This window comes from Apium graveolens, chromosome 6 (genome assembly GCF_009905375.1).
Source record: "Apium graveolens cultivar Ventura chromosome 6, ASM990537v1, whole genome shotgun sequence".
Lineage (NCBI taxonomy): Eukaryota > Viridiplantae > Streptophyta > Magnoliopsida > Apiales > Apiaceae > Apium > Apium graveolens.
Window position 1 is genome coordinate 186,633,155 of NC_133652.1, and position 72,089 is coordinate 186,705,243.

Genomic DNA, 72,089 nt, shown 5'->3' on the forward strand with positions numbered 1-72,089 from the left:
TCAGTACTTACTCATCTGATTTATCTTGGTCATTTTCACTTGATTTATTTTCGGAATATTAATGTTGCAATAAAAAATAGTTAAATAAGTGGGAACGGTTTCAATTTTGAATTAAAACTGTTTCACCTTGATTAATGGAATATCTGGGTAAGTGGAACGGTTTTTCCTTGAAAAATGGCAAGTGGGTAAGTAATGATTACTGTTTTCTCGAGCCCAGTAACTATCCGTTATTACTGCATGTCTGACAGGTGTCCAACGGTAACAATTTTTTTTTCCAGAGTATAAGTAAGAAAGAGAGAGGATTTTTTTTAATCTTTTATTTCCCTTCATATTTTTTCTCTCTACTTGTTTTTACTCTCCTTCTTCTTCTAACGTTGGTTTTTCATACAGACATTTTATCAAACACCTAACAGGCACTTTTAAATCTAAATTTTTCACATGGCACCTAAGGATTTAATCATTGATGGAGCTAAATTTGTTCCAAACAATTATGCTGCAATTCTTGATCATGCTGAAGCTCCATCTGAATTGCATTTTGTGCAAGATCTTCTTGCACATAGTGAGATTGGGTATGCATTGACCCAGCCTTCAGTCTTTTCGAGCCAACAAGTTCTGACATTTTGGCGGACTGGGCACTTTGATAATGGTGGTACACATGGCACTCCTAGTATTGTTTTCAAAGTGGGTGATTCTTCATATGCAGTTACTCCTGGTATAATACGCAGGGCTCTACATCTCCCAGAAGGATGTACCTTTTCAATTCCAGAGGAATCAGCTCTTCAGGAGTTAATGGCCAATTTGGGGTATGAACAGAGTTTGGCAAAATTTGGGCAGTTGAAACGGGCTCATATCAGAAGAGAATGGAGCTTCTTCTTCGACTGCATCACTAAAGCTTTTGGAAACAAGTGTTCGAATTTTGATGTTATCCCAATTATGAGTCAGCACATCGGGTATGCTGTTATAAACCAAACTCATTTTGATTTTTAACTGCTATAATTGGTTTTATTGGGGATAGGATGACAGAGGATAGGAATATTGTTTATTTTGCTAGATTCTGTCAACTTATATATACTTTTTGTACTGATGAACCTCAATTAGTCAGTTCCTCAACTCCACCTTTTAAGGTTGCAAAACGCTACTTTAATGACCTGACAAATGCTGACACTAAGAAATCAGTGGTTCGACCTTTACAGATTCCTCAATCTGTAAAACAGATCTTAGTAAATGTTGATCCTGATACTTATAGATCTGTTTATTCTGATGTCTAACCAACAACAACCTCTCAAATATCACAACAACCATCAGCACCTACCACTCATTCTACTCAACCTACCCTTAGGAAATATTTCAAATTCTATCTCTCCACTTCACAGACAGTTCAACCCTCATCCTCAGCACCTACTGTGAAGCCTTCATCTTTCAAACCTAAGAGGACAAAGACTGTTCCTCAAACACTTCAGAAGAAAAGGAAGATTGTTTTGAGAGATGAATCTGATACTGAGGAACAGGTTCCTTCTTCAGAACCTGTTGTTTGTGAAGCTGAGAAAGAGACTTCTCAGAAGGATTCTGGAATTGGGGGATCTAGGCTTCTCAAGAGGCTTAGAAGAATGACAGTTCCTGAAACTCCCAAGGAATCCAAATCTACAAAGAGATACAAGAAACAGAGGGCAAATAGGCCAGTTTCAGATGATGAAGAGGAAGCGGCTAAGGAAGGGGATCAGGAATCTCTGATCTCACAAGAAAAAGAATTTGCTACAGTTACTTCTTCTCCATTAACTCCATCTAAGGAAGTTATTTCTGAAAAGGTCCACATACCATCTGTATCTCCTGTTGATCCAGGCACAAGTGCTGATATTGATGTTCAAAACTTGGTTGTGCCTGAAGTAATTCTCTTAGAAGCTCCAACAGCAACTAATCCTTCATCAACACCTGTTACTGATGCTGTTCAAACTCCAGAGTTATCTACAACACCTTCTCTGCATCTAGATGCTGATGATCAGACTTTAGGTGAGCATCAGGATATGGTTGTTGATCAGAACTTAGAACCAGATCAGCAATTAGAGGATGCTGAAGCCTCCATTACTACTCACACTGTTGTTTTATCAGATGATACTGATTCTGTAAGTTCTGATGCTGCAAATGCTGGAGATACTGGTGATGCTGCTCCAACTGCAGATGCTGATGAAGCAGGTCCTTCAGGACATGCTCCTCAACAAACTATTCTTAAGTCTGAACTTGTTAAGAAGTTTGTTACCGGAGAAGCACCAGTGCCTTGGAGTGAAACGCCTGCAGGACAGGAGTGGACTAAGGAATGGAATTCGGTTTCCTGTGTTCCAACTGAAAAGCATCTTGCTGAGCACTTGACTAAAGCTGATGAAATGTTAAATTCTGATGATTTCAAAATCCAGCTTAGAGTCACTGCATTGAGTACTAAACATCTACAAGGTCTTCATTCAACTACTTACGCAGAGCTACAGAAGATTCGGGAAGAATTTATCAAACAAGATCAAGTTCACAAGATTGATAAGAAATAATTCTTCAAGCCTACCTTTGACAGGATTGCTTTTATTGAGAAGACTCAAGAGAAACAACAAGCTCAGATTGATGATATTCTGAAAAATCAAGCTTCTCAGCAATCTCAACTTACTGAAATCCAAGCCTCAGTGGAATTGCTTGTCTCTCTTCTACTACCTGCTGATGCCAAAAAGGGGGAGAAAGTAATTAAGTCCAAATGCAAGACTGACAAGACACTGAAAGGGAAGAATGATGAAAAGGATGATCAAGGAAACTCTGGAATGGGTAGAGGTCATAGTCAAGGTAGAGGTTTCACATCAAGAAAAGCTGAAATCACAAGTCACAGGACAAGTTCTGATACTGGGAAAAGAATAAGTTTTGCTACTGGTAAAAGGATAAGTTCTGATGAACTTTTAGATCTTGATGAGGAAATGTCAAGACAGTTATTTCTTCAGGAAAATCCAAGAATGGACTTGGAGAGTTTAATGGAAGAAGAAGCCAGACTTAAATCAGAGAAAGTCACATCTAAATCTGAAGCTTCTGGTAAAAAGCCACTTCCAAAACTCAAGGCATTGTGATCAAAGAAAGAACACATTCTGAAGCAACATTGGCTAAATCACAACCGCAGATAGATCCAAGATCCAAGGGTAAAGAAAAGGTTGGTGAACCTATCAAGGTTTATGTGCCTCCTGAGGATGAAGAAATTACTGATGAAAAGGATGATCTTGCTCTGACTTCAAGAAAAGTTCTTAAAACAACCTCTGACATGGCTCAAGTTGTTCAGAGTCAAGAAACTATAAGTTCTGATATTCAGAAGAAGCAAGTAACCTCTGACATAGCTCAAGTTAACTTGATATCAGAAGATAGACCAAGAACACTCCTACCAGGATTCACTAAAGCAAAACATACTCAACCTTTGAAGACTACTGCAAGTGGTTTTGAAGCTAGAGTAGTTACTGGAAAGGAAGCAAGAGATAAAACTAGATTGGGAAGTGCTGATGAAAGAAGAATACAGAACACTACCAATGATCCAACTTCCTTGAGTGAACCAGGTATTGTAGCAAATCCTGAGAGATTGAATCAACTGGAATCTGTATAAATGGTTTATCATACCTACTTGAAAGAATACATCTTGTTGTATTTCATGACAGATGGTAGGGTTTATCATATAAGGCAAAATGCCATTCCATTGAAGTATTTTGAAGAATAGGAGCATGTACTATTCTTACTTCAAGTGGATGACAGATTGACAGGAACTGCTGCAAACTATTTGAAGGATCAGATTCAGAGACAGAAAAGGCTTTATTCTGTTAAGTGTTACAGCACATATGTTCCAAAGTACAGAGATCACAAGGGTGATATAGTTGAAATGAAGCCCAATTCTGCTCAAATTATAATTACCTTTCTAGGATACAGGGCTGTGGAATTCAATCTTGAGTCTTATAAAGCTTATTTGATCAGACTAGATCAGGATATAAGAAAAGCAAAGATTAATGATCTCAGGGCTGCAATCTTTCAAATTGGTGAAGATACTGCAGAGCTTAAAGATGCCAAAAGGAGAATGATTGATGAACTTCGATATGATGAGAGATGTTTGTTGAAGAACTATCTCAGAACAACTCCTGACATCAGAGAGATCAGAAGATGAAGCCAAGTCAAAGATCTACAACTGCTTAAATTCTGATATTTGTACAGACTGAAGTTGTTATCAGAAGTTAAATATTGGTAAAGCTTTAAGGACTGTAAGTTGTAGTTATCTAGTCTAATTCTCATGCATTTGTACTTAATATTTTTGACATCATCAAATATCTGTTAAACTTGTATATTATGCTAATTTACAAGTTGGGGGAGATTGTTAGATATATTTGATAATGTCATGGCTAATATGATTTATGTTTAGTTTTCAGATCTTACTTAACAGGACAAATCAGTACTTAACTGGGAATCAGTACTTAAACTGGAAGTCATGACTTAAGGATATCAGTACTTATATTATCAGGAGATAATCATCAGAAGTTGGATATCAGAACTTAAGTGCTGAAGGACGATTAGATAAAGAAAGTAGCTGATTGAAGGAAAAAAGATCGAGACAAACATAAGAAGAGATATGCATGAAGAAGGAGTTCCGTGAAGAATGGAATACTTGGAAGAAAAGATATCTGATTGATATATCTTAGGTAGCAGAATTATATTCCATATCAATTAGCGATTATCTTGTAACTGTGTAGTATATAAACACAGACATAGGGTTTACACTATAAGTGTTATCATATTCGAGAAGATTATTCATTGTAACTCTAACAGCTCTCGTGATATTTGTTCATCACTGAGAGGTAACAGTTCCTTACTGTAACAGAGTTTATTGTTTCAATAAAGTTTGTTTTCTGTTACTTAAGATATTAAAGTTCGATTTGATTGTATTATACACTGTATTCACCCCCTCTACAGTGTGTCTGACCTAACAATGTTTTTTAGTTGAAAAAGGTAATTTGCATTTTAGTTTAAAAGGGTAATTTGGTTACTTATTATTCATAATAAATTTTTGAGGTTGTTTGAATAGTTCGTTTTTTTTTTTGCAAAAATCCATCTTTTTAAAGTTTTTATTTGCAAAAATGCAATTTTTAAATTTTTTATAAAAATATGATTTTGCAACCCGATACAACCTCAAATGCAATCCTGTGAATCCACAAATGCAACAAAAAAATCAGTCATTTTGCAGAAAACGTAGTATATTTCAAAAAAAAAAGTAAAAAAAAATTGTGACGTAGTATTTTTCAAACCGTATTTTTGCAAAATTTTCAAATTATAGTAAAATCGTAAATAAAATTAGAAAAAATAGTATGTTTGGTCAATTCTTTAATATTTTTAAATAAGTGACCAAAAATCTTTAAACAATTATTTTTTATGTTTCGACTATTTATAGGTAATAGATATGGATAACATAGATGTGTGATATGATCGTTAAATTTTGAAAATAAATAAATAAAAATTATTAAATTCAATATAAATGATATAATGATACTCCCTCCGTCCCTCCCAAATGTTTACATTTGGGTTTCGCACAGAATTTAAGAAAAAATGATAAAGTAGCGGAGGAAAGTTAAAAAAGTGAGTAAAGTAGTGGGACCGATTAATATTATATATATAAAGTGGGTATAGTGGAGAGAAGTAGTGTATATAGTTATTTTAAAAATTATAAAAACTTACTATTTTGGAAAATTTTGAAATGTAAACAATTGGAAGGGATATCCAAAAATGAAAGTATAAACAAATGGGAGGGAAATGGAGTATTTTGAAATTTCTTACCTATCTAAAATTTATATATGTCAATAACGTAATATATGTCATATTTATATTAATAAATTCAATCAGAGATATTCAATACAATATATTATATTTTATAATAATATATTTTATAAAAAAGTTATAATATTTCATGCAGATTATTTAATTATGAAATCTATCTATACTATTATATTAAACACGAAATATTAAAAATTTGGTTGTTGGTTGTTGGTCGTTTCGATTATATTTAAAATAGGACACTTAATATTATATTTAAAATAAAACACCTAAAATTACTCATATATCAATTCTATTATATTTAAAATAGGACACTTATATTATGACACTTAATATTATATTTAAAACAAAACACCTAAAATGAATCGCCTATCAATTTTATTATATTTAAAATAGGACACTTATATTATATTCCTATATTATATTTAAATCTATACTATTACATTAAAAACGAAACATTAAAAATTTGGTTGTTTGTACTTAGTCATTCAATCCAGAATCTGACGAGAACCGTTAAATATAATTTTAAAAATTATTATGTAAAAAGTATAAGGTTCGAATCTTACCAGTAATATATTAAAAATATAATTTACAATATATAATGATAAAAATAATGGTGGTGCATTATAAAATTATTATACTTAGGGTATAAAGTTTGAATCATAACAACAATGTATTAAAATTATATTTGATAATATATAATAATAAAAACAAACGTGCACGCACGGGTTATATACAAAGTAAATAATTATATTATAAATATTATAATGAGCGCCCACGGGTCATAATTGTAAATAAATAAAATAACGGTACACGTTGGCCGCCATGGCCTACGCATGCAGTGATACACACAACAATAACTCAGTAGTTGTCACCTGCTTACTCTGTGATCTGATCATCCCCCAGCCCCCTCTATACTTGTCCCTCCCCGGTCAACAATATTCATACCATTCTTTGTTTCCTACTTTTCCATCCCCTCATTACAAATAAAGGAAGCTTAACAAACTCAAATTAGGCCTACATATTTTTATGATTATCTTAAACCCCCCCAAATCAAATCTTTTGTAAACCCCTTAAACCTACCCCCACTCCTCCATTTTTCTTGATCCACCATGCACAGATTCAAGAACCTCTTTACTGTCCCCACCATCAAACGCACACCCTCCCTCGCCCGCCACTTCACTACCTCTCCACCGCCTATATTGGGTCCCACAAAACCCGACCAGAAACCTCGAATGGTTGTCTTGGGATCCGGATGGGGAGCATGTAGGTTAATGAAAGAGATTGACACTAAACTATACGACATCGTTTGTGTGTCTCCTAGGAATCACATGGTTTTCACACCTCTTTTGGCTTCTACTTGTGTGGGCACTCTTGAATTTCGATCTGTTGCCGAGCCTATTGGTCGGATCCAACCCGCCATTTCTAAAGAACCCGGCTCTTTCTTTTTTCTTGCTAATTGCTCTGCTGTTGATACTCTCAAAAAACAGGTTTCTTCTTCGTTATTTGGCTCTCTTTTTTAGGGGAATATATGTAGAATTGCGGATTAACTATTATTATAATGTCAGGAATTTTTAATTCAGTTACTAATTGATGGATGGTTATGTATCTACTCATTTAATCTATGGTTGCTTATATGAATCTATACATTAATTATTAACGCATATTTGTTTGGTGGGGGTAAATTATGTAAGAAAGGAAATCGTGGCATTGTTATATTACTTGTGTTCGTTGTGTCTTGAACTTGCGCAACTGTTTTTTTTAGGGAATATATGTCAGAATCTTCGGTCCACTATTTCATTGCTGGTTTTATTTCATGCAGTTACAAACTGATAACTGCTTGTGTATATATTTAATTAGGTGGAATATAAGTAGTGTGTTGATAGCAATACGAGATGCATGACAAGATGTGTGTTGCTCCAGCTGTTAGGGCTGTTTTTATCATTATTTTTATGGTTGGTTTGGAAAGTTTATATGTAATTTGTAAGCCTATGTTATTATAGGTGCATTGCCGAACTGTGACAGATGGAATACAGACCCTTAATCCATGGGACTTCAAAATTTCATATGATAAGCTAGTCATAGCATCTGGGGCCGAGGCTTCTACTTTTGGAATTAAAGGTGTAAAAGAGCATGCAATTTTCCTTCGTGAAGTTCATCATGCTCAGGAAATCAGGAGAAAGTTACTACTTAACTTGATGTTGTCTGATGTACCTGGTAAGCTAAGCTCTTGATTAAATGTGATGCCCTTGTGCTAGTGGCTTCAAGTGCAATATGCCAATCTGTATATTGGACTTGGTAGCTTAGAGCCTTAAACGAAAATCGGCTTTGAGGTACAGCTAGTGTCTCTTGTGCCTAAATCTAATTCCATAGCATGAATTCTTGCTAATTTTTTCCGGAAATATTAGATTTGAATGTGACCCTCAACTTTCTTTTTGGATGTGTTAAAATACAGGTGTTAGTGAAGAAGAAAAGCGTAGGCTTTTACATATTGTTGTCGTCGGAGGTGGTCCTACTGGAGTTGAGTTCAGCGGCGAACTTAGTGATTTTATCACAAGAGATGTTCGTCAAGGATATGCTCACGTGAAAGACTATATTCATGTTACTCTGATTGAGGTTAGCTTATGCTTTTATTGTGTTGGCATTTTGTTCATCGACTTCTTTATAGCAGTTACTGAAGACAGATTGCAATTTGTGATTAATTCTAGTTAAAATATTTCTGCAAATATTGTAGTTGATCTATAAAGTTTATTCACTTTACAGGCAAACGAGATACTGTCGTCTTTTGATGACCGTCTTCGGACGTATGCGACTAGTCATTTGACCAAGGTGAGTTAAGCATCAGCAGAAAGAAACCTCATGTATTAGCTTGCCTACTCTAGTGTTGAAAAGCTAATACTGTTAAGTTGAGATACTTTTGCAGATGCCATATAGCATGTAATCTTTTATTTTTTCGAATTTAAATGAGACATATATAACCAATGAACTATAATTGTTTTAATATTGCCTTGCATGCTGAATTTTCCAGTGAATCTAAGAAGCTGAAGCGTTGATTCTAACTTATTGCGCGCACAATGATCTTTTAGATCTTCTTCAAGTGGTGAAAACCGCAACTATAAAGTTGTGCAGAATATGGCTATAGCTCATTCACTAAACTCTTTTAAATTATTTTCTTCAATTTAAGCTCCTTAAGTGGGTCCTTTATCTGAGCACATTACTCATCTTAATTCTTCAATCTATATTTTTTGCATCTCAGTATATGATATGATAATGTTGAGGTCTCATCATTTTCTTAGAATATATTTATATTTTTCTTTTTAATATATTCATTTATTCAAGGCCGGAGTTCGTCTTGTCCGTGGAATTGTGAAGGATGTTCATCCTCAGAAAATAGTACTTACGGACGGTACAAGTGTTCCTTATGGTCTACTAGTCTGGTCTACCGGTGTTGGTCCCTCACCTTTCGTGCAAGCACTTGATGTTCCAAAGTCTCCAGGCGGGAGGTAAGTTATTTAATTCTGTATCACCAATCATTTTCTTCTGCGTGGTGGAAATTAAAATATCGAAACAATTGTAAATTTGCACTTTCCTATTTACGGTTTGCTAATTTGAATTCCTGGATAGCTGTTGCCTCAAGATGTAGTTCTGGCATTGATTTGGTTTTATTGAACATCATGGATTGTTTTCTGCCTTGTTAGGCTTGCATTATCATTTGTTTGCCCTAAATTTTCAAATTATTGTTGTGTTAATGTGTTAACCGTGTGCACCCATCTTTCCTCATATGACACAAAGTGTTCATAGACTTCTGAAGATTGTATTCGTTCAGCATGGTCCCTGGTGACCTATACTGTTTGCATTTGTGTTTTCCAGAAAGAAAGTCATCATACTGGGAAGTGGGTGGCAAAGGCCCCCCTATATTTTAAAACTATGGCAACTTTTAGAAAAAAAAAAACTTATCATAGTAAAATTTGTTACAGAATCGGAGTTGATGAATGGCTGCGCGTACCCTCGGTGCCTGATGTTTTCGCAGTTGGTGACTGCTGCGGGTATCTTGAAAGTACAGGAAAGCATGTTCTTCCAGCTTTGGCTCAGGCAAGTTTGTGAGAGACTTCATTTATATTAGAAATTTCGAATGCAGAACTGTTTGATCAAGGTATTGGAGATCAATATTTGTGTCATCAAAAAGGTCATCTGATTCATGGTTTTACTATAAAAAACATATTTTCCTATTTGTCCAATACAATAAGACCTCGAGAACCATATGGCACTGCTCCGAATATTTTGTATATTGGCATTTCCAGTATATATACGTAGATATAAACAAATGTTTTTTTCACAAATTAAATTGATATATGTCTGTATTGTATGAAACATAATTCATGTACAAGAGACAATGATTAATTTATTGATCACCTTGATATCATTGAGAAGTTCAAGAGTTGTGGGGGGGGGGTCAATTTGTCTGTACTGCATAGTGGTTAATGTTCTTTTGGTATTGAATTCTATTGGCTGAATTAGTTAGCATTTGTTCGCTTTTATGATACGTGTGAGCTGATTTGAGAAGGTCGCTGAACGTCAAGGGAAATACATGGCCAATTTGCTGAACATTATTGCCAGAGCTGGTGGAGGACGTGCCAATGCTGCACAACAGATTGAATTAGGGGAGTCTTTTGTTTATAAACATTTGGGAAGCATGGCAACTGTAGGCAGCTATAAAGCTCTTGTTGATCTTAGGCAGAGCAAGGTAAATGGATGCAGTAAGTGTGTGTGTGTGTGTGTGTATAATATTTTCTTATCTGCTATTAATATTTTGTAGCTCCCATGTTAATGTCTATAGGAAACAAAAGGATTATCCATGGCAGGGTTTGTTAGCTGGGTTATTTGGCGTTCAGCGTATCTTACACGACTTGTAAGCTGGAGGAATAGATTGTATGTTGCAGTCAACTGGGCTACAACATTTGTGTTTGGACGTGACATTAACCGAATATAGAGGTATTTTTGTTGCATTAGCCCATCTTCCTGTGTCTCTTTGTGTTTCTTCACGTCTCTTCCCTATGTGCCTTCCCTAAAGGCAACCGTCCTCCCTATTTATATAGTGATACTTTGATAATACTATTTGATCAAAGTACACCTACTTCTAAATGTAAGATAATATAAATTTGTTTTTCAAAATTTGGTCGTATAGCGATTTACTTGCTTATATTTATCATGTCTGAGCAGTTGAAGGATGTGCTTATGTCTGGAATATTTCATCGTTTTTCCTATAGTAGATGGCGCTTCATCAGCAAAAAGGATAATAAGATAGGTGACTGAACAGCACATGCCAAAATGGACAAAATAAAACAAGAAGCAGAAATTGCTGTCCAAACATGTTGCCGTTGCACTATTTTGGTTGCTGCTTTAGCCCATTTTTCATTCTGATATAGGCTTCCCACGTTTCTTACTGTTTTATAGCAGAGGTTGTGGTAAATAGTGATTTTTTGTTTGTATGCAGTAAGATTATAATATTTCAGTTTGAAATTTTCATGATATTGTGAGAAATAAAATTTCAACTTCTAGCATACAATATACTTGATTGATCATTTTGTGATGTACTTTTATGTCATATGGGGAACTATTTTAACCTTGCGAGGACCAACGACGACATCGGAGGGAGGTTGGACATGAGAAGAATGAAAGTTATGATTCTAGTGTAACACTGTACCGACCCCTTGAAATATCTTTAGTGGGCAGGGTAACATTGTGTAGTATCTCATTTAGACTGACTGTGCTCCGCTCCTCTATCGGTTCGTTAGTATGAATTACTATATGTTTGATTTTCAGGTTCCAATTATTTTTCTTTTCGTGAAAACAACAATATAATAAAACACATGCCTTTCAGTAAAATACTTAAACTGAGTCCTTTGAAATGAATTCCTGAATGTAATCGCAACTATTTTCTCGATTATAGACATCACAAGTTATATAAGGAGTCGCCTTTATTGACCGGCCATATAGTCAACCTTTTTTTTTCTTTTTAGTGTTGCAAGCTCCAGCCATATTTATCGTCGTTAATTCTAAAAATGCATACAAAAATACCAAGCACATCATTGCTGACTTTGTGTTTGTTAAAGTATTCTACATCCTCCCCTGATCAGAATTCAAGTTGATGAAGATGAATGGTGAAGCTGCTCTAGCTTCAGCAGCAAATCCTCCATTTACAATAGCAGATATTCGAGCAGGCATTCCAAAACATTGTTGGATCAAGAATCCCTGGCGATCACTCAGTTATGTTGTCAGAGATTTTAGTCTAGCTTTTGGATTGACGGCAATGGCAGTTTATATTGATAGTTGGATTTTCTGGCCACTTTATTGGACTGCTCAAGGTTCAGTTTTTATGGGATTGTTTGTCATTGGTCATGACTGGTAATCTGCACTAGGACAAGTTTACTCTATACCTGCTCCTTCATACTATGGTGTCTACACTTTAATGTTGTAATGTTATTTTTGTGTAGCGGGCATGGGAGTTTTTCGGATAAGCGTATGCTAAATAATGTTATGGGGCATGTTCTACTTACTTTTGTTCTTACACCCTTCCATGGCTTGTAAGTGAATTCTTCCAAATTTTAACATTTCCCTTGTCAATCTTTGCTTATAATATTCTTTTTTTAAGGGATGTCATCTGTTTGTATTTGATCATAATGTTTCTAAAATGTTGTACACTGAAATCAACAACAGCAGAATAGGCCATAGAACCCATCATCAGAATCATGGGCATGCTGACAAGGATGAAGCTTGGGTGCCGGTAATTTCTGATTCCTCTACCAAGCGTACATTGTGTGTATTTCTAAGTTCATTTCATGAGTTTCTCTGTTTTATCATATGCTTTGGATATTTAATTGTATTTTGATGATACTTGAAGCCATACAGCAAGTAGTGACCACCTAAATTTCTCTTATATATTTTCAGTTGCCCGAAAAGATATACAAAAATTTGGACTCCTCTACCAAATTCTTGAGATTCACAATTCCTTTTCCATTGCTTGCACATCCTTTGTATCTGGTGAGGAGCTGTATGTTGTGTCTTACATTTAGTTTCCCTCGTTTCAAATTCTATTTTGTGAACAGAGTATTGGCACAAGTCACAAGTGATATCTTTAAGATTTATTGACCCAAGTTTTTATCTGCAATACATTATCTTGTCTAATCATTTCTACTTGATGGTGGATTGTGTAACAGCTGTATAGGTCTCCTGGAAAGGATGGTTCTCATTTCAACCCTAACTCTGAATTATTTCTTCCCAGTGAGAGGAGAAATGTGTTCTTTTCAACTGTGTGTTGGACTCTCATGTTTGTCTTGCTTCTCGTTTTGTCTGTTGTCATTGGTCCAGTCCAAATGATAAAGCTATACTGGATTCCTTACTGGGTGAGTCATATTTGTCATTGTAGATATCAAGAACTATTTTTTAGGCGATATTTTTTTGTGATTTGTAAATTTAATTTCAGCAGAGAATACGTTGCACTAGCACTCGAACTACTTATTCACAATTCAATTTTCTCCAGATATTTGTGTTGTGGATCAGCTCTGTTACTTATCTGAATCACCATGGACATGATCACAAGGTTCCTTGGTATCGTGGGGAGGTAATTAGTACTTCAGTTTTACTATTATACCAGAATATTCCTCTGTAATTTGTAAAAACAAAAAAAGATACTTCACAAAAGAAAGACTAAAATGACAGTTTGTAAAAAATAATCATGTTAACGGATTAAGTAACTGTGTTACCAACATTCAAGACAGGAGTGGAATTATCTGAAAGGTGCACTTACAACAGTTGATCGTGACTACGGATGGTTTAGTCACATTCATCATCACCTTGGCACCCATGTTATACATCATCTCTTCCCTCAAATTCCACATTATCATCTACTAGAAGCAGTAAGTCCTTTCTGTTCCTGTAAAAGTACATTATGCATAACTGTAAGAGTTTGAACACAGACTTGGGAAGAACAATAAAATTTTCAACTATAAAATAAAGGATGGAAGGGTACAAGTAAACAACCACTTATGTTAAAACTTGCAACTATTTTGGATTCACTTAATACAGTTAAACATTTAAGGTTAGATTAAATTTAATAGGTTAGCAAACATGGTATCGTCACGTGAAATATTTCTAGATATTTCTCAAACTATAAACTCATGTTGTTCTTCAACAATGTGGACAATTGTTGAATAGGATACTGCTCTATTAGCTCTTGTATTGGATTGTTCGAAGTGTAAGATTATATTACATAAAAGATGATGAAGCAACATTGATGGCAAACTGGATCATGTGAAAGTTAGAATTTGAATCATATTATAAGATGCAGTTTTACTATCTCGTATATTAATATTGTCATAATTTATATTGAACTCTACTATAAATTTTTAATGGTTTTGTATATCAAATGGAGCAGACTTGTGCAATAAAACCAGTGCTTGGACATTATTACAAAAAGCCACAAAAATCAAGTCCTATTCCATTTCACTTGATGAGTGATCTTATAAGAAGCTTGGAGGAAGATCATTATGTTAGTGACACAGGGAACGTTGTGTTTTATGAAACAGATCCCGAGCTGCATAGATCTTCTTGGAACAAGAATATATATTCGGCTATTTGCAGCATGCTAAAAGGGTGAAATTTTAGCTGCAAGCTTTGAAAGTCCTGAAAGGATGAAGGGTGGATACCTTATTTATGTAACAGTTAGGGTTGAAAATAAAAATCATAGTTTTGATTGATAGAATAGAACTAGAGATTTCTAATAAAACTGAAATCGTAAGACAAGAAAATTGTTCAAAGATGTTAAAAAACATGGGACAAATTCATTTGGAAAATATTGTAAAGAGTTCCCATATGTTAGCAAGACACATGTTCAATGTAGATCATAATTTGGTAATTGAGAAATTGATGATATGGGAAGATTGTTTGTGATATTGCTAGTTACTATTATTCGTTAACATATCACAGTGACTTGCTTCATTAGCAAATGTGAGGGCTTTTTTAGAAGCTGCCTGTAACTACAAAGTACATTTGTATATATTGTCTTGTTTTACAAGGTTCAAGGCTTTAAGCAATGGCTTGAGCAGAGTTGTTATATATAAGAGACTATAGATTTTTTTTTTTAATCTTTGCCCCTATTGTATAAATCGTATGATGATGCCATCTGTTAGACATGAAAATAAAGAGAATAAGATGAATATGTTAAAAGTAGCTTTAAAAATGTGCAGAAGCAGATTATATCTCTTGCAATTTGCATTAATGGTGTCAAATGAGAGTATTCCTCATCTTCAAGACTTGCAGTAAAAAAAGGGAAAATCCATGTGCTTAAACTTGCTCGGAGGTGATAACTTACATGTTGATGTAACTTGTGCATGTTAACTGTAACTTGTGTTGTGCTGGCCTTTACTCATACTTGCTGGTTAAAAGGCCACGAGAAAGAAAGAGGTAGATAACAATAAGCAATTTGTACCGGTTAAACTCTCTCAAGGTCTAAACTTATTGGTATATAATATCAAAAGAGGTATATAATATCCAAAGCAATTTCTACCGGTTATAAACTTTCTCAACCTGTCATAATGCCACGTGTTTAGCACCTCTGTGCCATCCCACCTTGCTAACCAAATATTGTCAACTTAGTTCTTTATTAATTGTCTCCCTATTACTCATGTCAAGTAAATGATCCTCGACTCCTCGTTCACTTGTGCTTAAATGATCCTCGTCCTCGTATACAGCTAACATGTACTCCCTCTATTTTTTTTAATTATGATTTGATTTTTTTATAGGTAATTTATAATATTTTGACCGAATATTAAAAATAATTATTTTAAAATTTTTTTGTGAATTTTAATATAAGTTATATATTTTTAGTCGGAAAGAAAAAATTTAAAAATAAAAATTTTACCATACAGTCAAAACACTTTAAGATGTGTGCAGAAAAATTAAATGTCAAATATAAAAAAAATAGAAGAAGTATTTTTTTATGGTAAATAATTCATATATTCCCTTTTAGAAAATTTAAATTGTAGATAATTAAAAATTTGATTAAACCCACGCGCTCCTTCATACTGGGCTTTCCTGCTTATTGGTTGTAGGATTGCATTCTTCCTACACCCGGGTTCGCCTTTAACCGGGATTAAATCCAGATCGCCCTAGCTCAGATATTATATCCTATCATATTACATGTACATTTATTATCTGTCTATTATATTGTTATGAATAAAAAACTAAGGTTATTATTTGCTGTATTTATTACTAAGATTCGGGAGCTCAAGGCCTTTAATGGCTGCTCTCGTATTTCGTGGCTCGATCTGCCTTTACGAGATGCCTACGTATCTCTGTAAATTAGATAATCAAGCCAAAAAACGTAGTTCTGATTTGTGGGGTGAGGCCCCTTATATAGATGTTGGGAGTCCTTGAATTGGACTTGGTATAGGAGACGTGGTCGGCAAGTCTCATAATTAGAATGGACTTTGGAGTCCTAGATAGTAGGAAACTGATTCCTTATCCTTTTAGGTCCCCTTGAGGCTAATCTTTAAGGATTTATATCCTTATCGGGACTCTTCTCAACATCTGATTTTTCCCTTATTAATTAATTACGAAATTAATTAATAATCAGGGCTTTTGGGCCTTTTTTATTCCATCAGGCCTGATCTGGTCCATCAGGCTTAACCTTTCTGGTCTGAGTATCATATATCTTTTTATTGGGCCTAGCAGTCCACAGCTTGTACAATTAATGCAGTATTTAATTATACAATCATAATTTATTTATCCCTATCATTTGCCCCCCAACTTTTGGGAAACATTGATTAGGTTTCGCAGAAGTTAAGTCTATTCGTTCCCTTACAGGGTTTCGTTTTTCCGTAAAGTGTGGAGCGACCTACACATTTACAATGAATTTTCCTTTTATTCAGGAATTATCTTAATTTCCAGGAATTTTTCCCTTATTTCCGGGATTTTCCCCTAATTTTCTGGATTTTCCCTAATTTTCTGGGATTTTCCCTAATTTTCTGGGATTTTCCCTAATTTTCTGGGATTTTCCCCTAATTTTCTGGGATTTTCCCTAATTTTCTGGGATTTTTCCCTAATTTTCTGGGATTTTCCCTAATTTTCTGAGATTTTTCCCTAATTTTCTGGGATTTTCCCTAATTTTCTGGGATTTTTCCCTAATTTTCTGAGATTTTTCCCTAATTTTCTGGGTTTTTCAGATTTCCAGCCCTTTTTCGACCAGGATCCTAGTCGAAATTTCGACCTGGATCCTAGTCGAAAATAGGGGTCAGCCCTGTCATCCTGGTCGAAGGATTTCGACTAGGATTCACGACCTGGATTTCGACCAGGATCCTAGTCGAAATTTCGACCTGGATCTAGGTCGTCAATTCCCCATTTTTAGCTTCTGATCTTGAGCCCATCGACTAGGATTTCGACCAGGATCCTAGTCGAAATTTCGACCTGAATCCTGGTCGAAATTTCGACCTGAATCCTGGTCGAAAATTCTTTGGTTTTCTTGATTCCTGGTCGAAGGATTTCGACTAGGATCCACGACCTGGATTTCGACCAGGATCCTAGTCGAAATTCGACCTGGGTTTTTAACCTTTATTCCTGAAAGATGCTTGGCTAACTCGACCTCATTCCTGGTCGAAATTTCGACTTCAATTTAATCCTATTTTTTCCGTTGTTTTCGTGAGCCTAGTCGAAAAATTTCGGGCAGGGATCACGACCTGGATTTCGACCTGAATCCTGGTCTTTTATTACCCGTTATTTTCGGGTGTCTGCTCGAAAGATTTCGGGCAGGATTCACGACCTGGATCTCGACCTGGATTCTGGTCTTTTTCTAGCCTTCTCCATTGGTCCTTACATCTTTTAGGGCTAAAATTGAATTTTCCAAATCCTAATTGGATTTGGGCCTGGCTTTTTCTATTGGGCTTTTCAAATATTACTGGGCCTCTTTATTGGGCTTTTCAAATATTACTGGGCCTCTTTATTGGGCTTTACCAAATATTACTGGGCTTAATACACCCTGTTTAGAATGCTCTAGAATTCCTAGGAATATTCTGGAATATTCCTTTTTCTGGGCCTTTTCTTATGGGCCTTTGTTCTCAATGGGCGTTTCGTCCCTTCAACTTCCTTTTCCTCTTATATAAAGGAATGAGGAAAGGCTATTACTCCTCACTTTCTCATTTCTTAGTTTTCTTCTTTATCTTCCTGCTAAGATTCTCAGAGCAATAACAGCAAGTCGGAGCTCAAAGCCTTTTTCAGGAGCGCTTCTTCAGGTAAGATTCCTCCATTTGCTTTTCGTGTCTATTTTTCCATTGTGTGCCATTTTAAGATAGCCTATTTACGTGCCCCTTACTTTTTTCAGATGGCTGACAAAAGAATGACTCGCTTGGCCAAGATGAACGTGGCTAGAAAGTATACTTCCTTAATCGACATGATCAACACTCGAGGGGACGAGTACCCGTCTGATGCGCATCTGGACGCGCACGATCATATCAGCGCCTTACGGGATCCCAAGGAGCTGGAAAAGTTGAGCAGCTGCTTCAGAATCAAGGAACCTTTTAAGCTGGTTCTTGCAGGTCCAGCCGACAGGGCCTGTCAGTGGAAGAAGGACGCGTTATGCGTCTATAGGGATACTCTAAGGGCAGGTATTAGACTCCCTTTTCATCCATTCATTCCTTTGCTACAGGCTGATGTGGGCATCAGCCCTTGCCAACTTCCCCCTAATTCCTGGAGGTTGATTCTGTGCTATCTGTCGCAATGCGCCAAGCACAACGTCCCCACATCTGTTGCTGTCTTCAGGAAGATTTTTCAGTTCAAAAACAGCCCTGATAAAAGTCCGGGTTGGGTTTCTATCAACCAGCGCCCCACTATCCCCCATATCGTGAATGGGAAGTCCATCCCTGACAACAACTTGGGGTGGAAGAAAGATTTTTTGTTTGTTATTTGGGAAGGTGGAGATTGGGGCTCCCTGTTTCGATCATCCTTTGGGTTGGCCGTGGATGGGAGCCCAAATGACATAACTTTGTCTGAGGAGGAGGCTAGAGGTTTCAACCTCCTTACGCAAGATAACGGTACTTCCCATTCTTGGGACCTTATCCGGGAGACCGTCCTGGTAGAACGCGGCCTTTCGCCCGTTCATAAGAAAAGTAAGTTCCCTTTCTTACCGTCTTTATTTCCTGCATTTTTATTTCATTGGTTTATAACTGACTTTGTTTGTTGCAGTGGCTGAGAAGATTGAGGAGGCTACCAAACCGAAGGACCTGGAGACAACCAGGATGAAGAGGGCCGGGAAGATCTTTAAAGACCCTCGACTGGGTGACCGCTTCCCCGAGTTCCTTCTTCAGGCAACGGAGCCAGATGAGGAAGGCCCCAGCCAAGTTCTGCGCACCAAGCAGAGGCCAGGGGCCTATTTTCAACCTGCTTGGGGGATCCGGGGCAAGGACTCAATTGTGGGCAGCACGGCGCTGTCCAAGGAATGGTCTAAGCATTCCATCTCCCCGGTGGATTATCAAGATTTTGTCCTTCAACAGGACTTAGAGGGGAATGAGCTATTTGGAGCCCAGGCTCTGGCGACGGTACGTCCTTTACTTATGCCCTTCGTACTTATCTTTCCATGTTTTTCTAAACTTTCGCTGTTTCTCTTGCAGGCTAACGCCCATTTCCAAGGGGCAATTCACCAAGCTAAGGCTTGGAAGGTTGGCCTGGAAGATGCCAACAAGAAGTTGGAGGAGGCCAACCAAAAAATAGAGGCCCTTGAAGCTCAACTGGCCTCTTCCACTTCTGACCTGGAGACGGCCCGGGCCGAAAATGTCATTCTGAAGGCGCAGAAGGACAAAGCCTTTGATGGCTGGATGGACACCCAAGAATTCAAGGACTTGATGGTGGAGCATGATGCCCTTCTTCACCCAGTTAGCTATAAAGAGGTCTGGGATGCTGCTGTGGAGGCCATCCAGGATGAGTTTCCAGAGGTCCTTGAGCAGTCCCCCATTCCTTGCCCTGTGCGGGTTCCAGAGCTTGGAGGTGTTACTGAGAAGCTTGCTGTTATGATCAAGGACGGAGAGGAGGAAGATTCTTCCGAAGAGGAGTTTGAGCCTGTCGCTAAGAAGGCCAGGGTGGAAGAGCCTCCAAAAGCAGCGCCTCAACAGCCAGCATCTCCTGCAGAGGGAACTTCTACAGGGACTTCGGAGGGGACAACCGAGACGTCCGAAGGAACGACTGAGACTTCCGAGGAGACTTCAGATAGTGGTTCTGAGGAATCTCAGCCTTCCAAGGCCTAATTTTTTGTATATCTTTTTTTTGAACTTTATTCATATCTAAACTTGTTACCCTTCGGGGTTATATTTCATATGTTGCTTTTCTTGCCTCTTTCTGTTTTAACTTTACAATCTTAATACGCATTTGAACTTTAAACATCCTTAGATAGAAATAATTTCAAACTCTTTAATATGAAGTCTGGTTTTCCAAAACCTTTACACAGCATGGGTTCGACCCTAATCAACAATAACTAGACAATGTAAATTCTACTGGAATATAAAATCCTACGCAAGCAAAGCTTCAAGGTGCTTTTAAACCTACTTGTCACAATGACAAGTGAGAATCGTACTTCACCTATCTTACACGTAGTAAACCTTCAGGTTTTGTGCGTGCCAGGTCCTCGGGACTTCAAAACCTTCCAAAGTTTCCAGCTTGTAGGTTCCTCTACCCTGAACGCTCTTGACTCTATATGGCCCTTCCCAATTCGGGGCAAGCTTTCCTTTCTGTCCGACACCAGAAGCCTCTATTTTTCTCAAGACTAGATCACCTTGTTTGAAAAATCTCTCTTTAACCCTTAGGTTGTAATAGAATGAAGCCTTTTTCTGATATTCTACTATCTTTGCATGTGCCTCATCTCGCACTTCATCAATTAGAACCAGGGCTAACCTCTGCCCTTCCTCATTTTCTACAGCATTGAAAGCCTGAATCCTTGGAGAGGAATGTGATATCTCCACAGGAACTACTGCTTCTGCCCCCATATGCCAACATGAAATGAGTTGCTCCTGTCGTGACTCTACAGGTAGTCCTATAGGCCCATAATATGGGAAGTATCTCATCCACCCAATTATTTCTTGAGTTCTCGATCCTCTTCTGTAGTCCATCCAGGATTATCCGATTTGCTACCTCTGCTTGCCCATTGGATTGCGGGTGAGCCACAGAGGTGAATCGTAACTCAATTTCATTTTCTTCACAATACTTCTTGAATTCCTCATTGTTGAATTATGTTCCATTGTCAGTGACGAGGATACGGGGAATTCCATATCGGCACATAATGTTTTCCCACAGGAATTGTGCAACCTGCTTAGTTGTGATTTTGGCCAAGTGTTTGGCTTCGATCCACTTGGTGAAATAATCAATGGCTACAATCAGAAATTTCCTTTGTGTCGTGGCCATAGGAAAAGGTCCTAGAATATCCATCCCCCACATAGCAAAGGGAATAGGCGAGTTGATAGAGGTCAGCATCTCGGGGGGTTGTCTAACAACTGGTGCATGCTTCTGACAGCGATCACACTTCTTTACATATTCTTTGGCATCAGTCATCATTTCTGGCCAATAAAAGCCTAAACGGGTTATCTTATGAGCTAAGGCCCTGCCCCCCAAGTGTTGCCCACAAATACCTTCATGCACTTCCTCAAGAGCTAAGCGTGCCTCATCGGGCCTGAGACACCTCAAGTAAGGAACCACGAAAGATCTTTTATACAGAATCCCATCTATCAAAGAGTACCTTAGTGCTCGAACAGTTAACTTTCGTGCTTCAGTTGCATCGCTTGGCAACCAACCGGTTTGAATGTGAGCCTTAATGGGATCGATCCATGACGTCCCCAGACCTATGGGAGCCACAAGCTTAACATCTATGCTTCGTGTCTTCAAAACACGGAAGTATACACTTCCTGAACTTTCTTCTATCTCAGATGAAGCAAACTTTGATAGCGCATCTGCCTTAACATTTTCTTCCCTTGGAATGTGTTCAACATGGCATTCATTAAATTGGGTCATCACAGCCCTTACTAGGCGGACATACTTAGCCATTGTATCATCCCTTGCCTCAAATTCTCCCTTTACCTGGGATATGATCAGCTTCGAGTCTCCACGGACCTTTAAGTTTTTGACTCTAAGTGTCCCAGCTAGACCAAGGCCAGCTATCAGGGCTTCATATTTTGCCTCATTATTTGTGGTTGGGAAGTCTAGCTTCATAGCATACTCAATTAAGATCCCATTAGGGCTTTGCAAAACCAATCCTGCTCCACTGGAGTTTGTTTTTGATGCTCCATCAAAATAGAGAACCCAAAACTCTTTATCATCCTTCTCCTTGCTTTCATTATCGTCCTTCTTTTTGCTTTCATTATCGACTCCCTTGTCTTGAGGTATGGCATCTTCCTGCCCCCCGACTTCTTGGTTGGGTATGGTACATTCCACCACGAAGTCAGCTAGTGCCTGGGCTTTTATGGTCGTACGTGGCTTATACTTGAGATCGAACTCTCCCAACTCTATTGCCCACTTATTCAATCTCCCACTTGTCTTGGGACTGTGAATGATATTTCTCAGTGGCTGATTTGTTAGCACCTCAATCCGATGAGCCTGAAAGTAAGGACGCAGTTTTCTTGAAGCCATTACCAAGGCTAGAGCGAATTTCTCAATAGTTGAATAATTCAACTCAACACCATGCAAAATTTTGCTGACATAGTATACGGGTTTCTGGACTTTCAGTTCCTCCTTAACCAACACCGCGCTCAAGGCGCTCTCTGAAACAGCCAAGTACAAGAATAAAACTTCATTCAGAACTGGCTTGGCCAACAACGGGGCCTGGGCCATATACTTCTTTAACTCTTTAAATGCCTTCTGGTTTTCCTCACTCCATACAAAGTCTTTGATGTTCTTTAGTGACTTGAAAAATGACAAGCACTTGTCTCCTGACTTGGAGATGAATCGTCCTAGCGCAGCAACCCTTCCTGTGAGCTTCTGAACATCCTTGACAGTTTTTTGGGGGTTCCATGTCCAGGATTGCCTTTATTTTATCGGGGTTAGCCTCAATTCCCCTCTTTGAGACCATCAATCCCAAGAATTTTCCAGATCCTACTCCGAAAGCACACTTCGTAGGATTCAACATCATCTTGTGGTACCTCAGGACCTCAAAAGCTTCCCTCAAATGGGTTATGTGATCAGTCTTTACTAGACTCTTGACTAACATGTCATCAACATAGACTTCCATAGTCTTACCAATAAGATCCTTAAAAATTTTGTTTACCAACCTTTGATAGGTGGCTCCTGCATTCTTGAGACCAAACGCCATAACAAGATAACAATAAACACCAAAGTCAGTGATAAATGATACCTTTGGAATGTCATCCTTATGCATTTTGATTTGGTTGTATCCGCTAAATCCATCCATGAAACTCAGCATCTCATGTCCAGCAGTGGCATCAATCAAAGTATCAATTCTTGGCAGTGGAAAACAGTCTTTGGGGCATGCATCATTCAGATCAGTGAAGTCTATACACATCCTACACTTTCCATTAGCCTTCTTCACCATTACAGGGTTGGCTAACCACTCTGGAAATTGGATCTCCTCAATGAAACCAGCCTCTAAGAGCTTTTCTACTTCCTGTTTTATAGCCTCTTGTCTTTCCGGGGCAAAATTTCTTTTCTTTTGTTTCACTGTCTTCCGGCGGATCCACGTTTACCTTATGAGTAATCAGCTTCGGGTCTATGCCTGGCATATCAGCTGCGGACCATGCAAAGACATCACTATTTTCTTGCAAAAATTCCACCAACTTCCCTCTAAGGGGCTCTTTTAATGTGGCTCCAATGAAAGTCATTCTTTCAGACTTCTCGGGGTCTAAAGGAATAGAAACCAAGTCTTCTGCAGGCTTTCCTCTCTTCTCATCATTTTCTCGTACATCCATATCTTCAATAGGAAGAACCTGCCCCCCGGCTCCATCTGCCCTCAAAGAGGCCACATAACAACTTCTAGCCATTTTTTGATCTCCTTTCTCTTCTCCAATCCCGTTTCGGGTGGGAAACTTCATGACTGAATGGTAGGAAGAGGGGACTGCCTTGAAGGCATGTATCCCTGTTCTCCCAATGATAGCATTATAAGTTGAACTAGCCTTTACCACCACGAAATTCAGCATCTGCGTTGCTTGCCTTGGTTCCGTACCTATGGTGGTCGGCAATTTGATTATCCCTTCCACAGGACATTCTACTCCAGCAAATCCATATATCGGCATGTCGGTTGGGGTCAACTGGGAGTCATTATACCCCATCCTTAGAAAGGTGTCGTGGAGCAAGATATCCACAGAAGCACCATTATCCACAAGGACCCTCTTAACCGGGCTATTTCCTATTATTGGTGTTATGACCAGCGGGTCGTCATGGGGAAACTTCACACCCTCTAGGTCGGAATCATCAAAAGCCAATGTTACTTCTGTCCTGGCCCTCTTCGTGTTTATCACAGGCCCTCGAGGTCTCGGCCCTCCATAAATGGTGTTTATAACTGGTCCTCTAGGCTGGGGGTTTCGCCCCTGATCGTCTTGGTCCCTCCTACGATCCTCAAAGTTCTTCCTTCCATTATTATTCCTATCCCCTCCTTCTCCAGTGTATTTGTTCAATCTTCCTTTTCGAATGAGGAACTCAATTTCATCTTTCAATTGCCTACACTCATCGGTGTCATGGCCAACATCTTTGTGAAACCTGCAATACTTGCTCTTCTCTAGCTTGGCGGGATCAGCCTTCAAGGGCTTAGGCCAGCGAACATCTCTGTCTTTCTCAATCTCCATCAAAATCTGACTTCTAGGAGCATTCAGCTTAGCGTATTCAGTGAACTTTTGCCCAGGTCCTCCCTTCTTGGGGGTTGAATCAGGGTTTTGTTCGGTTCTAGGATATTTGTCCTTTGCAATATATTCTAAATCAGTTTTCCGCTTCTTGCCTCCAGTGGGCTCATTACTTACTACGGTCTTCCTCATGCTTTCTTCAACTTTGATATACTTCCCTGCCCTCTCCTGGAGCTGCAACATGCTCTCATGGGGGCGTTTGGCCAAGGACATCTTAAAAAACTCATCCCTAGTGTCTTGTTGCAGTGCTATCATGGCTACCTTATCATCAAGGTCCGGGACTTTTAAAGCCTCCTTTGTGAAACGATTCAGGTAATCTCTCAAGGATTCTTTAGCTCCCTGCACAAGACTCATAAGAGATGCTGAACTTTTCTCATGGACTCTTCCACTGATGAATTGCTTAATAAAAGCCTGACTTAATTCTCTGAACGATCCAATAGAATTTGGGGGCAGACGACTGTACCATCTTTGAGCCATACCCGACAGGGTTTGAGGGAAGGCCCGACACTTTATAGCATCATTCACGGGTTGCAGCAGCAGTGCATTAGAGAATGTCCTAACATGATTAGCGGGGTCTCCCGTGCCATCATAGGCTTTGATAGTGGGCATCTTGAATTTCCTTGAGATATGGGCATTCATTATCTCCTCTGTGAAGGGTGGAGTTGGATCATCAGGATCTCCAAGGGGAAGGAGATTGCTTGGATCAGTTCTTGGGACAGCAGCCCTTCTTCGTACCGGACCATCCAGGTCTATGACAGGAGGAGGATTTCTCCCCCTAGGAGGTATCTGGGGTCTGGTGGCCTGGTGAGCCTCCAAATCACGCCTCAGCCTTTGGATTTCAGCCTCATGAGCCCTGATCCTTTCCTGCACTTCTTGGGGATTTGCCCCTAGGGTGCTTTGGGGGCGTTGCCTTCCATCGGCCATTGGCTCTTTTCCAGGACGCCTCCTTCTCGGGGCCACTTCATCATCCGAAGATTCGGAGTCTCTCTCAGTGTAAGGACCAGAAAATTCCCGATCCTCAGGGATAGGACCCAAACCTCGTATATAGGGGGGCGACTGCCCTCGTGCTTCGCTTCGCCCAGCATATCCGCTTCCTCCAACCTCAGGGTGAAGGGGCATCCCATAAGGGGGGTTAGTAGTAACAATAGTTCAATATTCATACCCGACGGGTCGAGAATTCACAGGTATATGTACTTGTTGAACTTGAGGATTCGTACCTTGAATAGTCGGGGGAGTTGTCCCTTGTGGCTGAGGTTGAGTTGCCCTTGTCTGGGCTTCCCCTTGAGCAGATGCATAAGTTGAGTGGGGAGGAATCTCCACGGTTGACGAAATCACCTGAGTTGTCCCTGATGGTGTTCCTTCCTCCAGAGCTCTAATTGTTCTCCGTGTTCTCGCCATGGTTGTTGTTGTGCTTTCCCACAGACGGCGCCAAATGTTATGGACAAAAAACTAAGGTTATTATTTGCTGTATTTATTACTAAGATTCGGGAGTTCAAGGCCTTTAATGGTTGCTCTCGTATTTCGTGGCTCGATCTGCCTTTACGAGATGCCTACGTATCTCTGTGAATTAGAGAATCAAGCCAAAAAACGTAGTTCTGATTTGTGGGGTGAGACCCCTTATATAGATGTTGGGAGTCCTTGAATTGGACTTGGTATAGGAGACGTGGTGGGCAAGTCTCATAATTAGAATGGACTTTGGAGTCCTAGATAGTAGGAAACTGATTCCTTATCCTTTTAGGTCCCCTTGAGGCTAATCTCTAAGGATTTATATCCTTATCGGGACTCTTCTCAACATCTGATTTTTCCCTTATTAATTAATTACGAAATTAATTAATAATCAGGGCTTTTGGGCTTTTTTTATTCCATCAGGCCTGATCGGGTCCATCAGGCTTAACCTTTCTGGTCTGAGTATCATATATCTTTTTATTGGGCCTAGCAGTCCACAGCTTGTACAATTAATGCAGTATTTAATTATACAATCATAATTTATTTATCCCTATCATATATATACTAGTATTTTTGGCCCGCGCTATGTAGTTTTATTTTTTTAAGAAATAATATTATGCATTCGATTATTTATGTTATATGCCCAGATAAATTGGTTCTTGATTTTAAATTTAACCATTAAATATTAATATGTAATGACAGAGAAAAATAAATCTTTACTCTGAGCAAAAAGGTTGATCAATTATTTACTCTTAAAAATGAATTTTAAATATTGTGCCCACAAAATCAGTACTCCCTCTATTTTTAATATTAATACTTGACATGTTTGCACATACCTTGAGTTTGACCGCATTAATTAAATTACTTTTTACTTCTTTTTTTGTCAATAGATGTTTTAGTTTAATATATTAATTTTAAAAGATTTGAAAAAAATAATTATAACTATATGATCAAAAATTCTAAACACGACAAAAGGTAGAAGGTCTAATATCACATATTACAGATCATACTAAAATTTGATTACCTCGTTTTCTTTGTTTTTTTTCAATTTTTTTCTAATAATATATTTATTTTCTCAAAAAAATAAATCTCTGATTTTGATTTTTAATATTTGACGCTTTAACTTTTAGTATGCATCTTTAGATTAATTTTTTATTTTTTGACTTTTGACATATATCTCTTCAGGTGCTTTGACCGTAAAACTAAAATTAAAATTTTTTAAACAGATGAAATATATTCTAACAATAAAATAATTATAACTAATAGAATAGAAAACATTTAGATTATTTATTAGTATATCTTTACCACAAATTTCCCAACATCGCCTTCACCACTAATTTAATCAAAATTCTCTATTTATATCTTGCATCTTTTACACCATATTAAACTGTAAAATAAACTATTGACTACCCCGAAGAGTTTCACACCAGCCTTCACGTCAATCTCAAAATGAGTTCCCAAGATCCAAGGACCCTAAAACTTCTTTGAGCTTGTTTGCAAGTAATAGAACCCTAAAGTTCTGTGGTCTCTGCTCTGTCCATACGCTCCTGTTAGAATGGTCTTCCATAAGTTCCTGTTATTTACACTTATTTTATTCTTCAAACTATTACTTGCAACAATAAATTTAATTTTTTGTTAGAAATTGTAAATCAAAATTACAGAAGTTTTCTTTAAAAAAAATCTAGAAGTTGATAATAATTATCATTCCAGAGACAAAACTAACTTACTTACAGAACTAAGAGACAAAATTAACTTACTTACAGAACTAAGAAAATTAAATTGTTGATCATATTACTAAGAGTAGGCAGCTAAATTAACTTGTCACAGCCGGTATGGCCATCTTCTTCTATGCGACCCCATCAGCATCAACTTTGTAGACTTGCCAGCCATTTCGATAGCAGATGCAGTGCCTTCTGCATTCTTTTCAACGAACTTGTCATAAATCTATCTTTAGACCTTCACATACCACTACCATTAGCATTCCTCTCATTGCACTAAAAATGAAACTCATTTTCATTCGGAGTAATTCACCTCACAAATTAATTTGCGGCAACTTCGCTTCAATAGCATTCCAAAGGAATAACACGGACATCTATAACATTGGGTGCTTTGATTAAATCTCTAGTTGATTTATCAAATTAAGTTCAGCTTCAAGCATGTCTTTAAGCGAATACACTTGAATTGGTAAAATTATTTGACACTAATCTTATTATTGTTAATTACAATATGAATCATACTGTAGAAGGATTTAATGGTAGAATTCATCTTATTATTATGTCTTTATAAATCAATAATATATGCTAGCGGGTTGAACCTAAACATTTTATTTAGAAAGTATTAGCTTGAAGAATAAAGGTTCTCAATATAATTGTAAGGTTCTTCAACTTTGTAGATAATTGATATTTTACTACTGTGGAAGGATTTAATGGTAGAATTCATCTCTCCCAAGGGACTGATTAATATACACATCATATGACAGTTAATTAGACCATTAATCATTTACAGCAGTGTAGAAGATTAATGAAGCATTTATATAAATTTTCTGTAAAAAGTCTCATGAAACATTATTTTCTAGAGAGAGGCGTGAAGGATTTCATGTAACTCTACAATATATACACGATATTTGTCAAGTTTCGAAGGGAAAAATTTAACAGTAGACATAATCAGCTCATGAGTCAAGAGATTTAGACCTCTTAAAAATTTATGTGCCATTTTAGGAGCTCTTTGTATTAACATTGTTCAAGTTTTAATATCCTAGCCATCCAAAATCTATGACTCTGCTTATCAAGTATACAGAGAAACAATTGTATAGGATAATGTAGAAAAATATACAGAAAAATTATGAGAAAGAAAGAGTAACCTGCTTATCAAGTTGGGCTCGAAGAATAAGTCAACCCTTGCAAAAGGGCGCGAGGATATATGGTTTAAAACACCGGCCTAGTGTTTCGAGGAAACAAAAGTGCACAACTGCAAGTCTAGGATGACTTATGCCCTTATCACTTGAAGCAACTGCAGCTTGCACAATATCAAGTTGCACAATAAATACCCTAAGAACAACCGAGTGTGAGAAAGCCATGTCATAAACTTGACAAATGAGAATGATAAAACTATAATGTACTTTATTTTAACTGAAAGCCCATACGTGATAACTTGCAAATGAGGATAGTGCATGAACGTAGAAGAAGTATACATAAAATGGCGAGCAAACAACAGATGTATATGCCAGTCATTTGACAGCCATACATGTTATACATTAAAGTTCAAATAGATCCATAAAGGTTAAATAACAAAGAGGCAACTCTAAATGTCAATAGAATCCTATAATATGTATATCAACTTTTGATAAACTCAAGTTTGCATAAGCGGATCATTTTTTGTTAGCTTCACAAATACCAGCATTAATAAAGTTATATCCATATTGTTCTCGAAACTTTTTATGAACTTATTTGATACATAGTTAATTAACTTGATTTAAAGCCTACACTTGAACATGTGGCAAGATATTCATATTTAAAATACATCCTATCTAGAATGAAAAAGATATTGAAATTGCAACAAAAACCACTTTGAACAAAACTTGACCAATATAGACATGTAGCAAAGTTAGCTCAGTAATACAAATTCACTACGAATAATTATGAAAGCTTGCACTCGTCAAGCATGTACTAAAAGAAGAGTTAGTTTAGATATTTTTAAAAACACCTTTTAATAGCCATTCAAACAAAGATCCGTTACTCAAGATTACATAACAGAAATCTGAAATCCTCTTTTTCTTTTATAAAATAGATAAGTTATCTCGGCTTTTCTTACTAACAAATTTATAATACAAATCAAATGATAAAATTCAATAATTAATCACACATACAATGTTACTAATCCAATAAATAAGATCACACATACAATGTTACTAATCCAATAAGCTAGAATACATAATCATGAAAATTTATGTCTACGGACATAATTTTTGATTACCCACTCACATTCTTCCGATCTTTCTTCGTCATAATAATTGCTAAAACAATGGCAAAAAAAAAAAGAATAAAATACATCAGTAAGATAGCGAGAAAAAGAAATATTTCAAATTATGACCATAATAGATTTCCAATTCTTTCACGTGGCTGTATAGCATCATAGTGTCCTGATTGTGCATCGCTTAAAAAACTTCACAGATAGATGATAATTAGAGATCAAAGAACATACATTAAGATTACATTTAACATTCAATCATATAATAAGATTATATCCAATATCGAATTGACATAAAGAAATTGAAATAAAACTGATTTACCTTTGGATTGAAACCAGATTGATACTTGATGTAGCTGAAGAAGAAACGAAACTAAAAAATGAGAAAAAAATATAAGAGAAACTGAAATTGATTAAGCTGTAACGATTTCATTGGTTACCTACATGTTTATAATTATATAACTATATTGAATCTTGAAATTTTAAAAAAAAATAATAAAAATTTTGATAAGAAGATTGTAGATTTAAACCTTAATTAAGAAGAAGACAGAGTGGGGCGAAGCCATCAAACTATTTTTCCTTGATCTTCTGTTTTTTCTCGGTAAAATATCGATAGATAAAGCAGTAGATTCAGTCAATATTTTAGAAAAAATACTGAATGCCTGATATAGTTTTTGAATTCCTAATGTATCAGTTGGAGGCAGTATTTCCATTTTGGCAGCTAAAAATTCTCAACAATCTTGATTTCAATTTTTATACTGAACAACACTTAATTACGCACTAATTAAGGATCGCACGTGAATGCTGCCTACGTGGCTTTTTTTGAACATTTTCCATCCTAACTAATTTTACATTCTTGTCCCTGGTTGCAAGAATTTAGCAAAATATTGAACTTATTAAGAAGGGTATAACAGATACATTACTGCAAAAAGTATTCGGGAATTATAATATATACATATATAATATTGTTTTTTCGAGGAAATATTTAATTCGAAATTACTAATTTACCCTTATACTTGAATAAATATGGAAAAATATTGTGGGAATGGAGAATTGAACCTATGACATCTATACTATACTATATTATAATAGCCGGAATAGAGATAATTTGGTTCAACGGTTTGGTTCAACGGTTTGGTTCAACGATAATTCCCTAATTTTGATTATTACAAAAATAGATAAATAGTGCTATATATCTAATAAACTACTAAATATAATATACTTATCCTACTAAACTACGAATACAACTTATCCTATTATTAAAAGATATAAATAATAGTGTTATATATCTGCTAAATTACTAAATTGTTAAACTAATAGAAATAGTCTATGTATTCTACTAATTTACGACAACATGTTATTCTATTATTTTTATTATAAATTTATAATCATTATATATTTATATAAATATTTTAAAAATATAATATAATTTGATAAATAAAAATTTAAAATATTAATGGAAACCCGTTTTATGCTAGTACTTATAACAAGCATATGACTTTAACCAGTTTAGTTAATGACTCATTTGTTTATATTTTGATTTTAACTAGTTTAGTTAGAGACTCATTTTTTTATATTTTGATAACATTAACTATTGAGTTCAGACTGGATAATTAACTGATTACAATATAATAGTTTTATATTCACGTGTTACATCGGGATTATAATTATTTTTTAAAATTGATACATTAAATAAATTGTTTTTTTTAATTGATACATTAAATAAATAACTTCTTGTTTTCGTGGGAAAAATTATCGTTGGAATGGAGAATTGAACCCATAACACACTTATAACAAACATATGACTTCAACCAACTTAGTCAGAGGCTCATTTGATTATATTTTGATAACATCAACTATTGAGTTACATATCTTTTTCTTTATTTTGGGTGACTAAACCTATATAATTCAATATTTATACAGTTAAAAATTATTCTAAGACTTGGGTAATTAGATGATTACAATATAATAACTTTATACTCATGTGCAATAATGGGATTATAATTATTTTTTTAATTCATAATTCAAATAAATAATTTCTTGTTGATAATATATTTTCATATTAACTTGTTGATAATATCTTATCGTATAATAATAATTTTATTAATTATCGAGACTCCGGTAATTAACTTGCTACGAGATACTAACTTTATACTCGTGTAACAACTAAGGGTATAATCAATCCGAGTCGAGTCAAAAACTGTTAGGCTCGAACTCGATTAAAAATGTTCGGGTTCAAGAACGAACTCAAGTTCAACCGAACCTTAATTTTCAAACTCGAATCTCGGGTCATAATAAGTTCGATAGGCTCAATTTTTTTAGGAGAAACATATAATTCGAAATTACTATTTTGCGCTCGAACTTGAATAAATATGAAAAAATATTGTTTACTTGTAGAATTGAACACGTGACACATATGTCCAAACACGTGCCTTCAATCAATTGAGGTAGAGGCTAATATTGATATAGAATAAAATTATTCTAAGACTTGCGTAATTAGCTCACTATAATGTACTAATTTTATACTCATGTATAACAACGAGATTATAATTTTTTTTATTTATAAACAAATTACAACCATTAAATAAATAACTTGTTGATATTATGTTACCATATTAACTTGTTGATAATATATTACCATATAATAATAATTTATTAATTATCGAGACTTGTGTAATTAACTCACTTCAAAATACTAACTTTATAGTTGTGTACAACAACTAAGGCTATAATTAAGCCGAGCCGAGTCGAAAACATTCAGGCTCGAACTCGATTAAAAATATTCGGGCTCGAGCACGAGCTCGTTTTCAACCGAATCTTAAATCAAGCTTGAAACTCGGGTCGTAAATAGTCCGGTCGCCTCAAGTTCGACTCGAAATCTTGAATCAATTTCACCAAATATTGACAAAAACTCAAAATATGATAGGTTATGTTTGAAATCGCTTCTATTAAATATATAAAATATAAATGAAATATTAAATATATACATAAAAATATATTTATATTAAAAAAAAGTATCGTCTCGATAAGACTCATGAGCCTTATGAGACGAATAATTTGAAGTTCGAGCTCGACCGTGTAAAATTTTTACTATTTTACCCCATATTTTGATAAATATGATACAAAAATATTATATTATTTTTGGTATCTTCAATTGAAAAAATCATTGAAACTTGATAAAAAACCATTATTTTCAGTGGTAAGAGTGCATTCTTAACTTTATATTCGTGACATAATATAAATTTAGGGATATTCGTCGTTACATTAGTCCTTCTAACATGAACCACTCAATCTATACTCTTTATTAATAAGCGAAATAATGTATAATTTGGTGCTAAAAGTACCAAAGTACCAAAATACCAAATTTGGTACTTACCTGATATAAGTAGACTTCTATTCTCAATAAACTTTGTTTTTAACACAAAACGACTTATATTCTTTGTTTTCTTTTTAGTTAGTGTTAATCCAATCGTAATTTTTATCGATAATTAAGTAATATTAAATAAACTATATTGCAAAAGTTAATTATAAGATAATTATCAAAGTATATTAATTAATATTAAATTATCTAAAGAACATATACTTGGTTCATAAGATAGAGATACAATTCGTTTTACAAAAATAAAACTAATATGTTAGATTTCTATATCAAGTAAAACAATGCAAAATTAGAATTATAGTGAAAATTTTCAAAACTGGTTTGATTCTTTTTAACCACATAACTATTTTTTACAAGTACCAATTTAATATTAATATTAATATATTAATTTTAATTCGTTTTTTGCACGAATTATGAATAATTCTCTACAAATATTAATTTGATATTTTTAGTCTCGGGCCCGTGTGTCGCACGGGTTATCAACTATCTATATTAATAAGGAAATCATGTTTAGTTCCTAAATCTTGGTACTCACTAGAAAATTATACAATTATTTTTAAAATTTATGTAATAAAATCTCAACCGACAAAAATTACCTTTTACTCTTTGTAAATTTATTTTCGTTCAATTTTATTTATTGCTGAACATCCAAGCGTCGGTTTACTTTAAAATAATTGTTTAGTAAGTTAACATGTCAGATTTATATAAGTAAATAATTAGGTGCATGCATAACTAGAACTATATGTTGAAATTTTAAATTTTAGAGTTACACTTAACTTCGACTTTTTTAACTACATATTTTAATCGTATTTATATATTATATTTAGATACATATTTTACACGGATTATAAGTTTCAGTTTTACACGGAATATAGTTTTCGGGCCCGTGCTTCGCACGGGTTACCAACTAGTATTGTATGAAATAACACAAATATCGTAAAATTACATTAAAAAATAGCAATATTTTTTATAAATAAAGTTATCCCGTGTGTTGCACGGGTAATAACGCTAGTTGTACATAATAATAGACAGGGATGATGAAATAGTAGTAGTTTGAGAAGTAAGGACATTTGAGTAGTCCGTTATATCGGACACGCGGATTTTTTCAAAAAATATTAATAAAAAAAATTATCCTTCAAAATCTATTTAACAAATTATATTCAAAAATTTAAGTATCCGTGTTACAAGCGATTTATATAAATTTCATAAGATATTTGCAATTTGATTTTGCATGACTTCTAGCTGGGGTGCATCATGCATGTCTAAGCGTCATGGGCATGCCAAGATGGGCACGTCAATTAGGTATGTCTTTTTTTACTAATTTTTTTATATTTTTAATAATTATTTTAATATTAGAAATATCCAGAAATAATAAATATAATTCTAAAATATTTACATATATTTGAATATCTACAAAGTTACTAATATAAATGAGTATTATGATGATATTCGGTTGTTACTATCAACTAATTTTAATTTTATATTCAAGTTCACTGTATATTAGTATAACAATTATGTTTTAAATTTTATTATATTTAATTGATAAATGGCATGACATTTGGGCATATTTTTTTGCAAAAAGCATGCATATAAGCATACATTCGGGGGTCTCGTGACAGGTAGATTGTACATAAATTATATTCACATGTGTACATTGTACATAAATAATTAACGGAGGGGATGGTGATAATAATAGGCAAAGGGTATGGTGAAATAGTAGGAGCCCAAGTAGTAGAGACACTTGAGTTGTCCGTCGAATTACCGTTTTAGATATTCGGATATACGTATTGTCATATTGGATATGCGATTTTTTTTCAAAAATTCTAATCAGAAATTTTATTCTTATAAATTGTAATCAAATGCTATTTAGCAAACTATATTCATAAATTTAAATATTCACATTTATTAGTTGACAACAAAAGTATTGGCTATCATATTCACTTTTGCATAAATTAAAAAAATTTACTTGTATTTTTGTGTTTCAGAAAATAAGCAATACATTTCATTCATTTTGCAAGCAATTTTTGATTTCATTAATAGATTTACTATATTTAACATGAAATATATATGATTTTTTTTTTCGTGTCTGTTCGCACCCGTATCCCCATATTATTATATTTATGAATGATATCCGTGTTAAGAATATGTTGTAAACTTGATGATATTTTACCAAAACACCTAAGTAGATTTAATTAAGTGAATTTTATAGTTTTCAACGGATAATCTTACTTTGTCATCCGTTGAAAGAGTAACTTATGTTTAAATGAGTTTTTGTAGCACATTCCTGTGTACTGTAATGTCTTAGAAAATTAGAAATTGTAGGATATTCTAAGGCATGTTAACTACAAGAATGATATGCATAATAGGTTGGCTAGTTGTATATTTTAGATGCCTTGTAATTTTACATAAGTGAAATTGAGTCAACTGCTATGGAAATAATTTCAACGGATGTTTTTACAAGACCTCGACGGATGACCGAAGTCTCCTTCGACGGATGATCCAATAGAGTCTCGACGGATGATCCAACAGAGTCTCTACGGATAACATATTCAAATAAGAGTTGATAGTGACTTGAAAGTCACATGGGTTGATTGTATGCAAAAGGAATGTGGCAGCCTGTTAGCAGGTTTTTGAGAACAAAGAAGCATTTTCATTTTCATGCTAAGTTGAAGAAATACAAAGATGCTGGATGGAGAAATGAAGAAACATGTGATTAGACTTAGACATTTTTGTTTTATTTGTCTTTTTCACATGTAACTTGGTGATATATAAATCTAGAGTAGCAAGTAGAAAAATATCGATCGAAAGAACTGAGAAATAGATAAGGCATAATCTGTTAAGGATTTCTAAGTTCTTTCTTTGTAAATTTACTTGTAAGCAGCTGTGTGCATTCTTGCATCACAGAGTTCTCAATCAATATATATCGCTGGTGGAAAGTTCAATCCACCAGAAAGTTTTAAATCTTTGTGTTTAGTAACTTCGTGTTTTGAATACATTCATAGTTCATTTCGCACATTTGCATATTCAAACACTGATATATTTTGATAAAGTACTTTTTTAAATTTCAAAAAGAATCCTAGAATTACATTCAGCCCCCCTTCTGTAATTCTATTGTTAGATTGTTTGGGAATAACAATTGGTATCAGAGCAAGCTCTTGACACACTAAGAGTTTAAAGATCAAAATAGCTAACAACATGAGCACGAAGGATGTTGGAGTAAAGATCCCTTTTTTGGACAAAGACAACTATCACCATTGGAAGGTGAAAATGTGTTAACCACTAAACACGCGCTAATAATACACGCAAGTATACGAGTTCGCAAGTAGTATAGAATCTTTTCTAGTTCATTCCCACAGAGACTGGCTTTGGTCAACTAATTAATTCACGCACTTAAACAACAATGTATGGTTATTATTCAATGCTAAGACGATAACAAATTGAGGTTGTTTATAATTAAAAATTAAACTAACAATTATAACTAAGAGAATAAGATTGACTGAATTAATATATATGACAAACATGAGATTCTAATTTCATTAAATACTTCATTCAATAGCCTTATTGTTTTTATCCTTAGCATGCAATGGTGATGACACTAATCAGATAACAGGAAACTGCTAAACGCAAACTTTCGTTGTACGAATAGCACACTACCAGACATCCATAAAAGAGATAGAAGCTGAATAGACACCAATTATATTGAGACACTATATGTCTATAGAATTTGACAACATAACGGTTTAAGCACAAGTTATCTATCTTGATTACATAGGGCAAGTAAGATGGTTAAAATTACTTACGAATCATGCATAACAATTACATGAACCTATATTAGCATGGCAAGTTCTAAATCCTTAAATTCACTTTTGCTTCATTAAGAATTAACACACTATCTTATAAGTTCGTGACGCTCATAAAACGAATAAGCACAACCAATACTAGGTTATCATACAATCACCACATACTAAGGCATCGAAACAAATTAACTAAAGAAATCCATAAATAAATCCGCTAGAACCCCACGATAACGATTAGCCATAATCGGACTCATCATCAACGTGGGTTCCGATGAAATCATGGTATAATAAACGTAGTCTTTATAACGAATATATAAAACCAAGTATGAAACAAGAGTAAGGTTCACAAATAAGAAAACTAGCATCCAAGTACAACTTAAAACAAAGATTCAAAAGTAAAAACAAGATCTTCTTCGTCTTTGTTGAATCGTGCTAACACGGTCTTCTTACGGCTCTCCTTGATATGTCTCTGCTTGATATCTTATTAAAAATGACCTAAAGTTATTTATATAGCAGCCCTGATCAACAGAGAAGTCCAAAAATCAGCCTTCTATTCAAAACAGGATTCTTGAAACCCGACCTGGCGCGGGCGCGTGCTTGATCAGCGCGGGCGCGCTGGGCTTCTGCCAAAACTTGACTTCTTTTTTTTCTTGCAGATTTGAGCCGGTCTTCACGAGTTTTATTCCCTAGACACCAACCTAACACCACAGCATCAAATCAATGCTAATTCACCTGATTCTCAGATTAATGTCTGAAATGCAAAAACACTAGAAAAAATATTAAAATACCAATAATTTGAGTACAAATACACCAATTCAAAACTTTACGGAGCGTAATAAAGTGTCATAAATACCATTCAACAAAATGCACCTGCATCTTCTCTCTCAAGATGAAAGGTATGTTGATTACATTGAGAAAATCCCTCATATTCCTCATAAAGCTGCTATGGATGCTGAAGGAGCTATAGGCAATGAGCAAAGTATTCCAAAGCCACAATCAGAATGGAAAGATGAAGACATTGAGCAAGTGCACAAAGACAAGAAGGCTATGAACATTCTGTTCAATGGTCTTGATGGAGATATGCTAAAGATATTCAGGATACAATTCAAATCATATGTGATGGAACTGAACAAGTGAGGGAAAATAAGATGTAATTTTTAATCCAGCAGTATGAGCACTTTCATTGTGACGATTTGAGTGACATATTTAGTAGATTTCAAAACTACTAAATGCACTAAAGCTGCATGGAAGAGTCTAGAAGACAGAAAATTCAAACCTGAAATTCCTTAGATCTCTACCAAAAGAATGGAAGCTTATAACTATCTCTCTCAGAAATTCTCAAGATTACAAGAAATTTAATTTGGAGAGACTGTATGGCATTCTAAAAACTTATGAGTTTGAGTTGGAACAAGATGAGCAGATAGAGAAAGGAAGGAAGAAGGGAGGATCTATAGCTTTGGTGGCTGAACAAGAGAGAGTGAAATAGATGAAGGTTGAAGCTGTGGGATCTACACCAAACTCTAGGGTTTGTGAAGGCAAAGGAAAATGGCTAGTGGATGAGCATGAAGATCATCTCAGTCAGGATGAAATGGAGGACATAGATGAACATCTAGCTTTCCTATCAAGAAGGTTTGCCAAGCTCAAATTCAAAAAGAATTTTGGAGCAGTCAAGCCAAATAGAAACATGGTGAATAAATCCAAATTCAAATGTTTCAAATGTGGCTTGAGTGGCCATTTTACAAGTGAATGCAGAAAGCCTGATTCTGAGAGAAAGAAGTTTGAGCCTGTGGATTATAAAAAAAAAGTACTTTGAACTGCTCTCACAAAAGGAAAGGGATTTCCTGACTCAAGAAAATGATTGGGCAACTAATGAGGTAGATGAAGATGAAGAAACAAGCTATATCAATCTAGCTCTAATGGCCAAATCAGATGAAACATAGTACATATTAAAAATTGTGGCATGATTGACTAGGTCGGGCTCAATAATACTCGAGTAATTAAGTCTGAGGGGACTTCGTGCATAGTAACCTAAGCCTTTTATGGTTTGGGATTGCTGACCCAATACTAGATATATGGGTATTAGTGCATAAATCTTTAGGATTCTCAATCATTGCACAATTAATAAATTATTTAATAAATATGTGTGAATAATATGGTTGGAAAAGTCTGATGGAGGTCGTAACTCACTTACACTGAGGAGCCACCCAACCTTAAACCGAGCTTGTGAAGTCTTATAGCGGTCGTAACTCACTTACACTAAGAAGTCACCCAACCTTAGACCGGGCAGTAAAAAAAACCATACGTAAATATAGTTGTAGCATTGTAGTAATAAAGAAAGACATGGAAATCCTTGTTAAACTTGAATGATGGCTAGTGCCAAGTAACGAAGTGTTTATGATCTATTCTAGTTCTCAACTTGGGAGTTATTAACTCGCATGACTTGTCATGTTAAAACTTCTGCATCTTTGTTCTTGGTTCATTAGAGAGCATTTTGTTAAGCTAAGCACACACGCACACTTTGTACTTGTATTAACTATATGGTGATATGGTGTGTGAGCTTGATATGTCTAAACTTGGTTCATGAGCTGAGGGTTATTACTGACTTGTCATATACTATGATGTTTGAGATTTTTGCATTTCAGGACATATAGTTGCATTAATGTAGTTGCATATTACATGGATTAGATGGATTTTGTGGGTACATTTACTATAGGCCCTCACGAGACATTACTCGTCCATTAAGGCTATCTTGGGGTTTAAAGGGATTGTTGCATATTCCAAATGCAACCGTGATCACCTTACAAAAAAGGTACTAGTTAATAGTATACTAGATTAGTTTGCACGAGTACGTGCAAAGTACTAAGTGTGGGGATATGTGATAGAGTATATATTTATATATATTTTAAAGGATTTTATTCTCATATTTATAATATTATATCATTAATTGGATATTATTAATTAGAGTTTATTATTTTATGACAGGAAATAAAGAATTCCCAACTTTAGTTGAAATTGGGCTTATCTGGACTTAAACTATAAGGAAATTCAAATTTATTGGGCTGCACGCGCATACATCACTGTTTGGGCCTTAACTTGAGTTCTAGATATCATAATTGGGCGATCTTACATCCCATATGAAGCTAACAGAATTATCTACGGTTTAGAAGTGGTCCAATATCAAGAATACAACCGGAACAACCCAGAATCAGGCATGGAAGACAGCCTACGAATTTTACATCAATGTTCAATTTATTTTGGAAAATGCATTAAAACTCTTTATTATATATTAGGTTTTATATATTGTATACAGAACCATAACATAACGTAATATAGAAAAGAATAGAGATATTCATTATTCTTAAGAGAGAAGGGGAAGAGGCAATTTGAGAGCGAGGTTGGAAGGAGCGAAGGGATTCGTCCGAATTCCAAAGGAACTTTTCAAGTTATATTCTTTGTACTTAAATTCCTACACTCGTGGTTTTCAATCTAAATTTATATCTTGTTTATCTTATCATGAGTAGCTAATCCTTTAATCAAGAGTTAGGTAGTATTTATTGGCTTTGTGTTTGTTTAGTTGTATTGTGATTTTCTTGTGATTGTTGATCTGTCATTGAGGGCTTAACACAATTGAAGGAGTCGCGAACCTCTGATTGTATATATAGGAATTATAACGAATCAGGAGAGGAGTAGTAATTCAAGTACATGATATGATAGACACAATTTAAGTATTAGATCAAGAGATTAATATGTGTATTTGAAACATGTAATCCTTGGTTTTTAATAGTCTATAATTGTACTTTGTATGACTATGGCGTTCAAGGATAATTGTAGGAACTATAATCTATCTTGGGAGAGGATTTTATAAACATTAGAAGGATTATTTTTAACTAACAAGAAACACAACTTAGACAGTCATGATAGCCATTGAAGAACCCTAATTCTTGGATTGTTTTCTCTAATAGTTATTATATAATTTTATTTATTTATTGTAATTAAACACACCATAATATTATTTCCCCACACTTTTGAATTGTAAGAGACAAAAAACTTGAAACTGGTGTTGATATCAGTCCTTCCCTGCGAACGAAACACCGAAAATACACTACAACAGGATCCACAAGGAGTGCGACCACCTTTCTCTTTTGCTTTTTCAGAACCATTCTTGTGCCTCCTTACTTCCTTAACCACCCATTCACCAAGATAACCCTTTTTAATCAGAGCTTCAATTTCATCTTTTAACTGACGACATTCATGAGTGTTATGCCCAGATGACTCATGGAATTCGTAATACTTCTTTTTGTCCTTGCTTTGCCAAGACGACAGAGCCTCTAGCTTCTTGAAAAGTCCCTTAGTTTTATTTACCTCAAAGATGTGCTCAATCGAAGCGGCCAAAGGGGTTTATCCGCTGGTTCTTCTGTCATAACTTGAGGGGGGACTCCACTCCCTTCGCATAGTTTCGGCATTCACCCGATTTGGGCTTCGACTATCTCTTTTATATCCAGGGCTCGGGGATCTGTCCTTCTTTCTTGCTCTACCTCTTTAGCTTGCTTGTGAGGTAGGGCGAACTTCAACCAAATATTTTTCCATAACTTTAAACGATTCCGCTTGGGTCAAAACATCTACCATAGTAGCCGGATCTTTCCTTGCAAGTTCTTCCAGAAATCTGAACTGACTCTCAATCCCACTATTAAGAAACTTTTTAAAGCTTAGTCTGAGGCACCCCTCACACTAGTAGATTCGGCGTTGAACCTTTTAAAGTAGGATGTCAAACTCTCATTCTTCCGTTGTTTGACGTTGGCCAAAGTTGTGACTGATGGAGCATATCTCACAACTTTTTGAAATTTTGTCTAGAATAAAAATTTCATTTGATCCCAGAAAGTGATCACTCCAGGTCTAAACTTTTGGAACCATTGCTGAGCACTTTCTCTAAAAGTTGCAGCCAAGAGTCTACATCTAGACAAGTCTCGAACTTGGTACACATCCATCTCTATGTTAAATGGTCCCAGAAATTTGACAGGATCTGAACTTTCATGGAACCGGAAGACATTAGTCGTGTTACGATATCCAACCGGTAGTTGAGCCTCTCTTAACGCCCCCATAGAATGGCGAAGGAATCTCAGTTGTCGTTGTTACCCTTCCTCCTTCCAAGTGACTAAGTAGCCTTTTTAGGTCATCCACATTAAAAGTCCCCACTCCAGGGATGATTTGTATGTTGGGTTGTGGATCCTGAGGTTGAGGCGGAGGTGACACTACTTGATTCCCATCCGGAGGCATTAGTTGCTGATTAATATTTTGACATCTGTCAGCCCTCCTCCTGGTAGTACCGGTATCTCTTGATTTCGCCCCTAATTTCCATCTGGAGTTTCTCTTTGTCCTCGGCCGCCGCCTTGAGGAATCTCACGGTCATATGTCTGAATGTCTCTTTGGCCGTTATCTCTCATGTGATTATCTCTTTCAACTCGATCATACATACGAGCATCCCTATAATCACGATAGTTGGTGCGGCGGTTGCCGTCCAGGTATCTACCACGGCCTTCACCTCTTCCTCTCCATTGAGGCCTTCTCCAGCGATCACTTTCATAGTCCCGACCATACTTGTCCATTGATCCACGGAGAGGAGCTCTCCCATGATCGCGGTGCCACTCATGATTCTCAGTACAATTCAGGGGCACACGCGTTGAACCACGAGGCGTCACATCTCCTCGGTTGGCGTCTTTATGTCATTCTAAAAGTAGCATCCTGAGATCATCATCTCCAAAACGGATCCCCAAACGATCTTTTAGGGCGGAAAAGTCTTGATGTTCATTATTCGACATAGATTCCGCTTGTCGACGCTCTTCCAGAGTCCGTCCAGATCGGTGCAGATGAGTAATCACCTGATTATCAACCCGTGGCACCTTTCGCCCATCAGTATCTTCATCAACAAGTTCAATGATCGGGGCTGTGTCGTTAGAGTAATTCAAATGTCGCGGCGTAATTGGCACACGCTCGCCTCTGATTTGGCCGTGGCCAACCGGAGCGTCCCTTTCAACCATGGGAGCCTTTCCAGATGCATGAACATAACGATTATGACGAAGGCCTCTGCTTGGCTTACATCGTTCTACCGTGCTTAGCCTCGAGTCAAACCCATTCAAGGCATCACCCATGCGATGCAGTTGCTCCAACAGATCAACGTTGTTAATCAGGATCGGTGGTTGGCCCCCAAAATTCGGGGTAGGATGATTCACCAGAGTTGAAACATAGTCCATCATAAGAACTCCCATCATGATATTGAGACATCCTCCCTCCTAGATGCAGATCTTGAATAGCCCCTCCTTTTAACGTCAATTTGTTGAGTGAGTAATTTGGTAGCAAAAAAATTCGAGGTTTGTAGCCATAAATAAGATCTGTGACGGTGGTTCTTCGTCGAAAAATGTGAGCAGTGTTTGGTGATTATGATATTGGTGGCTGAGATTGCTTAGGATTAGGAGGCGCGGGGTTAAGGAGCCCCTACCAGATTGCAGGACAAGTGTTCTTAAGCTTTTGGGTGCAAAGTGTAGGATATTCTAAAATCTCCCAACGAGGACACCCGTTGACTACAGAGACAGAGCTCCCAAAGCACACAACAGAATTTACCCCACATCCTCAATGAGGACACTCATTGACTACAAAAGGAGGCCTTCCGTCCAGGCATACCCCTGGAGGTCTCTGACCCCAGGCACCGCCTTTCTGTGGTTGCATTACAGAAAAGTGTTCTTCAACAGAGTACCTGCAACAAATATGTTAGTAATAATAATCTCCTTACCTCTTGCAGCATCCAAATAATTCGTCTAAATAATATGTTGAAGTTCTCTCCCAAGATATTTTCTTCGATGAGGGCGCACCCTAGCATTTTAATATGCTGGTGCTACCTCAAAAAATCAGTCGAAATATCTTTTTTATATAACTTAAGGGCGCGTCTTCACCATCCATGATATAGTGGGCGCGTCCTTGAGGTTTAGGCCTCTCCTGACTTTATCCTTCTCAGGACGCGCCTTAAGGTTTTAAGACATTTTTGATCAACTCATTATAAAGGGCGCACCCCTAATTTTTTGGAAAAGTGGGTTTACCCTATCTTTCCTTGATCTTGGCAAAATCTCCCAATTTCATTCAATTAACTCGAATATTATCTGTATCAAATTTTAGGCATAATAACATGTAAAGTTAACAACTACAAATTTAAATAGGAAATTAGTCGAAGATCATAAATGTTACAGTTCATCATCCTCGATCATCATCCTCGATTACTGGTAGGATCATATGTGTTGGAATTTGGACAAGAACATATAGGCATTGTCAAAATCATGAGAAATGTGTGGAGAGGGTATGCAAATTTGCTGAAACAGATATGAGACAAACCAAGTGGATGTGCAAAGGAGTACCGAATATTAAAGAATTTGATGAGATTACTGCAATTTTTGAGTTAGAAATTCTTGATGAATTGTTACAAGAGCTGCTTGATCAAGTCTTCTCCAAGTAAACTACTTTTCTGATACAGATGTGATCTGTCATTCTCTCTTGTAATTTTAACACGATATTTTAGTATTTACAGTAGAATGATGAGTCACGGTAGAATAAGTCCAGAGACGAGGTTAAATAAATAAAGTTGTTAAATGTGTGACAGGGAATCCAGCCAAACATCATCTTGTTCCTGCTTAAATGGCAAAATGGTACTGCTACTGCTAAGAACTGCTTATATTTTCTTTAGATAGCCAAAGATTTCAAACTCCCATAAACCTAGCAGCTGAATTGTCAAATCAGTGGGACTTCTTCTTCACATATTACACTTTCATACCGGTATGGTACAAGTCCCCTGTTCAAATTCGGTAAAAGAGCCTTTTTAATACGTAAACGACATACAAAAGAGATTTTATATAGAACAGATAACATAAAATAAGAAAAAGAAAAAACAATTACCCCAAATTATTTCAAAGAGACACTGTTTTCATTTCAACATGTGATCTAACAAAATAACAAGTAGACATCTAATAACATATAACAGTATTACATAACAAATGATAACCAACTAGCAAGAATTAGGTTACTTGATTTCTTATATTTGTTTTGTGATGCATAAGGTAGGATGTATTAGTTTATGTGCCAGAGTAAAGAAAGTGTTAAATATGGAATGAGTAAACACATACTATAAAAGAGGTAATATGGACCACCTAGAATATTGACACAGACAACAACCATGCTAGTGAAAATCTGCCCAGCAATTCCACTTCTTTATTGTCAACTGAGAAAGCAATGGACCTTATCGTTTCATGCCAAAAGCATAACCACTAAATTATACAAAGCTAAAAAGGCACAAAGCATAATTAAACACTTCTTGTGTATCACGCAACTTGGATTTTCATTTCATTTTTCGCTTAGAAGGCAATAGTAAGACATGTAAATATAATTCTTTGGAGGTCAGTCTCGGCCTAGTATGTGTTAATGGAAGAAGTGTAATATATATCCAACCAAACACAACAACAAACACATACATATTACATACACCGAAGCTAAACAAAGGTATGAACTTTCTTTTCAAAAAGATAAAATAAAATAACAAGATGAAGGTAGATATTGTTGCTAGCCTAATCAAATTCGAAGGAAGATAAATTTAAGAGGAAACTAGTGTGCATTTAGAGTTTGGACAGCAAACCCACCTCAGGCTGACCATCACACTGAACAAATTACGAAATTCAAGCAAAATTATTACCAATCAAGGTTGGACGGATGTAAACAGATCTCATGCTTCAAAAGATTTTAGAATGTCTATAACTATAACTTAGATATGGATAAAATCTAAAGAAGTACAAACCTACAAATGCAGGGTATAATCCTGCAGTAGCAGCTAGGAACGCATACAGCAAATCATAATTTGCCAATTTTTATTTCCTCAATAAAAGTAAGGCACGGTGAAATCAAGATCAACAGAAGAAATTAACAATTAACAGTAAAAATATATAGATATATAGGGACTTACAAAAAAAAATTATACGAACAGAACGCTTTCATCCTGCCCGAGTTTTTTGTTTACCGACAAAAATATTGTCCGACTCTATTCCAATTTCTTCCACCACTTGGTAAATATGAAAACAAAAAATTTAAAAAATTGTAAGAGAACTCTGTAAGAATTAATTGAAGAACCATATTACTACTCAAACTTATGCCACCAACTGCTCTTGGTCCATGTAGAACTGCTCCACCCATTGTGGAAGCATCTCTGAACCTCCATTATTGAGATTACTCTCTTCGATATTATAGTGACCAGATTTTTCTGCTGGGATGTCCTTCACCATAGGCCACGAATCGTGCTCCTTCGTGGGGGAAGTAATTAAGGCAGCAGGAGCTCCATAGCTGCTGCCATTGTTCCGTAAACCAAATGAAGCAGATTTTCTCAGCTTGTTTAGCTCTTCCTTTTGGATTCCCCATTCCAATTTTCCATTTGGTGAACCCCAGTCTGACATAGCAGCAGCAGAGGTGGAGGAAATCCCGGGATGATGGGTCACAGCACTTCGATCAATGAAGCTCCGACTTCTTTTTGCAAATGCAGAAGATCTTGCCGTTGCGAAAGAAGCTGCAGCACCAGCCTGATCAATTCCAAATGACTGTGACGACCTTGCAGGTGATGATGACAGATGTGATGGATAGCTAGAGCGGAGTTGCTGGTTCATACTATGGCGCATGGAAGTCCCAGTTGAAGATTGCAACTGGGTTGTCCCTGTATCAAGTGATAGCCCTTGTAGGTGAGACAAAATTGTAGGATCATGAGATCCAAAAACATCATCAAGGTTAGTAGGCATCAATCCTGAAAATCTGTTATGCTCCCCATTCCAATCACCCTGGGAAGAAGCAAAAGCTGCAGAACTTGAAAAGAAATTGTTCCTAGCGGTTGGAGAAGAAAGACCGGATAGTTCATCCAACAATTGTTGTTGACGGCGACGATGATTCTCCATACCAAGAAATTCAGCCTCCAAGTCCATATCCCTAGCACTTCGAGTAGTTCTTAATCTGCTCCCCGAGAGGTTAAGGGTCGGGGGAGCAAAGTTAGACTGGTTCGACCACATTGATCCCGCCATTGGAGAAGATGGTCCAGAAGGAGTCATGGGTGGGGTGGAAGATGGGGATATCATGAGAGATGGTGAACCAAGGGCAAGTGAGCTCATTGCCAAAAAATCTAAGGATGAAGGCACAGCTGATCCACTGGAGGCATATAAAGGACGAAGCTCTTCAGGCTTATGTGCAAAGAAACAGACCTTACGGTTACAGCCTACCTCATCCTTGCACAGACGGGTGCGATACTGGGCCGGATGAAGCCAGCACTCAAAAATTCCATGTGCATATTCACAAGCATCTCCCTGGCGGCATGCCCCCTTTCGGAATTCAGGGCAAGGAACACAGCTATAGTGAAATTTTCGTGGATCACGCCTCCTCGCATTTTCACCAGGGTGCGCAAAAGGGCACTCTGTCCAGTCATGAGAATATGCTCTTGAGCAAGGCTTAATCTTGAACGTGTACATTCTAAACTCATCTGACCCGTATATTCCATTCTTTATGTCTGGCAGTGAAAGGTCAACAGGATAATCTTTTCTCTCAGTGCCATCTTTTGGGTCCTGCAGTGATGAAAGCTCTTCCACAAGCTGATCTTCCAATTTTTCAACAGTCTCATCATCCAAAATAAAAGCTTCATTAGAATCAGCGCAACCCTTTAGCATGAACTCCAGAGTCTTCCTTTTCGAATGATATGAAGAGCTCACAAAGGATACAATCAAGTCTGAAGGCCTATTTCCCTCAACATCAACACAATTTACATCCGAAGATGCATCAAGCAGTAGCTTGACAACCTCAACCACAACAGCAGATCCACCAAACACAGCACAGTGAAGTGCAGTAGCTCCATCAGAACCACAAGCTCTATTAACATCAACACAACCCGTTTCAAGTATATACATCAATACACGTGTGCTACCAAACATGGAAGCAACCATAAGTGGCGTCCTCTCCTCAAGCCCTATCTTCTTCGACCCTACCCTTCTACCATACCAAAGTCCAAACCCATCAACATCAAGACCTTGCTCTTCCACAGCAGTCTTAAAACCAATCAAGTCATCTGCAGCCGCTAGTTCAAGCAAAACCGACAAACCATCAGCAACCCTTTCTTGTTCTCCAAATGCACCAACTCCCATTTTGAGACAAACTATCCCCTTCTTCTCACCTTTCCTCTCTGATTCTACAAATTAACGCAACACAATCATCAATAACTAAACCCTCCTCTAAAAACTAAATATAAACTCTAAATGTTGCATCTTTCACACTACTCACAATCAAAACAACATACCCCAATCCAAAACAAAAACAAGAACTCAAAACAATCAATTCGATCACTACCCAACACATAAAAACTATAAATAAGCATAGTAATCACCAAAGCATCACAAAAAAACAACAAAAGATACAATCTTTAATAATCTTTAACAAATTCTTGAATACAACTCATATCAAAAAAAATTCTAAAAAAACCAACTTGAACAAGAATACTTATCATATCACAAAGTATATAAATACAAAGATATATGATACTGGAATTTCAATAATAAAGTAAAGATACCTTGATTTGTTGATTGCGTTGAGACCCAAAATTAAACAGGCTCGGAAGAAAGTTAATAACAAGGCAAAACCCCAGTTATATTTTGTCGCTGAAAATGCAGGCCCGGGTTTACAACCTATAAAAAACAAACAAGGCTTTGAAAAGTGAGACTTTTCTTCCGCTCTCTCTCTCTCTCTGTTTTTTGAGTCAAAAAAGACGAGCCTGAGGAGCCTATCCCTTTTTTTAGGGGAAATGAAATGAAACTCAAATGCAAATGCAAATGCAAATGCAAAAGCAAACTAAATGTACGACAAATGTAACACCATACAAAAGAGTTTGGTCTCCTATATAGCTGATTTTTAGTATCGAATCTTATCAGTAATCACCGTGTAGAATTTAACACGTCATGATACAATTTGAATATCAATTTTTCTTCCGCAACTTTTTTTAGGATCTTTTCTTCGTATTTTTTATGAATCTTTTTTTATATAATTAGTTCTCGGCCTCCGGTAATAAAAGCCAGAGCGATATTCCTAGAGTAAGAATTTGCCGGTTTTTTATTTTATCATTAACATGTTTAGTGGACGATAGATGATAAAAAAAACATGACTGCTGTTAAATTATCGCATCATGCTTTAATAATTAAATTAATATCATTTGTAGCACAAATTTAAACAAGGTTTATTATATAAAGAAACCATCAAAGTTTTAAACTATCAAAAAAAATAAACAATTGGTTAGTCATTTTCTAAAACCCCCAAAATTATGTAAACCAGGTTGAGGTACTTAATAAAATGGTTTTGTTCTTTCCTCGTAATTTAATTACAATGTGGACAACTGCACTTGTCGAACGAACGCAACAAAACTTTCATGGGGTTGTTTTCACGGATTAGGTAGCCACGAGAGCATTATTATAAGTATACTTCCCTCCCTTCCGGCCAATTTTTTATATTTGGTTTAAATACTGAGTTAAGAAATATGTATAAAATAGTGAAAAAAGAGAAAAAAAGTGGATGAAATGGTGGGATCCATTAATTTTTAATGTATAAAAAGAAGATAGTAGAGTAAAAATAGTGTGAAAATGAAGAAAAAATGAGAAAGTGAAAGGACTCATTGACTATTTTTAATAAATTTTGAAATGTAAATAATTAGATAAAATTTCCAAAAAAAATGTAAAAAATTAATTGGGATTGAGAATATTTTTTTTTACCACCTTTTCTCGTTTGCTACGGAGATTTTATTATTTGTACCAACTTATAGTACCTTTTTTTTTGACAAACAAAACTGATTTTATATCTTAAGGTAAACACTTACTCAAGAACATCATTTCTATCAATAACACGAACTTGACAAGAACATTATTGGTATCAATAACACGGTGTGAATAATAACATGACTTCTTAGCTAAGTACTGTTATAGATAACCATTTTAGCAAATCGTATAATAAAAAATAAAGTTAGTTTGTTTGAAGAAGTATATGTCTACACTCCTCGATCATTAAACCAAATAGAGAAGTTATCAAAACCTTGGACCGGAGTTTTGAACAGCTACCAAACAGTTTTTGACTCCGGCTAAACCACCTCACACGCATTGGTTTTGACCCACCTTAGGGCTTCATTAATGGTTATTGCTTCTGCTAATACAGGTAAAGTCATCCCTACATATGACAATGTTTTAGCCTGTACCAACTCTCCCAATGTGTCTCAGGCCACAAGTCCCATTCCATAAGCTCGGTGCTCCTCAAATAGTAATGCATTGACCGTGTGAGGACTCCTGCATCCGGCCAAAGAATATCCAAAGGAGCTTGGAGAGCGTTATGGATAATAGGGCAAGGGTGAGTTGAGACTTCCGGTGACCAGAAAGCTATTGTAAGAGGTAAAATATTCTGATTTAAATCTGATTGTGTATGATAGCATTATAAAATAATGTTTTCTGAGATTATGATGTATAATTAGTATGAGGTTATAGAGATGATTTCATTTAAAATAATGAATTTGATTTTGTCTATTGCTTACTACATGCAAAAAATAACCATATTAATTAATACGAAAATGCATGCACCTTCCCTCGCCTTCCCTCTTTAGGGTTGTGTAGATATATAAACGATCCATAATAATAGAATAATAACCCCCAAAAATTGGTATATAAACGATCCATAATAATAGAATAATAACCCCCAAAAATTGGACTTCCTTTTTTACTAGACATAGATCTGCTCCACTATCTATAAATATTTTTTGTTTTAGGAATTTATATTTTTTATATTCTACATCTGCTTCTATGTATATTGCTACCATTCCTCCCAATTGCTTTCACTAGATGATTCATAATTTATAAAGTTTATTTCATTATCAGTTTCACTAATATAAAACTCTTCATATTCATACCATCTATTATCATCTTCTTTAATTTGTTCTATTTCCATTATGAATTGTGATGTATTTATATATTTTACTTTCTTTTCTTTCAGTTTAGGACATTTATTAGCATAATGTCCTTTTTCATTACAATTCCAACATTTACATTCACTTATATCTTTCTTTTTAAAAGGTTTTCTTCTAAACTTTCTCTTATTTTTATATCTTCTCCTATTTTCTGGTGTATTTCTAAATTTCCTAAATCTTTTTCTCTTATATCTGTTGTATTTATAAGGATAATTATTTCTATTTTGTTTGCTTCTGTACTTATCATATGATTTTTTCTTATTATACCTCTTCTTATAGTTCCTATAGGGTTTTTTATCTTCACATCCAAATACTAATCTTCTTTCAGTGAATCCACATATTTCTCTTAATCCTAGTTTTTTATCCTTTTTAACCTTCTGTTGTACCCTATATTCTTCACATTTTCTCATTAGATATCCTCTTAGTACTCTTATTCTTTCACCCAGAGTGTTTTCACGAGGTTCTAACTTATTATATTCCTTAGTTATCTCAGTATTATAAGGTTCTGGTAAATGATCATAATATAATTGTTGATATATATGTCCTTCTTCGGGTAAGAATCTAGCTTCATAAAAGAATTTAGTAAAACTTATGGTATATTCTGGTAACTTGTTAATTTTACAGCATTTCATGTTATTTAGATTCATTATTATTTCTATTTTTCTTTCTATTAAAACTTGGTCTCTAGCTACTATCCAAGGTTCTCCTAAGAATTCTCTTTTTAATATCATATCAAATATTTGTAACATTGATTTCCAATCCGTTGCATACCTTAGTACTTCAGTTTTTAACTGATATTCTATGGATTCTATCCAATATGCTACCTTTCCAATTAACGTTTTTGAGATCAAGTTATAAGTATATTCTAACTCATCTGTATGAGTAGAATTCATTAATGCTATATACATTCCTAAATTCCAATCAGTAATTCTCCTACTAATTTCTTGTTCTTCATATACATTATCTAAGTCTAAAAAGTATCCATTCAAGTTTACGCCTTGTGACATTGATCCTATAAATTCTTTAAATTCATTATGTTGTCCTATTGGTATGTGTTTTGGTATCGTGTTCCTATATCTTGTTATAACTTCCATATTATGGTCGGTTACTTCTTCTTCTGGGTAGTTATCTATTTCCTCATTTTTTATTCCTTCAGTTTCTATATCAGTATAATTATCTTTATCTTCTTGGTCACTATTCGATTCTTGTTTTATTACTGCATTTACATTTTTCATTCTTTCTAAAGCTTCTATTATATTTTTATTTTCTATTTCCATTTCAGAATTTTCCTCATAACTACTGTTATATTCTTCTATTATATTTACCGTTTTTCCTAAATTATCTTGTTCCAATTCACTAGTACTTGTATTATTATTTGTAGATACAGTACTAGAAACTTCACTTGTATCTTTTTTTTTCCTTTTAACTTATTTAATTGCCTTTTCAATATTTCTATTTCTTTTTTATTTTCTTCTGTTTTTTCATTTAATTCCTTTTTTGTTTGTCTTAAATCTCTTTTTACATCTTTTAGTTCCTTTTTAGTTTCTTTATATTTATTTTTATATTTTTTATATTTTTCTAACCATTCTTCATTAGTATTTAATCGTAATTTTTTATTCTCCGTCCTTATTTCTTCTATTTCTTCCTTTTGTTGTTCTAATTTTGACTTTAAATATTCTATCACAGTTGTATCATTCTTAAACTCAGCTTTGCTTTCACTAGTTGTTTCCTTTTTTAATGGTTCATACTTATATTTTTCTCTTTCTAAAATTTTTTTTCCATGATTCTTTAAAAATGTTATCACGTTATATTCTTTTTGTTCTTTAGTTTCCATTAGAACTTTCCTTTTTTACTAAGTTGTCCCAAATTATCTAATACCTTTCCTATTGGTTCAGATATATTAGGTTTCATTTTACTTATATCTATCATCATTGGCTCATTAACTCTTCTCCATGCATTTATGGCTTTTAGTTCTGGCTTATTTGTAATTTCTTTTTCTGGTATAATTTTTTGTTTTCCTTCTTCTAATTTTATTAACTTGTCTAGTATCATTTTTAAAGTAGGTATTTCAGAATTATTCCATAAGCTTGTTAACTCTTCTCTTATTATTTGTCTCAAATTTTCTTGATTATCTTGTTTTTCTACCAATCTCATTATTGCATTTAGTTTTTCCTTAACTATTATTTCTTCCCATAAATTTTTTATAAATTCTGAGTCTGACATTTTATTATTTGTTGATTCGCTTCTTCCAACCATTTCCAACATCTATCCAATATTTACTAGTATTTTTACTCTGTTCTTCTAATTTCTTAATATCATTTTCTAACTTTGTTTGTCTTTCCTTATATTCTAAATATTTTATTTGTGAATCTATTTCGCTTTCTAACATACTCTGTATTTTCTTTAACTTTTCTTTCTTATTCCTTAATTTTTCTTGTATATTCATAGTTTTTCTATAAATCTTTCTTTTCCTTGATCTATTATCTTTATTCCATTATTATTAATTTTATAATTTATCATTTTTAAGAAGTCGCTTCCTAATAATAATTCACTCGAACTATCATATTCTATTACTCCTATATTTATATTATATTCCAAGTCTAATATTTTAAACTTTAAATTAGTACATTTAGTAATAAATATTTCTCTATCATTTTCTGCATATCTGTAAGTCTGAGGTTCTATCCACTTACAATTTTCTTCATTTACCTTGCTTATATGAATAAAACTTTTGGTAGCTCCTGTATTAATTTCTGCTATACAGTCTCTTGTTATTGTTTCGTCAAATATTATTATTTTTATTTTCAAACTATCAGTATCTATTTTTATTAAATCTATCTTTCTACTCGTCATACTCATTGATCTAATTAATCTTATAGGATTTTGTTCTTTTCTAAAACTTAATCTAGATCCTTCTAATATTGGTTTAATTCTTTGCCTTGGAATCATTTGTCTATTACTAAAATCTATTGTAATTTCTTCTGGGATTGTTATTTGAGATTCTTCTTTATGTTCAATTTTTTCTAATATATCATTATATAACTTTGGTACTATTATTCCTAATTCCGTTTGTTTCTTTACGTGATGGTTTCCAGTCATAGCATAAACCATTTTGGTTTCTATACTAATAACTTTACTTCCTTTTTGCATTTTTATTCCATCTAACTTATAGTATAATGTTAAAGATCTTTCTTTATTTTCATCCCTTAGTGATATACTAAAATCGGGTTGTATTATAAATTTTAATTTCTGATATATCAAGTTTCCTTTTATTACTGCTATTAATGAATCTTGTATATTTCCTATTATTCTATCATCCAATACATATATCTGTATAGGAGTATCGATATTTTTCTGAAAATATGCTTTTATTGTAAATTCTATTGCTCCAAAATATATATTTTTTAGTTTATTTGCTTCCTTTTGTTTTAATTTGGATAATTCTCTTTTTATTAATCCATCTGTTATTAAATTTATTCTTGTTTTTCCATTTATTGTATATATATCTATTACATTCTCATGTTTTTGGGCTATATATCTAACTTCCTTATTTCTTTCAAAATATGATGTCTTGAATATCTTTTTTATTGTTAATTCTTCTGTTTCACTTTGAATTTGATTATATATATCTGGTTTAAAACTTAGGGTTTGTGATGTTCCTCCTTCGTATTCATCCATTTGATAATACATATCTTGTTTTTCACTTATTTCTTCTAATGACATTTTATCCATCTGTATTTTATCCAGTTATATTATTTGTTAAAATTATTCTTTTAAGTCCTTGTATTCTTAGTTTATCATTTCTAAATGTTATTATCATATTTCCAAGTTGTTGGTAAATTCTCATAATTTCTTCGTTATTCTCTCTTGTCCATGTTATTTTATTTTTTCTTTCTAGTAATTTTTCCAGATCTATTTCTAATTTTTCTTGATTTTTTATTAATTGCTTTAGTTTTCTATTATTTCTAGTTATTGCATTTGGATCTGTCCAATTCATTTTTTAATTTTTTGTTTTAAATCGTCTATTAATCTATATTGTTCAGTTAATACTTCTTTTAAGTCTTTTATTTCGATTTCTAAATTAGTTTCTTTAATAAATTTTCCTCGTTTTAATAAAAGTTTTTCTTCCTCTAGTCTCCTAATTTTTTCATCTCTTTCTTCCAACATTGTTTGTAATATATCTATAATATCTAATTTTTCATTTATTATTTGCATGCTTATCTTACAACTTTCAATATGTTGATTTATTAGCCTATTATATGTTGGTTCTTTATCAGCTATATACTGAATTGATCGTATCCTTAAATCTTCCATAAGTCAGATTAATTGTCTGTATAAAATTTTCTTACACATCTGTTGTGTTACTTTGTTTTCTACCATAAATAAAATTAATAGAGTTGCTATTATTTTAGATTTATATCTTTTATTCCTTTCTCTATTTATTCTTGTCGGAGGTCTCATTTAACCATCAAATTTTATTTCCTTTTTACTATTCATGTACCTTTTACTATTCATTAGTTACTATTCACTATTTACTATTCACGGCTACTTTTGCTACAGTGTTTTACTATTCATTTTCCGCCTATTACTAGCTCTGATACCAATTTTTGGGGGTTATTATTCTATTATTATGGATCGTTTATATACCAATTTTTGGGGGTTATTATTCTATTATTATGGATCGTTTATATACCAATTTTTGGGGGTTATTATTCTATTATTATGGATCGTTTATATATCTACACAACCCTAAAGAGGGAAGGCGAGGGAAGGTGCATGCATTTTCGTATTAATTAATATGGTTATTTTTTGCATGTAGTAAGCAATAGATAAAATCAAATTCATTATTTTAAATGAAATCATCTCTATAACCTCATACTAATTATACATCATAATCTCAGAAAACATTATTTTATAATGCTATCATACACAATCAGATTTAAATCAGAATATTTTACCTCTTACAATAGCTTTCTGGTCACCGGAAGTCTCAACTCACCCTTGCCCTATTATCCATAACGCTCTCCAAGCTCCTTTGGATATTCTTTGGCTGGATGCAGGAGTCCTCACACGGTCTCTTCCATATCGCTATTCTTCAAGATATTATTTTTCTGAACCAATTCTGATTGTATATAATACTTATAAAATAATCTGTTTCTATTATTATGATATATTCCTAGTAGAGTTTATAGAGAGTGAAGAAGTTTAGCCAGACATATTCAGAGAGAGAGAGAGAATTGAACTTCAGAAATTTTTCAGATATCTTTTCCATTTCATGTATGGACTTATTTATAGTAGTCTTTCTATATGGTTACAGATTACCGGGATAACCGGTTTCTTTTACATAATTACTAATAATTCAGGAATCTTTTCTTTTCTTTGTCTGCCATTTCTTCTTTTGTCATCTCTTCATATTTTCTTCATCTTTATCTTTTGTGTCTGCCATGATATCTTGCAGGATCTGTCATCTTTTTCCAGGGAATCTGCTTTTTCTTTTCTTCTTTCTTCATCTTTGTCTGCCATGATATTTTTGGAATCTCCTGGTAATATAACTTTTTGGTTTTCACCATTCAATTTGCAGTGTTCTGGTGTATTACACCATTTTTGTATTATGCAAAGGGATCAGAATTCATCCCTTTGTCATCATCTTTTAGACTGATAATAGGTCTCTTTCGAGGACCTGTTATTCTTTGATAATATTCAGTAGTATGTTTTGCATGATTATATTTCAGGTTTTCTATTTTATCAAGCATTATCTCTAATGCCATAGTTCCTGAATTTTGTATAATATTATCATAATATAAGGTTATTATACTTTCGGTGAAACCTCCACCATGGCTTTCAGAAATAATTATAGCTTTCCGAGCTCGTAGTATATCTTGTATTTTGGACTTGAGGGTAGCTAGTCCAATGGCTCGTTTTTCACATAACCATTCCTGGAATTTGTTAATATCACAGGGATTTGGCATTTTCAAGCTTTTGGTTTCTCCCACAATATCTGCCATATTCCTTCCCAATTTAAATAGTTGACATATTATTATGGGTTTTCCAACTAGATCGGTTGATGCATCAAAAACTTGTATTCCATATGAGCCTGCTCCCATTTCCCGTATCATAGCTTCCACGGATTTGACAATTATACTTGGTAGCTTTGATATACAATACATGGTTTCATTTGTTAAGATCTTGTCAACAAAACCATGTATAAACAGGTTATAGACTATGTCAGGTTTTGCATTTTCACAACAAATATATCTGGGATATTTTGTAGATTTTGTCAGTCTGCAAACATCAGGGTTAGATTTATAATCATAATATTTCATCATTTGCTCATATGTTTTCACTATCTCAGGTGAGTGTTTCAGCCTATCACTCATTGATAAATTTGACAGAGTAGTTGATATGTTGGTTGAAGGTGATGGCATGGTTACAAGCTTTGATGAAAATGTTATAGGTTTTATTGTAGGGATTGCAACTGAAGCTTGTAGAGTTGTTTTGTCTTTTATAGCTTCCATAATTTGTTTCAGAAAATGTTAGTTCTCCTGAACCAGGGTTTCTATCTCCTTTTGGAGTTTGGTGATTTTCTCATTATTGGTTGAGATATGAGAAGTGACATCAGTGATATATTTCTCAAAATTTTCCATATCCTGCTAAGAGCAACAAACAATTAAATTTTCCCTTTACAAAAACAAAATGCATGACATTCAATGGCATTTAATTTTCTAATAATTGATATTAATAATTCATCAATATACCTTCTATTAGGAGTGAAATAATAACCAATGTGTTTTTCTATTTCTAGAAATCCTTTGTATGCTTCTTCTAGTTTTTCTGTATTATTTTCATCTAATCCTTCGAGAGCAAATTTTTTTATAAATTCTACAGCTTCTGAAGTAGTAGTCCATATTATTAAAGATCCCGATATGATTTTCCATGGTTGAGCTTGTCTTCTTGTATATTCTATTTTCATTGTTTATTTTCTCTGCTAAGATAGTCAGCTAACACATTTTTTGTTCCTGATATATTTTTTATTACAAAATCATAACAACAGAAAAAAGATTGCCATTTTCTTCTTTTATTTAATTCTGGTAATAATTCTATTTTATTAGTAATAAAGGCTTTTACTTGAGTATTATCTGTTCTTACTACAAATTTAACAGGTAATAAATGATAATGAAACTTTTTAATCCCATATTTTACAGCTAATAGTTCTTTTTCATTTATGTGGTAGTTTGATTCATTAGGTTTCCAAGTTCCTCCTGCATATCCACATATATGTGTATTTTCTTTATCTATGTCATCCTTCTCATATGCTATTAGGACTGCTCCCCATCCTATATCACTAGCATCAGTATATAATTCTAAATGATCTGTTTCTATGGGTATTCTATGTTTTGGTAAATCTTTCACCTTTTCCTTAAGAATTTTTATACAGTTTTCATGTTCTTTTGTCCATCCAAAAGGTTTATTTTTTGTTAGTTCCTGTAATGGTTTTCTTAATTTAGGTAAGTCTTTAATATGATCTGAGGCATAATTTATTATTCCTAAAAATTGTTGTACCTCTTTTTTATTTTCTAATTTGTCCTTAAAATTTACAATCTTTGTTACTATATGGTCTTGTAATTGTATACCTTCTTTATCTATTTTGTATCCTAAATATTCTATCTTATTCTTAAATATTTCAGATTTCTTTTCAGACAGTAATATTCCATGTTGGTCTATTGTTTTTATAAATTGCTCTAAATGTTTTATATGTTCTTCTAGAGTTTCACTATATATTAATATATCGTCTACATATACTATACAGAAATCTTTTAATTTCCTAAAGATTTGGTCCATTCTTCGTTGAAATATTTGTGGCGCATTTTTTAATCCAAAGGGTAATACTATCCATTCATAATGTCCTTGCGGAGCACTAAAGGCTGTTAAAGGTCTTGATTCTTTGGTTAATTTTATTTGCCAAAATCCACTTTTACAATCAAATTTACTAAACCATTTCTTATTTCCTAGTCTATTTATAAGATTTCTTTTGTATGGTAAGAAATATCCATCAAATATAGTTTTCTTATTTAATTCTCTATAGTCTATTACCATACGGGCTTTTTCCCTTTTCTGTTCATTATGTTTTCTTACAAGGAAAGCCGGGCTACTATGTGGACTTTTACTTTCTTGTATTAATTTTAGTTTTAATAATTCATTGATTTGATTATCAAATTCTTTTTGGTCTGAAGGGCTATACCTTATAGGTTTAGATCTTATTATATCATTAGGGTTTAATAATTTTATTTCAGCATATATCTTTTCCTTATCCCATAACCTCATAGGATTTTCTCCGAAGTTGGATTTTAATAAATTATTATATTTTTCAGTTAATTCTTGTAGATTATTATTTCTTTCTATTTTTAGATTGTTTATTCTTATAGTATTTATAGTACTTATTGGCATAATTCTTTTTAATACTATCCACTTATTACACGGAGTTTGTAATGATAGGGTATTTGAAGTTACTATATGTGTTTTAAAATAATCTAAAAAGTTATTTCCTAATAATATAGATTGCTTCATCTTATTCTGATATACAATAGGTAAACTGAATAATGTTTTATTTAGCTTTATTCTCATGTTTTTTGCTATTACATCTAATTCCTTCTTTTGTTCATTAAATCCTGATACCCTAGTTCTATGTGCATTAGATTTTTCCCATCTATATGAAGCTAAAACTTCCTTTTTTACTAGACATAGATCTGCTCCACTATCTATAAATATTTTTTGTTTTAGGAATTTATATTTTTTATATTCTACATCTGCTTCTATGTATATTGCTACCATTCCTCCCAATTGCTTTCACTAGATGATTCATAATTTATAAAGTTTATTTCATTATCAGTTTCAAGACTACTATAAATAAGTCCATACATGAAATGGAAAAGATATCTGAAAAATTTCTGAAGTTCAATTCTCTCTCTCTCTCTGAATATATCTGGCTAAACTTCTTCACTCTCTATAAACTCTACTAGGAATATATCATAATAATAGAAACAGATTATTTTATAAGTATTATATACAATCAGAATTGGTTCAGAAAAATAATATCTTGAAGAATAGCGATATGGAAGAGACCGTGTGAGGACTCCTGCATCCAGCCAAAGAATATCCAAAGGAGCTTGGAGAGCGTTATGGATAATAGGGCAAGGGTGAGTTGAGACTTCCGACAAGAATAAATAGAGAAAGGAATAAAAGATATAAATCTAAAATAATAGCAACTCTATTAATTTTATTTATGGTAGAAAACAAAGTAACACAACAGATGTGTAAGAAAATTTTATACAGACAATTAATCTGACTTATGGAAGATTTAAGGATACGATCAATTCAGTATATAGCTGATAAAGAACCAACATATAATAGGCTAATAAATCAACATATTGAAAGTTGTAAGATAAGCATGCAAATAATAAATGAAAAATTAGATATTATAGATATATTACAAACAATGTTGGAAGAAAGAGATGAAAAAATTAGGAGACTAGAGGAAGAAAAACTTTTATTAAAACGAGGAAAATTTATTAAAGAAACTAATTTAGAAATCGAAATAAAAGACTTAAAAGAAGTATTAACTGAACAATATAGATTAATAGACGATTTAAAACAAAAAATTAAAAAATGAATTGGACAGATCCAAATGCAATAACTAGAAATAATAGAAAACTAAAGCAATTAATAAAAAATCAAGAAAAATTAGAAATAGATCTGGAAAAATTACTAGAAAGAAAAAATAAAATAACATGGACAAGAGAGAATAACGAAGAAATTATGAGAATTTACCAACAACTTGGAAATATGATAATAACATTTAGAAATGATAAACTAAGAATACAAGGACTTAAAAGAATAATTTTAACAAATAATATAACTGGATAAAATACAGATGGATAAAATGTCATTAGAAGAAATAAGTGAAAAACAAGATATGTATTATCAAATGGATGAATACGAAGGAGGAACATCACAAACCCTAAGTTTTAAACCAGATATATATAATCAAATTCAAAGTGAAACAGAAGAATTAACAATAAAAAAGATATTCAAGACATCATATTTTGAAAGAAATAAGAAAGTTAGGTATATAGCCCAAAAACATGAGAATGTAATAGATATAGATACAATAAATGGAAAAACAAGAATAAATTTAATAACAGATGGATTAATAAAAAGAGAATTATCCAAATTAAAACAAAAGGAAGCAAATAAACTAAAAAACATATATTTTGGAGCAATAGAATTTACAATAAAAGCATATTTTCAGAAAAATATCGATACTCCTATACAGATATATGTATTGGATGATAGAATAATAGGAAATATACAAGATTCATTAATAGCAGTAATAAAAGGAAACTTGATATATCAGAAATTAAAATTTATAATACAACCCGATTTTAGTATATCACTAAGGGATGAAAATAAAGAAAGATCTTTAACATTATACTATAAGTTAGATGGAATAAAAATGCAAAAAGGAAGTAAAGTTATTAGTATAGAAACCAAAATGGTTTATGCTATGACTGGAAATCATCACGTAAAGAAACAAACGGAATTAGGAATAATAGTACCAAAGTTATATAATGATATATTAGAAAAAATTGAACATAAAGAAGAATCTCAAATAACAATCCCAGAAGAAATTACAATAGATTTTAGTAATAGACAAATGATTCCAAGGCAAAGAATTAAACCAATATTAGAAGGATCTAGATTAAGTTTTAGAAAAGAACAAAATCCTATAAGATTAATTAGATCAATGAGTATGACGAGTAGAAAGATAGATTTAATAAAAATAGATACTGATAGTTTGAAAATAAAAATAATAATATTTGACGAAACAATAACAAGAGACTGTATAGCAGAAATTAATACAGGAGCTACCAAAAGTTTTATTCATATAAGCAAGGTAAATGAAGAAAATTGTAAGTGGATAGAACCTCAGACTTACAGATATGCAGAAAATGATAGAGAAATATTTATTACTAAATGTACTAATTTAAAGTTTAAAATATTAGACTTGGAATATAATATAAATATAGAAGTAATAGAATATGATAGTTCGAGTGAATTATTATTAGGAAGCGACTTCTTAAAAATGATAAATTATAAAATTAATAATAATGGAATAAAGATAGTAGATCAAGGAAAAGAAAGATTTATAGAAAAACTATGAATATACAAGAAAAATTAAGGAATAAGAAAGAAAAGTTAAAGAAAATACAGAGTATGTTAGAAAGTGAAATAGATTCACAAATAAAATATTTAGAATATAAGGAAAGACAAACAAAGTTAGAAAATGATATTAAGAAATTAGAAGAACAGAGTAAAAATACTAGTAAATATTGGATAGATGTTGGAAATGGTTGGAAGAAGCGAATCAACAAATAATAAAATGTCAGACTTAGAATTTATAAAAAATTTATGGGAAGAAATAATAGTTAAGGAAAAACTAAATGCAATAATGAGATTGGTAGAAAAACAAGATAATCAAGAAAATTTGAGACAAATAATAAGAGAAGAGTTAACAAGCTTATGGAATAATTCTGAAATACCTACTTTAAAAATGATACTAGACAAGTTAATAAAATTAGAAGAAGGAAAACAAAAAATTATACCAGAAAAAGAAATTACAAATAAGCCAGAACTAAAAGCCATAAATGCATGGAGAAGAGTTAATGAGCCAATGATGATAGATATAAGTAAAATGAAACCTAATATATCTGAACCAATAGGAAAGATATTAGATAATTTGGGACAACTTAGTAAAAAAGGAAAGTTCTAATGGAAACTAAAGAACAAAAAGAATATAACGTGATAACATTTTTAAAGAATCATGGAAAAGAAATTTTAGAAAGAGAAAAATATAAGTATGAACCATTAAAAAAGGAAACAACTAGTGAAAGCAAAGCTGAGTTTAAGAATGATACAACTGTGATAGAATATTTAAAGTCAAAATTAGAACAACAAAAGGAAGAAATAGAAGAAATAAGGACGGAGAATAAAAAATTACGATTAAATACTAATGAAGAATGGTTAGAAAAATATAAAAAATATAAAAATAAATATAAAGAAACTAAAAAGGAACTAAAAGATGTAAAAAGAGATTTAAGACAAACAAAAAAGGAATTAAATGAAAAAACAGAAGAAAATAAAAAAGAAATAGAAATATTGAAAAGGCAATTAAATAAGTTAAAAGGAAAAAAAAAGATACAAGTGAAGTTTCTAGTACTGTATCTACAAATAATAATACAAGTACTAGTGAATTGGAACAAGATAATTTAGGAAAAACGGTAAATATAATAGAAGAATATAACAGTAGTTATGAGGAAAATTCTGAAATGGAAATAGAAAATAAAAATATAATAGAAGCTTTAGAAAGAATGAAAAATGTAAATGCAGTAATAAAACAAGAATCGAATAGTGACCAAGAAGATAAAGATAATTATACTGATATAGAAACTGAAGGAATAAAAAATGAGGAAATGGATAACTACCCAGAAGAAGAAGTAACCGACCATAATATGGAAGTTATAACAAGATATAGGAACACGATACCAAAACACATACCAATAGGACAATATAATGAATTTAAAGAATTTATAGGATCAATGTCACAAGGCGTAAACTTGAATGGATACTTTTTAGACTTAGATAATGTATATGAAGAACAAGAAATTAGTAGGAGAATTACTGATTGGAATTTAGGAATGTATATAGCATTAATGAATTCTACTCATACAGATGAGTTAGAATATACTTATAACTTGATCTCAAAAACGTTAATTGGAAAGGTAGCATATTGGATAGAATCCATAGAATATCAGTTAAAAACTGAAGTACTAAGGTATGCAACGAATTGGAAATCAATGTTACAAATATTTGATATGATATTAAAAAGAGAATTCTTAGGAGAACCTTGGATAGTAGCTAGAGACCAAGTTTTAATAGAAAGAAAAATAGAAATAATAATGAATCTAAATAACATGAAATGCTGTAAAATTAATAAGTTACCAGAATATACTATAAGTTTTACTAAATTCTTTTATGAAGCTAGATTCTTACCCGAAGAAGGACATATATATCAACAATTATATTATGATCATTTACCAGAACCTTATAATACTGAGATAACTAAGGAATATAATAAGTTAGAACCTCGTGAAAACACTCTGGGTGAAAGAATAAGAGTACTAAGAGGATATCTAATGAGAAAATGTGAAGAATATAGGGTACAACAGAAGGTTAAAAAGGATAAAAAACTAGGATTAAGAGAAATATGTGGATTCACTGAAAGAAGATTAGTATTTGGATGTGAAGATAAAAAACCCTATAGGAACTATAAGAAGAGGTATAATAAGAAAAAATCATATGATAAGTACGAAAGCAAACAAAATAGAAATAATTATCCTTATAAATACAACAGATATAAGAGAAAAAGATTTAGGAAATTTAGAAATACACCAGAAAATAGGAGAAGATATAAAAATAAGAGAAAGTTTAGAAGAAAACCTTTTAAAAAGAAAGATATAAGTGAATGTAAATGTTGGAATTGTAATGAAAAAGGACATTATGCTAATAAATGTCCTAAACTGAAAGAAAAGAAAGTAAAATATATAAATACATCACAATTCATAATGGAAATAGAACAAATTAAAGAAGATGATAATAGATGGTATGAATATGAAGAGTTTTATATTAGTGAAACTGATAATGAAATAAACTTTATAAATTATGAATCATCTAGTGAAAGCAATTGGGAGGAATGGTAGCAATATACATAGAAGCAGATGTAGAATATAAAAAATATAAATTCTTAAAACAAAAAATATTTATAGATAGTGGAGCAGATCTATGTCTAGTAAAAAAGGAAGTTTTAGCTTCATATAGATGGGAAAAATCTAATGCACATAGAACTAGGGTATCAGGATTTAATGAACAAAAGAAGGAATTAGATGTAATAGCAAAAAACATGAGAATAAAGCTAAATAAAACATTATTCAGTTTACCTATTGTATATCAGAATAAGATGAAGCAATCTATATTATTAGGAAATAACTTTTTAGATTATTTTAAAACACATATAGTAACTTCAAATACCCTATCATTACAAACTCCGTGTAATAAGTGGATAGTATTAAAAAGAATTATGCCAATAAGTACTATAAATACTATAAGAATAAACAATCTAAAAATAGAAAGAAATAATAATCTACAAGAATTAACTGAAAAATATAATAATTTATTAAAATCCAACTTCGGAGAAAATCCTATGAGTTAATGGGATAAGGAAAAGATATATGCTGAAATAAAATTATTAAACCCTAATGATATAATAAGATCTAAACCTATAAGGTATAGCCCTTCATACCAAAAAGAATTTGATAATCAAATCAATGAATTATTAAAACTAAAATTAATACAAGAAAGTAAAAGTCCACATAGTAGCCCGGCTTTCCTTACATAATGAACAGAAAAGGGGAAAAGCCCGTATGGTAATAGACTATAGAGAATTAAATAGGAAAACTATATTTGATGGATATTTCTTACCATACAAAAGAAATCTTATAAATAGACTAGGAAATAAGAAATGGTTTAGTAAATTTGATTGTAAAAGTGGATTTTGGCAAATAAAATTAACCAAAGAATCAAGACCTTTAACAGCCTTTAGTGCTCCGCAAGGACATTATGAATGGATAGTATTACCCTTTGGATTAAAAAATGCGCCACAAATATTTCAACGAAGAATGGACCAAATCTTTAGGAAATTAAAAGATTTCTGTATAGTATATGTAGACGATATATTAATATATAGTGAAACTCTAGAAGAACATATAAAACATTTAGAGCAATTTATAAAAACAATAGACCAGCATGGAATATTACTGTCTGAAAAGAAATCTGAAATATTTAAGAATAAGATAGAATATTTAGGATACAAAATAGATAAAGAAGGTATACAATTACAAGACCATATAGTAACAAAGATTGTAAATTTTAAGGACAAATTAGAAAATAAAAAAGAGGTACAACAATTTTTAGGAATAATAAATTATGCCTCAGATCATATTAAAGACTTACCTAAATTAAGAAAACCATTACATGAACTAACAAAAAATAAACCTTTTGGATGGACAAAAGAACATGAAAATTGTATAAAAATTCTTAAGGAAAAGGTGAAAGATTTACCAAAACATAGAATACCCATAGAAACAGATCATTTAGAATTATATACTGATGCTAGTGATATAGGATGGGGAGCAGTCCTAATAGCATATGAGAAGGATGACATAGATAAAGAAAATACACATATATGTGGATATGCAGGAGGAACTTGGAAACCTAATGAATCAAACTACCACATAAATGAAAAAGAACTATTAGCTGTAAAATATGGGATTAAAAAGTTTCATTATCATTTATTACCTGTTAAATTTGTAGTAAGAACAGATAATACTCAAGTAAAAGCCTTTATTACTAATAAAATAGAATTATTACCAGAATTAAATAAAAGAAGAAAATGGCAATCTTTTTTCTGTTGTTATGATTTTGTAATAAAAAATATATCAGGAACAAAAAATGTGTTAGCTGACTATCTTAGCAGAGAAAATAAACAATGAAAATAGAATATACAAGAAGACAAGCTCAACCATGGAAAATCATATCGGGATCTTTAATAATATGGACTACTACTTCAGAAGCTGTAGAATTTATAAAAAATTTTGCTCTCGAAGGATTAGATGAAAATAATACAGAAAAACTAGAAGAAGCATACAAAGGATTTCTAGAAATAGAAAAACACATTGGTTATTATTTCACTCCTAATAGAAGGTATATTGATGAATTATTAATATCAATTATTAGAAAATTAAATGCCATTGAATGTCATGCATTTTGTTTTTGTAAAGGGAAAATTTAATTGTTTGTTGCTCTTAGCAGGATATGGAAAATTTTGAGAAATATATCACTGATGTCACTTCTCATATCTCAACCAATAATGAGAAAATCACCAAACTCCAAAAGGAGATAGAAACCCTGGTTCAGGAGAACCAACATTTTCTGAAACAAATTATGGAAGCTATAAAAGACAAAACAACTCTACAAGCTTCAGTTGCAATCCCTACAATAAAACCTATAACATTTTCATCAAAGCTTGTAACCATGCCATCACCTTCAACCAACATATCAACTACTCTGTCAAATTTATCAATGAGTGATAGGCTGAAACACTCACCTGAGATAGTGAAAACATATGAGCAAATGATGAAATATTATGATTATAAATCTAACCCTGATGTTTGCAGACTGACAAAATCTACAAAATATCCCAGATATATTTGTTGTGAAAATGCAAAACCTGACATAGTCTATAACCTGTTTATACATGGTTTTGTTGACAAGATCTTAACAAATGAAACCATGTATTGTATATCAAAGCTACCAAATATAATTGTCAAATCCGTGGAAGCTATGATACGGGAAATGGGAGCAGGCTCATATGGAATACAAGTTTTTGATGCATCAACCGATCTAGTTGGAAAACCCATAATAATATGTCAACTATTTAAATTGGGAAGGAATATGGCAGATATTGTGGGAGAAACCAAAAGCTTGAAAATGCCAAATCCCTGTGATATTAACAAATTCCAGGAATGGTTATGTGAAAAACGAGCCATTGGACTAGCTACCCTCAGGTCCAAAATACAAGATATACTACGAGCTCGGAAAGCTATAATTATTTCTGAAAGCCATGGTGGAGGTTTCACCGAAAGTATAATAACCTTATATTATGATAATATTATACAAAATTCAGGAACTATGGGATTAGAGATAATGCTTGATAAAATAGAAAACCTGAAATATAATCATGTAAAACATACTACTGAATATTATCAAAGAATAACAGGTCCTCGAAAGAGACCTATTATCAGTCTAAAAGATGATGACAAAGGGATGAATTCTGATCCCTTTGCATAATACAAAAATGGTGTAATACACCAGAACACTGCAAATTGAATGGTGAAAACCAAAAAGTTATATTACCAGGAGATTCCAAAAATATCATGGCAGACAAAGATGAAGAAAGAAGAAAAGAAAAAGCAGATTCCCTGGAAAAAGATGACAGATCCTGCAAGATATCATGGCAGACACAAAAGATAAAGATGAAGAAAATATGAAGAGATGACAAAAGAAGAAATGGCAGACAAAGAAAAGAAAAGATTCCTGAATTATTAGTAATTATGTAAAAGAAACCGGTTATCCCGGTAATCTGTAATCATATAGAAAGACTACTATAAATAAGTCCATACATGAAATGGAAAAGATATCTGAAAAATTTCTGAAGTTCAATTCTCTCTCTCTCTCTGAATATGTCTGGCTAAACTTCTTCACTCTCTATAAACTCTACTAGGAATATATCATAATAATAGAAACAGATTATTTTATAAGTATTATATACAATCAGAATTGGTTCAGAAAAATAATATCTTGAAGAATAGCGATATGGAAGAGACCGTGTGAGGACTCCTGCATCCAGCCAAAGAATATCCAAAGGAGCTTGGAGAGCGTTATGGATAATAGGGCAAGGGTGAGTTGAGACTTCCGGTGACCAGAAAGCTATTGTAAGAGGTAAAATATTCTGATTTAAATCTGATTGTGTATGATAGCATTATAAAATAATGTTTTCTGAGATTATGATGTATAATTAGTATGAGGTTATAAAGATGATTTCATTTAAAATAATGAATTTGATTTTGTCTATTGCTTACTACATGCAAAAAATAACCATATTAATTAATACGAAAATGCATGCACCTTCCCTCGCCTTCCCTCTTTAGGGTTGTGTAGATATATAAACGATCCATAATAATAGAATAATAACCCCCAAAAATTCTCCTGCTGTATTGTTGGTTATAGGCCCAACAGCGCCCACCCCAACAGCGCCCACCGAACGAAGTCCCAATATGCGATTAAGGTACTGGGCCGAAGGACCTTCATGCCCGCAAGACGAAGGCCCGCGGAAGCCCAGGCCAAGGCCCACTACTCGTAGACCGTTGGAAAGAATAAGGGACATAACGCCCCATTTTCACTCCCTCCTTAATGATTTGTAACGGATGAACATTCATGGCAGAATTGGGTATAAAAACCCTTGTGAAGTAAGACAAAACATACAAACATTCTCGCATACACTCTACTTTTCTTTTATTATTACCACACCCTTACAACCAGATTCTTATTCTCACACCGGAGGTGAATCGGGGGTACAAACCCTCACATTCTCTTCACTTTCAGGTACCAGCCGAAGCCACCTTCAAGACAGCCGAAGCCTGTTCAAACTCACGAAGGAATCTGGGCGTAACATTTGGCGCCGTCTGTGGGAAGTACGAGAGTTACAAGCTGAGAACGAGACCATGACAGAAACAATTCACGAACACTCACCGCCGCCTGGTTTTACCGACAAAGGACAACCGTCCTCCCTAGTGGACGAGGACGGGGTCATCACATTGACTCCTGAAGAAGAGGCCTTGCTCCTAAAGATCCGGGCAGAAAAGGCCGCGGAGAAGGGCAAGGCCAAAATTGATCAAGTTGACAAGGAAGCGGAAGCGCGAGCAAAGAAAAGAGAGGCTGATGCGCTCCGGCTAAAGGCCCTGTAGCTTTAAAAGGAGGAGATTGAACTGCAAGAACAAGCCTTGCGCGAAGCAATGCGGGCCGACAAGCATGACATAACGAATAAGAATAGAAGAGTACGTCGGGTGCATGACGAAGAAGATAACTCAGACTCTGATTCGCATCCCCGAAGGAAAAGGACCAAGCAACCCTTTTCTTCTGACTCGGATGAGGAGCCCGATGGATCTAGCCTCAGGCTCAATCACCTAGAGAAGGCCTTGTTCGGTGATAGAAGGCCCGATCGAGAACCGGTCGTGACACAAGAAATCGAGCAGTACCGACCCCCCGGGCGAAGAGAGACAATTCCCTAAGATGAGCGAGTTCAATGGAAAAGGAAACCCCGATGACCACTGTGAAAAATATGAACTCCTGATGGTTGGGATGGGCCACAATGATATTATGTTGTGCAAAATGTTCAAGACTTATCTCAAAGGGTCTGCGTCAATGTGGTACAAGTCCCTCAAGCCCCGGTCCATTGGGTCCTACGAGCAGTTGAAGAGGAAGTTTTTGAAGTACTACTCGCACCTATGTCGAAAGGCGAAAAATACTGAAGCCTTGGTCCACTGCAGACAAAGGGCGAATGAAGAGCTGGGGGATTATCTCACTTGGTTTAAGGAAGAAGCTGGGATGGTCACTAATCTGGACAAAATCAAAGCCATGGGCTTCCTAACGGCGGGGCTGGACCCCTATAAAGGTAAAAAGCTTCGCTCATCTCTTTACGATTTCCCCCCGAAATCCCTGAATGATATATATGTAAGAGGCGAGAACATTCGCCGAAAGATGGAAAGTATTGGGGGGTATAAAGATTCAAGAAGGGATGACCGATCAAAGTGAGCCGACAGATGCGAAGGCTCAAGATCAGGATCTGATCGAAGGGATAGTAGGAAGGAAGGAAAGAAACGGATCGTGGGGCCGAACGGCGACGAGATAGAGATTCGGCCGTATTCACCCCTTTGAATGCGCCGATCTCCAAGATTCTCCATGAAATCAAGGGCAAACTAGGATTCGTCCGCCCCGCCAAAATGAAGGTCCCAAACCACAAGAAGAACCCTGATAAATATTGCCACTATCACAGGGACAAGGGGCATAACACGGATGAGTGCTATCACCTCAAAAAGCTCATTGAGCGCATGATCAAAGACGGCGAGCTTAATCAGTTCGTCCGAGATCTGAGAGATAGGTTGGGGCCGAAGGAGAACCAAGAGGAGGAGGTAGAGGCCGATGAGCCAGAGCGAAGGGACATGATAAGGGGCGAAGTAAAAACTATATCTGGGGGAAGCATCCTGGATAAGGATAGTAAGACAGCAAAGAAGAAGTATGCCCGACAAGTGTACAATCTGTATCAGTTCGGACAGGCAAAGCCCCATATGCCCATGACCTTCAGCACTGAAGACTACGAGGATGTCATTCGCCCGCACGAGGACCCTCTAATCATCAATCCTATCATCGGGCAAAATAAGATATGGAAAGTAATGGTGGATACAGGCAGCTCGGCCAACATACTGTTCCACAAAACCTACTGCAAGATGAACTTGGATGGAGAGCAACTAGAGCCCTGCAACGAGGCTCCCCTTTATTCCATTGGAGGGCATCCCATTCAGTTTGAAGGAACAATTACTCTACCGGTCCTCCTAGGCAAATTGCCGTATACTGTCGAAAAGCCGGTGAAGTTCTATGTAGTTCGGATCGAAAGCCCGTACAATATAATATTTGGCAGGCCCTTCTTATCATCCTTTGAAGCAGTGGAGTCTATACCCCACCTTAAACTCAAGTTCCCCACCGAAAAAGGCATAGGAGAAATGAGGGGCGATCAGAAAACCGCCTGAATCATAATACTCGAAGACCTTGAGAAGGATCAGGAATATGAAGGACCGGATGGAACCGGAAAGGGGAAGCGGGCTGAGTCCGAGCTTAGCGGAAGCCGGGAAACATTGAACATTGAGTTGGAGAAATTCGGGGCCGATCTCTCGAGCCCGATTGCCGAACCCGTCGCAGAAACCGAAGAAGTGGAATTGTACGCGAGCCGTTCAGGAAAAATGGTTCGGATTGGAAAAAACATG

The 72,089-nt window shown here is 34.3% G+C and overlaps 4 protein-coding genes across 34 annotated transcripts; 2 read left to right on the plus strand and 2 right to left on the minus strand.

Moving 5' to 3' along the window:
* Positions 1-6,680: 6,680 nt before the first annotated feature.
* On the plus strand, positions 6,681-11,383 carry LOC141666414 (internal alternative NAD(P)H-ubiquinone oxidoreductase A2, mitochondrial-like). 2 transcript variants are annotated; one of them, XM_074472406.1, is made up of 9 exons: positions 6,681-7,307; positions 7,821-8,034; positions 8,273-8,433; positions 8,581-8,646; positions 9,157-9,320; positions 9,795-9,909; positions 10,382-10,561; positions 10,655-10,809; positions 11,085-11,383. In XM_074472406.1, the coding sequence occupies exons 1-8, from the start codon at positions 6,930-6,932 to the stop codon at positions 10,805-10,807; spliced, it is 1,431 nt and encodes a 476-aa protein (XP_074328507.1). In that variant the 5' UTR covers positions 6,681-6,929; the 3' UTR covers positions 10,808-10,809; positions 11,085-11,383. The 2 variants fall into 2 exon arrangements, with proteins under 2 accessions (XP_074328507.1, XP_074328506.1); XM_074472405.1 differs by having other exon boundaries at positions 6,684-7,307; positions 11,038-11,383.
* A 99-nt stretch (positions 11,384-11,482) lies between these two features.
* LOC141666415 (temperature-sensitive sn-2 acyl-lipid omega-3 desaturase (ferredoxin), chloroplastic-like) lies at positions 11,483-14,766 on the plus strand. Of its 2 annotated transcripts, none has more exons than XM_074472407.1 (9): positions 11,483-11,603; positions 11,955-12,222; positions 12,312-12,401; positions 12,535-12,601; positions 12,766-12,858; positions 13,035-13,220; positions 13,358-13,438; positions 13,596-13,733; positions 14,252-14,766. In XM_074472407.1, the coding sequence occupies exons 2-9, from the start codon at positions 11,966-11,968 to the stop codon at positions 14,471-14,473; spliced, it is 1,134 nt and encodes a 377-aa protein (XP_074328508.1). In that variant the 5' UTR covers positions 11,483-11,603; positions 11,955-11,965; the 3' UTR covers positions 14,474-14,766. The 2 variants fall into 2 exon arrangements, with proteins under 2 accessions (XP_074328508.1, XP_074328509.1); XM_074472408.1 differs by having other exon boundaries at positions 12,538-12,601.
* Positions 14,767-27,416: 12,650 nt separating this feature from the next.
* LOC141667322 (uncharacterized) lies at positions 27,417-30,841 on the minus strand. Of its 28 annotated transcripts, none has more exons than XR_012552572.1 (6): positions 30,635-30,841; positions 30,427-30,460; positions 30,111-30,150; positions 28,999-29,185; positions 27,900-28,230; positions 27,426-27,685 (listed from the first exon to the last, which is right to left on the minus strand). XR_012552572.1 is itself a non-coding variant. In XM_074473764.1 (5 exons), exons 1-4 carry the CDS (start codon positions 30,815-30,817, stop codon positions 29,029-29,031), a joined length of 414 nt encoding a protein of 137 aa, XP_074329865.1. In that variant the 5' UTR covers positions 30,818-30,841; the 3' UTR covers positions 27,417-27,685; positions 28,999-29,028. The 28 variants fall into 28 exon arrangements, 6 of the variants coding, with proteins under 6 accessions (XP_074329865.1, XP_074329864.1, XP_074329861.1 ...); XR_012552571.1 differs by having other exon boundaries at positions 27,426-27,711; XR_012552573.1 differs by lacking the exon at positions 27,426-27,685 and having other exon boundaries at positions 27,760-28,094; positions 28,170-28,230.
* A 15,388-nt stretch (positions 30,842-46,229) lies between these two features.
* LOC141666416 (zinc finger CCCH domain-containing protein 66) lies at positions 46,230-49,150 on the minus strand. 2 transcript variants are annotated; one of them, XM_074472410.1, is made up of 2 exons: positions 48,898-49,150; positions 46,230-48,513 (listed from the first exon to the last, which is right to left on the minus strand). In XM_074472410.1, the coding sequence occupies exon 2, from the start codon at positions 48,473-48,475 to the stop codon at positions 46,454-46,456; it is 2,022 nt and encodes a 673-aa protein (XP_074328511.1). In that variant the 5' UTR covers positions 48,476-48,513; positions 48,898-49,150; the 3' UTR covers positions 46,230-46,453. The 2 variants fall into 2 exon arrangements, with proteins under 2 accessions (XP_074328511.1, XP_074328510.1); XM_074472409.1 differs by having other exon boundaries at positions 46,230-48,519; positions 48,898-49,149.
* Positions 49,151-72,089: the final 22,939 nt, after the last annotated feature.

Bases quoted from the DNA above. Each gene is read 5' to 3' on its own strand.
- LOC141666414 (XM_074472406.1), top strand. From the start codon at position 6,930: ATGCACAGATTCAAGAACCTCTTTACTGTCCCCACCATCAAACGCACA. The intron at 7,308-7,820 runs GTTTCTTCTTCG...ATGTTATTATAG, and splicing joins TTGATACTCTCAAAAAACAG to GTGCATTGCCGAACTGTGAC. The intron at 9,321-9,794 runs GTAAGTTATTTA...AATTTGTTACAG, and splicing joins CCAAAGTCTCCAGGCGGGAG to AATCGGAGTTGATGAATGGC.
- LOC141666415 (XM_074472407.1), top strand. From the start codon at position 11,966: ATGAAGATGAATGGTGAAGCTGCTCTAGCTTCAGCAGCAAATCCTCCA. The intron at 12,602-12,765 runs GTAATTTCTGAT...ATATATTTTCAG, and splicing joins AGGATGAAGCTTGGGTGCCG to TTGCCCGAAAAGATATACAA. The intron at 13,439-13,595 runs GTAATTAGTACT...CATTCAAGACAG, and splicing joins TTCCTTGGTATCGTGGGGAG to GAGTGGAATTATCTGAAAGG.
- LOC141667322 (XM_074473764.1), bottom strand. From the start codon at position 30,817: ATGGAAATACTGCCTCCAACTGATACATTAGGAATTCAAAAACTATAT. The intron at 30,461-30,634 runs GTTTAAATCTAC...TTTCTTCTTCAG, and splicing joins CTGTCTTCTTCTTAATTAAG to CTACATCAAGTATCAATCTG. The intron at 29,186-30,110 runs GTAATCAAAAAT...GGTTGTTCTTAG, and splicing joins GATCGGAAGAATGTGAGTGG to GGTATTTATTGTGCAACTTG.
- LOC141666416 (XM_074472410.1), bottom strand. From the start codon at position 48,475: ATGGGAGTTGGTGCATTTGGAGAACAAGAAAGGGTTGCTGATGGTTTG.